General features: G+C 39.4%; 1 protein-coding gene across 1 annotated transcript; it reads right to left on the reverse strand.

Annotated features, from left to right (window-relative positions):
- Positions 1-3162: 3162 nt before the first annotated feature.
- LOC125457195 (T-box transcription factor TBX19-like) lies at positions 3163-40747 on the reverse strand. Its single transcript, XM_048541094.1, has 8 exons — positions 40516-40747; positions 26487-26751; positions 22998-23132; positions 18313-18374; positions 16368-16429; positions 15210-15395; positions 7849-7981; positions 3163-5353 (listed from the first exon to the last, which is right to left on the reverse strand). Exons 1-8 carry the CDS (start codon positions 40698-40700, stop codon positions 5116-5118), a joined length of 1266 nt encoding a protein of 421 aa, XP_048397051.1. The 5' UTR covers positions 40701-40747; the 3' UTR covers positions 3163-5115.
- Positions 40748-72089: the final 31342 nt, after the last annotated feature.

The following is a 72089-nucleotide window of genomic DNA, read 5'->3' on the forward strand; positions in this document are numbered from 1 at the left end:
TTGGGTAGTCATAGTTTCAAGTTGAAAATGTATAATGTTATAGGGCCCTATTAGTAAATTAACTGAATAAGTTGCATGCAAATACATGAGTATTTGCATAAAGGACTACATTTTAACGTCATAAGTGTGTTCACCACACACTCCCTATAACCAAGAAAATCATTTATAGTGGTAAAAGTAAAGAAAAATAACATGAAGTGAAAATTTGGTTTCTTAATTTCTGCCACAATTACAGTGACTGTAAAACACTTTGGGGGAAATCCCTTAGTATATTTTACTTAAACCTGTGCGTTCCTCATCCTCAAGTACCTGTCCAACTTCTCTTTAGAATGATTTATGTAATCAGTTTCCAGCACCTTTTCAATCAATGTAATACGGATCCCAACAAATGAAAATATTTCTCTTCATTTAAATCTTTCACCAAAGATCTTAAATCTATCTTTTCTGACTATTGACCCTCTTACAAGAATTAATAGTTTGTCTGTATCTAATCTCTTAAATTTATCTTTTTTAAACCCCTAAGTAATCATTGCTTATAATTCTGTGCTCCAAGAACAAAGGACAGTGGAATTATTTAGCTGAGTAATTCAAACAGAGAGCTAGCACAGTAATTAGAGGCTGAAAAACCCGCTTTGGTGCTACAGTACAGTATTCTATTATTCCAATGAGAACAGTCCTAATTTTTTAAACACTTCCTCATAACCTCCATCCCTTATCTCTGGCAATCTCATGGTGAGCTTCCGTTGCACTTTGTTCAGGGCCTTTACATCTTTTGAGAACTGTCCACAACATTCCAATCATGTGATTACCACATATTTTTCAGTCTGGTTCCCAAATCCTTAAATTCCTCTGTAAGGCTTCAAACATACCTCCACTTTCGTCCTGCCTGCACCACAGGTTTTAGTAGTTACCCTTCCCATTACAAACTTTTTTACATGACTTTTTCAATATCAGTACATCAGGAAGGCAGTGCAACATCCTATCCTCCAATTACAGCTCCAAGAAAAGGCTGTGAATTCCAAAAATGGTGGAAGTTCTCATTAATTCCACTTTCCTAATCCAGCAATTCAACTCCACCTCCCCAGATTTCCACATAACTCCAATATTGCTCAGGACAATTCTCTGTTCAGTTACTTCAGCATGTTGAGGTGGCTGCCAAAAGAGCCATAGAAAACACTTAGACACTGTATAGCGTGCTTAGATGTCCAGTACCAGCGGGCCTAGCTTCCTCCTGCAGGCTGAATCTTTTGAATCAATAAAGCTCCAGCTCCAATTGTATATATTTGTGGTGTTGACTATCAGTTTTACATTTTTGATTTGCATAATTGTACCTGAAACCTGAATGCAAAAAAGTTGAATGTTTAATTCTGAAAGACTGAGCACCGTAGTCATGCTCCAGATTTTTATTTTATCAACAGAATATCAAATTGTCTTATTCTTTCCATACCAGTGGCAGATTATTTGTATCATTGTAAGACCAAAGACATACCTGAGAAGCCAAAACTATCATGATTAGTTTAATGGTAACCAACACCCCATTTTCCAAAATAATTTTACTATTTTCAGAAGTATTTCCAATGAAGATTGATTGGATTATTAGACCTTTTTATTACATTCATTAGTATCAACCTTTTTGCACTGCATCTGTATATGTACCAGCAACTATACATAGTAATTAAAATAAACCAAATAACTGTGGATACTGAAGATATACAACAAAAACAGAAATTGCCAGAGAAACTCAACAGGTCCGGCAGCATCTGTGGACAGAATGCAGAATTAATGTTTTGAGTCTTTAGAACTGGCAATACCTAGGAAAAGGTGGTATTTATGCAGATAACAGGGAGTGAGTGGAAAAAGGATGAGTAGGTAGGTGGTGATTCCATCTCCAACTATTTGCTCACCCACCAACCCCCCCTGCATCTCCCAAAACACACACACCCACCCACCCCCTAATCAGCACATAAACCACCTTTTAGAACATAGAACCGTACAGCAAGCAACATGCCCTTCAGCTCACCATGTCAGTGCTGACCACGATGCCATTCTAATCTAATCTTATCTCCCTACACATAGTCCATATGTCTCTATTCCCTGCCTGATCATGTGTCTGTCTAAATACCTCTTAAACATTGCTGTCATATCTGCTTCTAATGCCTCTCCTAGTAGCATCTTCCAGGCTCCGAACACCCTTAGCCGTAAAAACCTAACTCACAAATCTCCTTTAAATTTCCCCCCTCACCTTAAATCTATGGTCCCTAATATTGGACATTTCTACCTTGGGAAAAAGACTGACTGTCAACCCTATCCATTCTTTTCATAATTTTATACACTTCATTTAGGTCAACCCCTCAGCCTCTGATGTTCTAGCAAAAAGAATTCAAGTTTGTCCAACTTCTCTTCGTAGCTACTGCACTCCAATCCAGACAACAGCCTGGTAAAGCCTTTTTGCATTCTCTCCAAAGGCTCTTCATTCTTCCTCTGATATGGTGACCAAAACTGCACACAATACTCCAAATGTGGCAGAACTAAGGTTTTATACAGCTGCAACATTTTTAGCTAACTGTTACACTCAACGATTGATGAAGGCAAGCACACCATACACCTTCACCACATTATCCACTTTTAAGGAACTGTGGAATTGCACCCCAAGATCTGTCTGTATATCAATGCTCCTCAGCGTTCTGCCGTTTACTGTATACTTTCCTCTTTCATTTGACCTCTCAAAAGTTACTATCTGCTGTGAAGAAGGGTCACTGAACATGAAATTTTAACTATGTTTTCTCTCCACAGATGCCATCAGACCTGCTGACTTTCTCCAGCAATTTCTAGTTTTGTTTCAAATATTAGCCACTGATACTCCATCCCTCAGGCTATAATTTCACCAAACTCAAGTTAAGATGCAATGAGTAACAAACAACTGAGGGCAGTAAAACAATCAGAGATCCTTAAACTATATAATTCTGCAAAAACTGGTTTACTTCTGATACAACTGCTTGATGACATGAGGCCAAAGTGAGACAAAACAGACTTACCAGAAAATTAAATTATAACAGACAAATGACCAAGATTTTGACCTCCATTTTTAATATCATAACATTGTATGCAAGTACATTTAAACAGATTCTGTACAGAAACAAATATTCAAACACATATAGGACTGTAACCAAACAAAATCATCTCCATTAGTAAGTGTTAAGGTCTTTCCTGTACTGAATTGATCAATAGATGAAATATTTTCATGGTCATTTTGAAGCACATATTCAACTTAAAAATGTGAATATGCTATTTTACAGGGTGGGAGTGAGTTTCCATTTTGGGTGCAGATTGTGCCAGCTTTTGGAATTGATTCCTTTATTCTGACTTCTAACTTATTGGCATAACATATAATCACTCATTAGCCAGCACAACAGTCCTGTGTTTTCTAATACAATTGCTTTTTTCCCCTTGTTTAAGAAGTTTTTCTTGATATAGACAGCAAAGTAGTCTAGTTTTATTCATGCACATAAAATTGGTCCAGAACAAAATAATAAGTATTTTAGTCAGATTGTTGCTCCTCCAGTATTGAATAACTTGATTAAATGTAATTTCAGTTGTATACAAAGAAAACCATAGTGATCCATTTATTAATTTCATCACAGCATAAAAGTTTTAGTACATTAAATATTGAGGAGCTTTTAAAAGATAATCATCTTTTAAGGTAAAGGCAGTCTCAGTTATGGCTTTCATCGGAGGATAAGACCATCATCTGAAGTGGAAGTAACCTAACGTTACAGGGACGGACCGGTGCAAGGCAAATTCCTCTGGCATGGACATGATGGGTCAAACAGCCCTACTTTGTGCTGAAATGAATATTTGATTCTGTGCTGATTAGCATCCTTTTCTGTACAAAAAGTCTTAATAGTAAGATCTTCCTTAGGCCTATAAATAAGGACAATTAGCAGAAATATGTTATGGTGGTTAATTGGATTTGGGATATTTGGCCAATTTTATGAGCAAGAACTGCTTTCAGCACAAGAAAGGTAGAAACTGCATTTGTAGTGAAGACAATCTAAGCTGGGAGTCCTCAATAGTTCACATTGGCCACACTGGACAAATTGCAGTTACAGTAAACACAACCTACTGGAAACTCCATGTCAATTTCTGCTATAAAGTGTTTTGAGATTAAGAGAAAACATGTCACTAGAACTCAATCTTTTTATTTACAGTGTCTCAGTATTAAGCACACCCAAATTTGATATTGGCATGCTAGTTATAATGCAAATTTAATCTGACTGTAGCCCTACTACATTATTTTCACTTTAACAATAATACCTTGCATTTATAAAATGTTTTGTCAAGCAGCATGAATCAAAAAATGATTCTGAGCCACAAAACTCGAAGAGGATGGTATTCCAGAGGGCCTGAAAGGAGGATAAATGCCAAGAAATTTGGGGAAAAAGATTTCAGTTCAATATTTTGACAGCTGAAGGCACAGCTCCAAAGTTGGATCACTTAAAACAGAAGATGCTCAAGCAATCAGATTGTGTGGAGCACAGATACCTCAGTGGGCTGGTAGGCTGCAGGACATTAAAAATTGGCAAACAGAAATCATGCAGGGATTTGAGAACAACGAAGGAAGAGAATTTCTAAATGGAATTGTTGCTTAAGGAGACAACGTAGTGAGCATAGGTGCAATGGCTGAATATGATTTGGTGAGAGTTTGGATGCAGATTTTTAGGTGACCTCAAATTTACATTGGTTGAAACGTGGTAGTCTGACGAAGAATACATTGGACAAGTTGGCAATCATTATAACACCTTCAGATTTTGAGATCAGTATAAAATTTTGTAATTTAATCTTAGATTCCGTCGAATCTGAATTATGATCATCCATTATGCTTGTTTGGGATTCATCTTAGCTGGTGGGGATTTTTAGCCAGAAACGCTTCTTTCCTCGGTTACCTTTTAACCTAGTGCACCAGTTATTCCCTTAGAAACCATTCTCACCCGCAACTCATGGCAGAAATACCTAAAACTAAACTTGATAAATATATAGGACAGTAGAAGCTGTTTTAATTTCCAGTCATCCTGAAATAGATAACTACACCAATCAAATCTGATGTATGTTGCACCATCAGAATGAGGAAGAAGCTGAACTCCACGATGACACCGCCAGTCTAGCAAGTGGAGATTCACTGAGCACCTCAATTGCTGTTTCACTTGAACTTGTCACAGTGGCCAAGGATGAGGGAGTTGTTGGCAAACTCAGGTTTCCTCCAATAAATGGGCTTTGAGGGTTTCCAGAAGTTGAGCTCAGTGTGTTGGTTGGGGTCACAGAACCATTACCAACTGTCCAGTGGCATGTATAGTGGCTAAAAGTACAAATACAAGTAAATGTCCAGTGAAAACAGATCTGAAGAGATTATTCTACATCTCAGTTTGTGAATTATGGCTGGTGCAGGTTATGTTACTATTGCCAAGGCCAGGTTACATTGATTAGAGAAAAAAAAACTTGCGTTATTTACAGTGTCTTTCATGAGTACTGGATCTCCAAAATCTCTTTACAGAAAATGATGTCCTTTTGACATGTAGTCACTGCTGTACTGTGGGAAACAATGATTGTAAACAAATATGTATTTACAAGGTAAAGGTCAAGATAATTATGAAGATGGCTCAGATATGTTCATTTCCAAAAGTCATGACTAATTATTTTTGCATAGATTTGTAATGCCGTCAACAGTTCATTCAGATAGAGAAATAGGCAGGTTGAGCATATCTGAATTTTCTGTTAATGTCCTATTTTCCCATTTGATTCCTCCTGTCCCAATCGGTCCTCAACTGTATCTGTCTGCAGGCAGTAATCTTTGTCAAAGGTCTTCCAAAGGACACCAGTCACAGAAACAAATGACATAGTGGATAACATATGCACAAAAAATAAATGCAGAATCATACCCAAATATTTTCAGGCAAAGTGAGAGGAAATTGGGGCGATTGGGATGCGCTATCCTAACTTAATTGATGCCATTTGATAGGCATCTAGCAAAGCTTCATCGCTCAAGAACCTACTTTCTAAATAATTTATCACATTTTAATTTTAATGTTAGAAACACAATGGCCAGTTGTGAATGTTCAGATTAAAATAGAAGATAGAAGGGACAATGTGGAAAAGTCTGCAACTTGCTTCAGTTCTGGTGAGTTGTGTACATAGCAAAAATAATGCATAAATTACAATGTAGTGAATATTGGAAACACTGATTTCAGTGAATCCTTCAGTTAATTTTAGATATTGAAATGAAATGATTAATTCCTCAGAATTAATTGCCAAGTGTTTACACTCTAGATTTTACTGTATAAATATTGATTAGATTATGAGTACTCACTATTACAAAAGAGTAAATCAGACTGCAAATAGCAGCATCCACCCACTGAAAAATAAACAATCAAATTCAAAGTTTCTGTTTAAGTTGCCCTTGTCCTCCAGAAGCTTTGCCATACCAGTATTTTAGAGAGAGATTTAGAATTCAAATATGAAGAATAGGATGACGTTAGTGTACTTGCTCACCAAAAGTATTGGACATTGTATATTCAAATGTAATATTTAAACAAAGTGTTGAATCTTGACCACTGCAAAACAAACTTTGAACATTGACTTTTCAAGCATGAGTCTCATTCCTTATGAATTTAATGCTTGCTGATTAAAAAAAAAGTTGGCTTTAAAAATCTTTTTCTTATTCACCGTGGTTAAGGAGATACACCATTGCTTTCTCTGTTCACAGATGCCCCAGTCCCTGGTCGAGTAATCAGTTTTAAATTTCTCGCAGCAGCATGTTCCAATGCAAACTCCCAGTGGAAGTCTGAGGGTAACTACATGTGCAATGGACAGAGAGCACTGTTCATTCGTTACTGACCTCAGAATCAGATTTGATACACCATATGTTTATTGGTGGCAAACCATTGAGAAGGGCTTGAAAACAAAATTTGATAACAGTCTCTAGAAGTTGTATCCTGCACTTTTTCTTAATGGTGCAGGAACTGACATCCAAATTAGAAAAAAAAATCAAATTTGTGTCAAGAGATCAAAATTTTTAAGCATCACATGACATTAGTGACAGATTATGGCTTTGATTTCATTTAGCAGGAACAAATTGCTGCATTGAAAATCTAGGACATTGTATTTAAACATCTTATTCCTATTAGCCATCTACTTAGGTAGCCCACCAAAGTAATAATTCAGACATGAACCTCCTTTAATTATGGACATCAAACTCTTACATTGTGTTATTATTTGGATTGACTGTGGTCCATGAATGATACTAAAATATTAGGCAACCTGACAAATATATGTTAAAGGAATCTGCTCTGATATGGAGAAACAAGTTGTTCCTGGAGATTGTTAGTGGAGCATTGAGGAGGGGTAGTCAAAAAGAGCATTTCCCTCTCCCATCACCAGTAATTTTCTTTCTCACCTCTCTTTAAATCCTGGCTTCCAGCTCCACTCTGCATAGTATCTCGATTCTCCAGTATCCTGAGCTGCTCATGATTATGGGTTCTGTACCTTCATCAATTTATCAGTGTGTTTCTGCCACTCTGAAGGGTATCCTTGTACCACACTTAAAAGGTTCAATTCAATTGAATAATTTGTTGACAGATTTCTCCTTGACTTAATTACAATTCTTTTTAACTTTATTCAAATGAAACAAAAGATGCAACAAGCTAAATACTTTGCGTATCAAGTGAATTTCCAAAATAAAGTGGTATTAACAATGGTAATTTTAAAAGTTTGATGACCTGTTTAGAAGTCTCTTCCACCCACAATAATGTAAACCTTGAAACAATCCTGCCTATGCATACGACCTGGGCGGCTCACCTGGCATTGGATCCAGTTCCAGCTGTATGAGTCACTGGTAACATGTTGGCATATGGTGGAGGTGGCAATGTTGACCAGTTGTCATGCGCAGGTAAAGCCTGAAGACTGTTGCTGGAGTTTTCTGAAATAGACACTTGGTAAAACCATAAAACTGATGAGTAAATCAAACAGAATATGTTTGAAATTAAAAAAAACACCCATTTTCCTTCCCATTCAGATACTAACAGTGGCCATTCAGATTCACTACTCAGTTTAGAGATCAGGGCCATGGACTTGTGAACTCTCAACAGGCTTTCACAAGATTTGCTTCAGAATACAGTACAAATGTGCCTTATTTTACATTCCAAAATTGTTATGAAACAAAAGTATGCTAAATGAAAACAAATTTCTCTTTATTAAAGGAAAAGTTATGTCGAAGTTAACTGCCTTGAAGTTAACTGTTTGCTTATCAATTCTCAATAACTTGCACTTCTAACTCTGTCAACTTACCCCATGGTCACTGCCTCACTCAAATTTCTAGTATGCTGTTTCTCTTGTTCTCCTCCTCCCTCCTCAGCCCTTCAAGCTTGACTAACATGCAGGTTCAGTTAGCCATTACACAGATTAATGAAATGTCAGCATTCACTTCAAGAGGGCTAGAACGCAACAGCGGGGACGTACTGCTCAGTATAAGACTCTGGTCAGTTTTAAACACCAGATCTTAGGAAGGATTTGCTGGCCTTGGAGAGAATCCAGAGGAGATTTACAAGAATGATCCCAGGGGTAAAGGGCTTATCAAGACACTAGGTCTGTATTTGACAGAGTTTAGAAGGATGAGGTGGGAATCTCATTGAAACTTGGAAAATACTAAGAGGCCTGGATAGAGTGGACGTGGAAAAGATGGTTCCACTAGTAGAAGAGACTAGAACTTGAAGCATAGCCTCAGATTGAAGGAACAATCCTTTAAAATTGAGATGACAAGAAATTTCTTCTCTAGAAGGTGGTAAACCTGTGGAACTCATTGTCATAGATGGCTGTGGAGGTCAAGTCATTGTTTATAGTTAAGACTGATATAGGTAGGTAGTTGATTACTAAGTGGATCCAAGGAAATGGAGAGAAGGCAGGAGAATGGGGTCGAGAAACATACCAGCTATAATCAAATGGTGGAGCAGACTCAACAGGCCAAATGGCCTAATACTGCTCCTATATCTTCTGGTCTTATGTCACCTCTCCTGCTCCCCAGTCCTCCCACTTGCCAATATCTCGCCCTCACCCTCCTACACTGCCAATGCCTTTCTTGAATCTCTGGGCTTGGAAGAGAGACTGGGAGAGATTGGGAAAGAGTAAGAAACAAGAGAAATTGCAAGGGGCTGTAAGGGAGTAGGGCAGTCAGCAAGTGGGACAGAGAGAAGTAAAGAGAGGTAATGTATGGAAGATTAGGGATGGAAGCAGAAGGCAGCAGTTTCTTTAAAAACTGAATCAGCGATTTGGCTACAATGAAAATGTGGCAAAACTTTTAGATAAGGTCTCTATTTTAAGAACTGTGCAAAAATAAGAATGCATCATTTATTTTCATTAAATTCTTCTTTATAAGAAAGCATTATTAAGAAATACCTTAAACAGTAAACACCTGCAAGATCTTTATTTTAATTAGATGCATTAACTAAAGCCTTATTTATGTCATCTTTTTAAGAAAAATTCCCTGAAGCCAATTAAAGTTGCCCATAGAACCGGGTCTAAATAATTTTGGTTTTCCCAGTTTAAATTCTGTCTGTAAATATCCAGAGATGATGGGATCTGCAGATGCTGGAGAATCCAAGATAAAAAAGTGTGGAGCTGGATGAACACAGCAGGCCAAGCAGCATCTTAGGAGCACAATAGTTGTTGTTTTGGGCCTAGACCCTTCATCAGAAAAGAGGGATGGGGAGAGGATTCTGAAATAAATAGGGAGAGACGGGGAGGCGGACCAAAGATGGATAGAGGAGAGAGATTCCCTGAGGTTGGTCCAGAGGGAGGAAGGTAACTTCTGGAGGCCTGCTGCGTTCATCCAGTTCCACACTTTGATATCTTGGATTCTCCAGCATCTACAGTTCCCATCATCTCTGATCATAATTTTAACTTCACTGTGAAGCCTCTTCCAGGGTGGCTAACCTGAAGAAGTTACCCTCCTCCCTCTGGACCAACCTCAGGGAATCTCTCTCCTCTATCCATCTTTGGTCCGCCTCCCCGTCTCTCCCTATTTATTTCAGAATCCTCTCCCCATCCCTCTCTCTGATGAAGGGTCAAGGCCTGAAACATCAGCTTTTGTGCTCCTAAAATGCTGTTTGGCCTGCTGTGTTCATCCAGCTCCACACTTTGTTATCTTGTAAATATCCATTCTATTTTTGATAAAATAACAGAATGACAACTTCATTGCTTTTCATCTCTAGACCCTCCCCTCTTTTGTTTATTTTTGCAAAGTATACTTTATTCATAAAGTATCTACAAACTTGTCAATTTGTACTTTAGAGAAAATGCAATGTTTCTCAACTGAGCATTTTGCATGCTTCTTTCAGCCATTGTTGAGATGAGGGCATTGCTAGCTTATTCAGCACTTATGCCTGTCCCCAGCTACATGTAAGACTGGTGAACTGCCTTCTTGAACTGATGCATCTACGTGCAATAAATGGAGTCCATAGTGCTATTAGGGAGAGTGTTCCTAGATTTTGAACCAGTGACACTGAAGAAACAACAATATATTTTCCAAAGTCAAGATAGTGAGTGGCTTGGAAGGAAACTTGCAGATGATGTTGTCCCCATGTGTCTGCTGCCATTCTCGTGGTTGTAGGTTTTGAAGGTGCTGTCTAAGGAGATTGGTGAATTTCTACATCCTGTAGAGAGTACACACTGCTGCTACTGAGCTTCAGTGGTGAAGGAGTGAATGTTTTTAAGATGTGGTACCACTCAAGTAACTTGCTTTGTCCTAAAGGTGTCAAGCTTCTTGAGTGATATTGAAGCTGCAGTCATCCAGACAAGTGGGGAGTATTCCATCACACTCCAGATTTATGGCTTAAAAGATTGTAGTAAGGTTTTGTAGAGACACAGGTGAGTTTCTAGGTGAAGAATTCCTTTGGTTTACATTCTCTGACCTGTTCGTGTAGCCACAATATTTTTATGGCGAGTCCAGTTGAGTTTTTCTTTAATGGTAACCCTGAAGATGTTGGTATTGGAGCTTCCGTGATGGTAGCGCTATTGAACGTCAAAGCTGGATCATTAGATTGTCCCTTATTGGTCATGATCATTGTCTGCTATTTGTATGTTTTTTAGAATTCTTAGAAACCCTACAGTGTGGAAACAGGCCCTTCAGCCCAACAAGTCCACACCGAACCTCAGTGCATCCCACCCAGACCCATTCCCCCTATAACCCACCTTAGCTACAGATCATGATCAACACAGGCAATTTAGCATGGCCAACCCACCTATCCTGCAAATCTGTGGACTGTGGGAGGAAACCGGAGCACCCAGACGAAACCCACGCAGACACTGGGACAATGTGCAAACTCCACACAGACAGACACCCAAGGCCAGGATCAAACCTGGGTCCCTGGTACTGTCAGGGAGCAGTGCTAACCACTGTGCCACCGTGCCGCCATATTGTGAATGTTACTTGTCAGTTGTCAATCTAAACCTGGATATTGCCCAGGTGTTGCTGAATTTGGACATGGATTGCTTTAGTATTTGAGGAGTCATAAATGTTTTTGAACACTAATTGTCAGCAAACAACCCCACTTTTGACCTTATGATAGAGGAATGGTCATTCATGAAACTAACGAAGATGTTTGGCCGAGTGGTGAGTTGATTGTCCCTCAATAACTATTACCACCTTCCTTTGTTTTTGATATGACATCAACCAGTCAAGAGTTTCCTTCCTGATCCCCATTGACTCTAATTTTCTCGGACTCCTTGATGCTGGACTTGGTAAAATATGGCCTTGATGTCCAAGGCTGGCACTTTCATCTGCCCTCTGCAATTTGGTTCTTTTGTCCATATGTGAACCAAGATTGTAAGAAGGTCAGGAGTTGTGTGGCCTTGGTGGAACCCAAGCTGGGTGACGCTGAGCAAGTGCTGCTTGATAGCACAGTTGATGACACCTTTCATCACTTTACCAATGATCAAGATAGACTGATGGGGCAATAATTTGCTGAAAATGTCCTTTTTGATTACAGAAGTAATTTGGCCAATTTTTCACATTGTCAGTTAGATGCCAGTGTTTGAGCTATACTGGAAATACTTGGCTAGAATTGCGGCAAGTTCAGGAGCACAAATCTTTAGGACTGTTGCTGGAATGTCGTCAGGGTACATAGCATTTTCAGTATTCAGTGTGCACGGCTGTTTCTTCATATCATGCGGAGTGAATAAAATTGGCTGAAAACTGTGATGCTAGGGATCTTTGGAGGAGACAAAGATGGGTCATCTATTCAGCACTTCTGAGCAAAGGTTATTGCGAATGTTTCAGCCTTAACCTCGGCACAGATTTGCTGAGCACCTCAAACGTTGAGGAAAGGGATATTTGTGTAGTTTCCTGTTGTTATCCATCTCTGTTTATAACTGGATGTGGCAGGATGAACACAGCAGGCCAAGCAGCATCTTAGGAGGACAAAAGCTAACATTTCGGGCCCCTCTTTGTTATCTCAGATTCTCCAGCATCTGCAGTTCCCATTATCTGTTGCCATCCTGCATTCTCATTTTAAGGGAATTTAACACTTTAAAATATGAAATTCTTTCATCCATGAATTTTAACGAAAGCTACATAATGTACTCCAACTGAAAATAAGAACTGTCTTCAAAAATAGATTTGAAAGCAAACACAAGAAACATTCAAAAGTAACATAAGATCATTGAAAGGAACTTTCAACAAATCAAAACTCAGTGATTTTATCCTCTTATCCTTCTAATATTTGGTGACAGAAGATCATGGATATGAGGCAGAAATTGTGCTCAGGAAATTGGGAAAATCTACTAACGAGTAAACTAATCGATGAACAGTGGAGAATGTTTAACACAATACAAAACCAGTTTATACCCCTGAGAAGGAAAAGTTCCACTTCACAGAAATTAACAGTCATGGACAACTAAAAAAATAATGGACAGCATAAAACTAAAAGAAATGCAGAAGAAAACACAGGCACTGCTGCACAGGAAAGATACAAAGTTCAGCAATGGGCCTCAAAGCAGCTTATCAGAGCTGCTTAAAAAGGGGTGATAAGAGAAAACTTGTCATAGACATCAAAATGAAGAAGAAAAATGTTACATTAAGGGAAGTGATAATGGGAACTGCAGATGCTGGAGAATCCAAGATAATAAAATGTGAGACTGGATGAACACGCTGGCCCAGCAGCATCTCAGGAGCACAAAAGCTGACGTTTCGGGCCTAGACCCTTCATCAGAGACTGATGAAGGGTCTAGGCCCGAAACGTCAGCTTTTGTGCTCCTGAGATGCTGCTGGGCCTGCTGTGTTCATCCAGCCTCACATTTTATTATCTTACATTAAGGGAAAACAGGCTGACAGGAGCAATGTTGGTCCACTAAAGACTGAAAGTGGCGATATTGTCAATGACTATGGAGTAATGGCAGACATGTTAAATAATTACTTTTCCACAGTATTTACAGGAGTAAAGTACGGTAGCTTACTGGAAGTGCTGAGGAAACTAACAGTGGATCAGGATCAGGGACTGAATAAATGTAACAGAGGTAAAACATTGGTAATGAGGAAATTAATGGAACTAAGAGGGGCCTGATGGTTTTTATTCGAAGGTGTAAAGGGAGCACATTGTAGATACACTAACTATAATCTTTCAGAGCTCCTGAGATACACGAGTCATGTTCCTAGGTTGGAAATTTGCACTTGTCACTCTGTATTTTAAGACGTGCAAAAGAAGAGAACCAGGCAATTACAGAGCAGTTAGCCTAACGTCTGTAGTGGGATAATTTTTACAGTGTATAATCAAGGATGAGGTATTTGAACACCTTGAAATTTTCAGCTCATCAAGGAGAAACAGCATGGAATTGAGACGGGTAGGTTGTGCCCAATGGACCTCATTGAATCTTTTGAAAAGGTGACTAAGGTCATTGGGGGAAACATCTATGGAAGTTGTCTATATGCACTTCCAGAAGGCATCTGATAAAGTCCCACATGACAGGCTGTTAACAAAGGTAGAAGCCCAAGAACTGAGGGAAAATTTCTGACCTGGCTGGGAAATTGGTTGAGTGACAGGCAACAGAAAATAGGGAAATGGGTAGGTACTCAAATTGGCAGGATGTGACCTATGGTGTCCCACAGGGATCATCATCCTGTGTTAGGACTTCAATTATACTCAGTATTCATTAACAACTTGGGAAATAGCAATGAAAAGTCCAAATTTGCTGATGACAAAGATACGTGACATTGTAGACAACGTGGATGATTGCAAAGGTATATCAATAGACTAAGTGAATGGTCAAAACTGTGGCAGTTGGAGTTCAAATATAAGCAAGTGTGTGAGGTTATCTATTTGGAACTAAAATGGATAGATCAGGCTACTTTCTTGATGGTATGAAGTTAAAAACAGAGGGTGTCCGAAGAGAGTTTGGAGTTTAGGTGCATACATCTTTACGTCACTAACAGGTGTAGGAATTAACAAGAAAGCTAATTGAATGCTGGCCTTTATATCTAGAGGATTGGACTACAAGGATGCAGAAGTTATGTTGCAGTTATTCAAAAGCCTGATTAGAGCCCACTTAGAGTACTATGAGCAATTCTGGGTACTGTACGTTAGGAAGCATATACTGGCCTTGGAGGGAGTACAATGTAGATTTATAAGAATGATACCTGGACTTCAGGGATTAAGCTATGAGAAGAGATTATAAATTTAGATCTGTTTTCTCTTGAATTTAGATGGTTAAGCATGATCCAATTAGAGTCAAAGTATTAGGGCCAGACTATTCAGGAGAGACATTGGGAAACACTTCTATAACATAAAGTACGATAGGTGTTTAGAACTTTCTTTCACAAATGGTAGTGGATGCTGGGTCAGTTGTTAATTTTAAATCAGAGATAGATTTTTTTTATCAAGCAAAGATATTAAGGGATATGAGGCAAAGGCAGGTATTTAGAGTTAGGCTACAGATCAGCCATGATCTCATTGAATGGTGGTCTGGCCTCAAGGAGGTCTATGGCCTATTGTTGATCCTATAACAAAAATCAATAATCCATCTGAAATAATTAACCCATTAATGAGTTTAAATCCATTGCAGATTGTATGCTTCATTAATTTTGTAAAAGCATTTTCAAACTGTGAATTATCATTATTAATTACTCAGTGTAACCAATCAACTGATGGTTTAACTAGTAGGTTTGATCTTACCTGTTGAGTAATTTCTATGAATGTAGGATGTTGGATATGGACTGGCAAGGTGCCTACGCCTTGAGGGATAGCGTTCACAGCTACGGTACCCATGGGCACCAGGCAGTGGTAAAGCAGCACAATATTGATAGCTTGGATTTGTTGGTGTACAAATGGCCTCAGCATTGGGAATCAACCAGCTGCTTACTGAAAAGAAGAAAAAATAGTTCCAGTAAAATCAGTGAACATAACATTTCAGTAGCAATGTTCTTAATTATTTTACATCAGCTATACTGTCTGCAGTATACTGTCTATTTGTAATAGCTAATCCAAAAGCAACTTCTTAAATTCTAAGGTATTGGTATTTAAGTCTGTCTTAAACTTTAATATTTAATGTGCAATAAAATGTGCTTTAGGATAAGAAGGTTGATGATTTCAGCATTTGAAAGTAAAGTAATTTGGAAAAGAGACAAAAAAGGTTGTGAAAATGAGAATTTCCCACTTAGAATCTTCTAATTGCAAAGCAGTTGCAATATCAATGAGGAGGATAGGTACTTACAGTGACTTATCAAAGAAACTGCCACAGCTCAGGCAATGATCTCAAAATTGTGCTCTGTCCCCAAGTACTCAATTTGAAAAAAAGATGGAAAAGCACTATTCAATTTGGATATATGTTTTATAAAAAAGTGGAATTATGCAATGTAAAACATAGCTTCATCCATAAAATTACGAATTATTTCAAATGTATGAAATAATGAGATGTAGTATCCACGTTGTGCAGTACATTTCCATGTGATATTGAGAACATAAAAAATTGAATGAAAGTGGTATAGATGTTGAGTCTGTTTCTTGCTAAGTGTAAGATTTTGGCAAATTAATAAAACAAGATTCAGATTTCCAAATATTACCAGGGCACAATAAGTAACAGTTTGTTTTTAGAAATAAAAAAAGCAAAATCACCACTAATAGTGGTGCAAATATGAAAGATGCATAGGCTTTTCATTTGAATAATTCCAAATTTACTTAACAACACTTCCTCCCACATTCATTGAGATTAACATAAAACTATCACCCTCATAGCTCCAATGATCTAATCTTGTTACAAAACTCAATGACCATTATCACACCAAAATTTTACATACTAGCATGCCTGCATTGAAAGTTTAGTACTGCACTTACTATGAGGGTAACTTATGTGCTGATTTTCAGAAAGATCATCTGTGCAATCCTTATAACTGGCTCTGTAAGAGTTCAAATAAAGATATGAAATTATAGATCTTGGAACATCTTTGTTGCTTAAATGTTCCGTCATTCAATTTAAAAATATATAAATCCTGCCTTTCTAAATCCCAAAAGAGAGGACCTCTTCTTGGCAAGTGCATTTCCCTGAGCCACTGAAAAGCATCTATTCAAGCTTCACTTTCTGCTATGGAGCAGATTACCAATATAAACAGGTATTCTTGGTGTCACACTGGATGCCCTTTTTCCTAAATATGTAGATTGGTCTCCATATTGGTCATAAAATTCTATTAAAAAAAACATAATACGCATTATTATCTATTGACCAGTGACCGTCCAGAAGGTCAGTGGCAGAGATGCATGGGAGGACAATCAGCTGCAAGTTCCCATTCAAACCATGCAGCAGACTGACTTGTAACTGTACTGCATTTCTTCATTGTCACTGAGCCAAAATCCTGGAATTACCCTCCAACCAGCACTGTGGGTGTATCTACATCAATATGGACTGCAGTGGTTCAAGAAGGCAATTCAATACTCACATTGGGGATTAGGAATTGTAAGAAAATAATAAATATACACCTTTGTAGTGAAAGGCTGTTATTTATCTCTTATTTGCCAAACACAGTTTTGAGCATTGTTACAAATTTTGTACGGATCAAATTGCAAGATGCTAATTCCTTTGGGAATTTCCACCCTTCCTTAAACCAGAATGTATAATTATAGACCAAGGCTAACATACCTGTCCAGAGATAATGGGAATTGCAGATGCTGGAGAATCCAAGATAACAAAGTGTGGAGCTGGATGAACACAACAGGCCAAGCAGCATCTTAGGAGCACAAAAGCTGCCGTTTCGGGCCTAGACCCTTCATCAGAGAGGGGGATGGGGTGAGGGTTCTGGAATAAATAGGGAGAGAGGGGGAGGCGGACCGAAGATGGATAGAGGAGAAGATAGGTGGAGAGAGAATAGGTGGGGAGGTGATAGGTCAGTCTGGGGAGGACGGACAGGTCAAGGAGGCGGGATGAGGTTAGTAGGTAGGAAATGGAGGTGCGGCTTGAGGTGGGAGGAGGGGATAGGTGAGAGGAAGAACAGGATAGGGAGGTGGGGATGAGCTGGGCTGGTTTTGTGATGCAGTGGGGGGGGGAGGGGACAAACTGAAACCTGCAGCCCAATGGTATCAATGTGGACTTCACAAGCTTCAAAATCTCCCCCTCCCCCACTGCATCCCAAAACCAGCTCAGCTCGTCCCCGCCTCCCTAACCTGTTCGTCCTCTCACCTATCCCCTCCTCTCACCTCAAGCCACACCTCCATTTCCCACCTACCAACCTCATCCCGCCTCCTCGACCTGTCTGTCCTCCCCAGACTGACCACCCCACCTCCCCACCTATACTCTCCTTTCCACCTATCCTCTCCTCTATCCATCTTCGGTCCGCCTCCTCCTCTCTCCCTATTTATTCCAGTTCCCTCTCCCATCCCCCTCTCTGATGAAGGATCTATGCCCAAAATGTCAGCTTTTGTGCTCCTGAGATGCTGCTTGGCCTGCTGTGTTCATCCAGCTCCACACTTTGTTATCTTACTACAGTGTTGCTCGTTGTTTTATTTCTGTGACATCCTATAATCTGTTGGCCTGTCACCAGTAAACACAAACTGCAACCTGCAGTACCTCATAATCAGCAAGTATTTTCTTATGCTGCCTGTCAATTAGGGAATGTAAATAAAGTTAACATAATGGTGGCTTCCTACATATTATTACTGTGTGCAATACACAACAAAATACATTCTAAAATTATTTTAAATGCATTATTAGAAAGACAAAGAAATACCAAGTAACAACAAATCCGTAAAAAGTGTCTTTACATGTTTTTACTGCAAAATGTTGACAAACCTTTCTTTGGCATCCAGGAACGCTTTTGCAAAAGGATTGTTCTTGATCTTCAGAGCTGTAACCTTAAGACAAAACACATAAAACCCAAAATGCAAGCTGCTCTGTAGATAGCTAATTATAAAAAAAGTCTCAAAAAGATAGCTTAAGGCACCTAACTAAGATGCAGACTATCTATTTTCCCCCTCTTTACAACCAATACGCATCTGAACATTTGCAAAGTGAGAAGGTTTTCATTTGTGTACAGTCCCCTGCCTCCCAGTTTATGTAATATTCATAAACAGTCACCTTCTAACAACTATTTCACACAAGCACTCTTACTCTTAAACCCCCTTGAATTCATTGATTTATTGACGGAATTGGGAGGCCAACAAAGTTTACTCAATTCCCTTGATTTGCTGTCCATTGTTGCTTTTGTCTACAGCTTCACTCTGCGATCAAGCTCTCTTCCAGAGGTAGTAAGGCCAGAAAAATTAATTTGTATCCAGAGTCCAGTCCAAAACTAATGCCGTCAGTGCTGAAAAGAAAGAGGCAGAGCATACAGAAAACATGCCATTTTCCAGATTTTCTAAATGAAACTCGAGAAAATCCACAAGATTTTGAATTGAGGCTCAGATTGTAAACTATCAGCATGTTTGTAAGAGGAAGACACTACAAATGGGTAGAATTGCCACAAGTAACAGTGTTGCAGCAACACAAATACACTTAAATTCACAAAATGCAGAATCACAGAATTGTTATTGTGCAGAAGGAAGCTATTCAGTCCAGCATTAGTGCACTAACTAAATTAAAGGCTTTAAGTTAGTGCCAATCTGCTATCTTTTTCCCCACAGCCCTACATTGTTTAAACAGAAACAATCATCTAATGAACTATTGAATGTCTCAATTGAACCTACCTCCTCCAGACTTCTAGGCAGTGCATTCCATACCCTAGCTACCCACTGTCTGAAAAGATTTTTCTCACCTTGCTGCTGTTGCAAATCTCTTTAAAACTGTTCCCTCTGATTCCTGATCTATTCATGATTGGGAACTGTATCTCCCTATCTACTCTTTCTGAACTGCTTATAATTTTGAAACCTTGTATCAAATTTCCTCTTAGCGCACTCCTTTCTAAGGAAAACCATCCTAACTTCTCAAGTCTTTCCTCTGAACTGACATGTCTCAATCCCATAAACATTCACAAATTTCTTCTCACTCTTTCCAATCCAATAACATCTTTTCCATTATCAAGTACATATACTGTACACAGGGCTCCAAGTGTGGTCTAACCCCACTGCTCTTGTACTCTATGGCCCTCTTAATGAAGCCTAGAATACTGCATGCTTTATTAACAGCTCTCTCTACCTATTCTTCCATGTTTAATCACTTATGTACATATACAACTAGCTCGTCTGCTCCTGAACATTCTTTAAAGTAATACCCTTTATGTTATATTGTCTATCTATGTTCTTTGTACCAAAAAAAAATCACCTCACACTTCTCCCACATTGAGCTTTGTTTGTCAAATGTTCACCTTTCCACTAATTCATGTCCTTTTGGAATTCTACGTTATCCTCTTCACAATATACAATGCTCTCAAGTTTTGCCTTAGCTACAAACTTTTTTATTGTCACCTGTTCATCGAGGTCTAGATCATGTATATGTATCAGGTAAATCAAGGGTCTCTGTACCGACATCTCAGGAACTCCCTTACAAACCTTCTTGTAGCCCAAAACATCCATTAATCATTACTCTGCTTCCAATCGCTCAGCCAATTTTATATTTATATTTCTACTGTTCCCTTTATCCATGACCAATAATTTTCCTCACACATCTTAAAACACCTTTTGGCACTCTGTGTATACATCATTAACAGCTTTGACTTCATCAAGCCTTTCTGTTCTGTCTTCAAAATAATTCCAGCAATTCAGACACAATCTTACCTCAACAAATCTATGTTGACACTTCTAAATCAATATTTTCCATGTGATGGAGTCCCGACCCAAAACGTCAAGCTTTCCTACTCCACTGATGTTGCTTGGCCTGCTGTGTTCATCCAGCTTCACACCGTGTTATCTCAGATTCTCCAGCATCGGCAGTTCCCACTATCTCTGTAACTCTTTTCCATGTGACTGTTAATTTTATCCACAAAATAATTGTTTCTAGAAGTCTCCTGCTCACCATAATTAAATTGACTGGTCTGTAATTGCCAATCTAAAGTTCTGAGGAAGGCTTACTGGACCTGAAACATTAATTCTGCTTTGTCTTCGCAGAAGCTGCCACACCTGCTGAATTTCTCCAGTGGTTTCTATTTTTGTTTCAAATTTACAGCATCTGCACTTCTTTGTTTTAGTTTACTTCCCTTGGATTCTTTTAATGACTTAGTTTCTTCTTCTGTCATCGTAGTCTGGATAGCATCTGCCTTGAGGGCAAAGGTAGATGCAAAGTATTCATTTTAATATATCAGCCATGCTTCTTGCCTCCAAATGTAAACCCTTGTTTGCTTCCCTAATCATCATACTCCCCCTTTTCTTAGTTATGCGCTCATGGTTGCCTTTATGTTAGTTGTCAGTGTTTTTCTCAGAATCTCCTTTTGCTTTTTGTACTTGTTTTTTCACTTCCCTTCTGATATTTCTGTGATCAGTTTGGTTTTCACCTGCCATAACACACTTTTTTCTACTTTAACTCCATTTTTTATCTCCTTTGTCATCCAGGGAGCTCCGGATTTGTTTGTCCTAAATATCCCATCAGAGAGAATATACCCCGACTGCACCCAAACAATCTCCTCTTTGAAGGTAGTCATTGTTTCATTACTGATTTTCCTGCCAGCCTTTCGTTCTAATCTATTTAGCTTGGCTCCATTCTTGCACCATCAAAGTAATCTCTGCACCGGTTCATTACTCTTGCTCTGGATCAACCAATTTCATTTTACAACTTCATCTTAAATGCTATGATACAAAGACCACTATCCCCTAAATGTTTCCCCACTGTCATTTAATCCACTTAGCCCACCTCATTTCAAGGACATAGTAGTGCCTCCTTTCTTGTTGGACTAGACACTGTTGGACACATTTAGACTTTATTGTTTTCTCCCTTCTGCCAATTAATTACAATTCCCTATTTTAGTTCTTAGCTCCTTTTTCTCAGAAACTGCTGCCCACTTATCTTTTTTCACATGCTGCAGCCACATCATTGCAAACTTAGCAGCCTCACTTCTACACTGATTGCTAATATCCATACCTCCCACTGTGCCAAATCAAAAATCAAGGCAAAAACAAATGAAGCTGAAAATATATGGCCAGATTTTCTGAGGAGTTGCAATCTCACAAAGATTCTTTCTTTTCGCAACAAAAGAGCTCAGCATTTCAGCTAGGAGATTCCAATCGGAGGTCCTTCAAAAATTAGGAGTTGTGTTTCCATTCTAACAGATCCCTCATTGTCTGTTCTAAACAGAGGAAAGCAAACTACACCCCTTTTTCAACAGAATTTGGTGGCGGTATTCTGAAATTGAAAAGCCCAACATTACAGACAGCCACTTTAACAACTGCTGTGAAATGCTAAGTTATGGTTAGGGTGCCAGGTAGGTGGGGAAGCGGGAACAGTACCAGGTGGATAGGGTGCCAAGTAGGTAGAGGGTAGTGTGCAAGTTGGTATGGTGCCAGGAAGGTGGAACACCAGGGTGCAAAGTGGCAAAAGATCAAGTACATGATGAAGTGTGTAGGCTTCCTGAGGGTGTCTGGAAGATATCATGCCTGGAAGAGATAAGGGTGGGTGGTGGTGGTTCCTGGGACCGTGGGAAAGTTGTCAGGTCTCAGGTGTGCTGTGGGTAATGGTTGAGTTCAGCAACAGGGACAGGAAGAGGTTTTGGATTCTGAGTGTGGATGGAGAGTGGGTGTCAGATTTCAGTGTAGAATCAAGTCAGATTTTGTGGGGTTTTACGATTTGGGGGAGTGTAGTTCAAGCAGTAAGGTGAGCTGGGAGGTCAATTTAATAGTTACGCAGGAGTAAGTCTAGGTTAGCCTAAATTTCCTTTATTACCTATTTACTTAGCCTTCCAAACTCTGCAATTAAAATGCATACTTTCTTGAAGATTCCAGTGTAGGGAAATTGTTCATTGGAATCTCCAATTTCCTGGGCAAATCCTTTCAAGTCAATCAAAATGGGAACTCCACAGTATCCTCATGTGCAATTCTTATCTACAATTCAGAAACTATTATCTGGCCATTGGAAAATGTGGGTCTATGTTGTTACAGCAGTAACATTTGGAATAAAGAAAACATCTGAGTTTCCTGTTGATCAGCTGGAAAGCAATCTGACTCGGAAGGAAGGAAGTATTAGCTAGTACAGATACTGCTGCGAAGATGTATTATCTGTTAAGAACCAGAATGTGGGAGAACAGGCATGAGGCTCAGTGTTATCACTGGTGAACACCACACTGAGAACTCCAAACTGACAAATTCATCCACATACTTTTTATGATCTACATTCACTGCACTAAGGAATAAAAAAAAGTTGTGTTTAGTCAGCATTCTCATCTTAAACCTAAAATGATCAATAATGAATGAATAAGTAGTATCTACAACTACATCCCAAGTTTAAAAAAGACAATGTTTGAAAACATCCAACAATCGTATTTAAGGTATGAAGTACACCAACATAATTATGAGAAGCTAAATGTAAACCACTATTGTAATGATCTTTATACTGACCTCTTCATTCTGATATGCAGTCACTGCAATGAACTGAGTCTCCGGAAAAGAGTGATTTGAAATCATCCTGTGAGGACCCCCAACACGCACTATATGAATTTGAGGCTTGTACTTATGCAGAGAATTTAGAATTACCTGTAAAAATATGGCAAAAAAATTGCTGATAAACACTAGTTTTGTACCTAAGAAAAAAATTGTGGTGGAACGGCATTAATACACAATCGTACTAATGTTGCTGCTCAGAATCACAGAATTGTTAGGAACAGAAGGAGGCCATTCAGCACATTGTGCCTGTCTGCACCAGTTCTATCACCTAGTCCTAGTCTCTTGCCTTTTCCTCATGTTCCAGAACACTATTACTATACAAATAATTATCCAACGTTCTCTTGAATGTCTCAACTGAACCTGCCTCCTGCATATTTCCAGGCAGCGCATTCCATACTCTAGCTATTCACTGTAAGAAGGTTTTTTTTCCTCACATTGCTTTGAAATTCCACACTGATCCCCTCACAGTCTACAATTCTTCCAAGTTTCATATCATCTGCAAACTTTGAAATTGTCCTCTGTACACCAAGATCCAGATCATAATATATATCAGCACAAGCAATATTGGCGCCTGGGGAGCTCCCATCCAAATTTTTCTCCAGCCTGAAAAATTTCTCTCTCTGCTTTCTAACACTTAGCTAATTTTGTATCCATACACTATCTTTCACACTATGACTTTAACATTCCTCACAAATGTTATGTGGCACTGTATCAAACACCTTCTGGAAACCCAGATATACCACATCAATAGTGTTATTCTCCTGGATCCTTTCTGGTTCCTCTTCAAAAAACTCCTGTAAGTGAGCTAAATGTAATCTCCTCATTAGAAAACCATGAGGGCTCCTTCTAATAACACACTTTTTTTCAAATGATTACTAATTCCATCCTGAATGATTGTTCCAGTAAATTCCCCACCACTGACGTTAAACTGGCTGGTCTAAAATTGCCGGGCTTATCTTTACAACCTTTCTTGAACAAAACCATAATATTTGTGATTCTCCAATCTTCTGACAACATCACCAAGTTTAGGGAAGATGGTAACATTATGGCCAATGCCCCCACAATTGCTACCCTGCCCTTTCTTCAAAATATTTGGACGCATTTCAACAATCCTGGCATTTTATCAACTGTAAGTGCCAATGGTATCTTTAACAATTCTTTATAATTAGTTTTGAACCCTTCTGGTCATAAAGTTTCCTCCTCTGTCACCATGGCTCGGGCAGTATCCTCTTCTTTTATAAACGCAGAATAAAAGATTCATTTAAAAACTCAGTCACGTCCCTACCTCTATGTGTAACTTGCCTTTTTGGTGTCTGATTTCCCTACTCCTCTTTCCATTCTCTTACTGCATTTATGCCAATAGATTTTCTTTTAGTTTCTCTTTGCTTGTCTTATTTTCTTTTTCACCTCCCCTTAAATCTTTAGCATTCCTACTGATCATCAATTGTATTTTCTGTCTTACAACTATCGTAAACTCACATTTTCTTTGTAATATTACTTTATATCTCCTTTGCTATCTAGGGAACTTGGGATTTACTTGTTCTACCCGTTCCATTAGAGAGAATATCCGTTGACTCTGCCTCAACTTTGTGTTCTTTAAAAGTGGCCAATTGTTCAATTACTATTTTTCTTGCCAAGCTCTTATTCCAGTCAATTGTGTACAGCTCTCTTCTTTCCCCATTAAAGTTTGCTTACAACTGGCTGATTTTGCTTCCTCTGATTGTTACATGTCATTTTCAACACCATCCAAAATCTTATGATACAATGATCTTTGTCTTCTGAATGACACTGACACTTGATCCACTTGGCTCACTTCATTTCCAAGGTCCAGGTCCAAAGATGCTTTTGATTTTTATGCCCCTATTTAAAAAGCTCAAGAACATGTTATTAACCATGTTGTACAACCAAGTTTCTTTGCACATGAGCCCCCTCTATAATATACTCTTCATTTTACATTGCCTCTCTTCATTCTTCCAACCAAAGGAATCATTTCAAACTTCCTTGCATTAACTGTGTGAGTCCTCCCCTGGTATCCCTTACCAAACTACAAACCCTCACATTTGTCTGTATTAAACTCTATTTGCCGCTCCTCAGCCCATTTGCCCATCTGATCAAGGTCCCGTTGTACTCTAAGATAAGCCTCTTTGCTACCCACTACACCACCTATTTTGATGTCATTCAACCATTTAGATAAAATCTCACAAAAAGCAAATGAGCGCACTGAAATAACAGCCAGAAACATAGTGCCAGTCAAGTTTGCTGGACAGTTAAGCCTGTAGTGGAAGGATTAAAAGAAAGAAAATGCTGTAACAATGGGCAGATCTCACTTCATCAAAAAGCCTAAAAAAAAACCTGAGCAATTGACAGATATGCACACGGACATAAATAATCAGCTGCAGGAAAGATGTATGGGGCAACATTAAATCCTCTATTTACCAGTGAAAAGATTTTATTTAAAGCTGGGAGTTCAGGTATTTGCAAAACAATTTGTGAACAGAATATTTTGTCTTGCATTGGAGTATAATAACAAGGAAACCACTAAATAAGGTCAGCCAGTAACTCTTGTTAGCTATATCACCCAAGATGTAACTTATTTCACCCTGCAAAATGCCATTCTGCATCCTGATAAACTTCAATAATTTCTTTCAAAATATTGCTCTGTAACTGACTATGTTATACTAGTGCTTGCTGCTGATAGTAAGTGACAAAAATCAAAAGGTGTTCCCTTGTCTACTGCTGACAACACAATCTTAAGTGCAAAACAAAGGGAATTAATGAAGATTTTTTAAAAACAGATTTAGATGTATGCAAGTATGTATTAAAACAGAAAGACCATAAAGGAGAGAAGAAATTCCTCATGATCTTTTGAAATACTGAACATATTACATCACACTTAAATAGAATAAGTGTGCTACATCTTGGCTGTAATTTATTTTGAAGTAAGAGCCAGCTCTGTGTCCCAGCGCAGTTTTGTCCTCCAACAAATATGTTGCATAATGGTTACTATGATTTGTTGTATTTTCTCCACCTGTAAAAAATGCAGTTAATTTCATAATTACAAAACAACTCTAATTATGTAATTTTGCATAAAACATTTACTTTTGTTCAATGTCAATTTTAATAAAATCTGTGCCAAGGAAAACATAAATGACTGAACTCATTACAAACATTTTTACATGAAATTGTACTCATTTGGATATCTCTTAATGCTTGCTGGACTGCATCAAGCAAAACCTCTTTTTCTGACTAAAACATGCTGTCCATTAAACTCGGAAAGTGCCAATTAGACCTGTTTATTCTTGTTTACGTTTGGTTTCCTTTCAAACAATGGTCTATATGAGTAGAGTAGGCTGAGAGGATTGGTATAATTACATTAATGCACACTTGATGTTTCACAATTGCCCTGCTTGTTACTGCAAATGAGATAGGAGGAGAAAGATGTACCTGCCCACCAGTGTTGACTTTATTTGTTAACTTGACTTTACTGAAAGAGATTGGAGCTTTCATCCAGTGTGCCCCGAAGTTAGGGGAATCAGGGTGGATGTAAACACAACTCTGTGTCAGGGGTTCTGGTTTACCAGCTGGAATCCATTCACCATTCACGTATTTCCAACGATGACTGTCAGCAGCAACAAAGTCCAGTAAGAATGAATACATGGCATTTGGATCCAGTCCAGATACACTTATTTTCAGAACTGGAAACATCCGCCTGAAAAAGAGTGAAAGAGATGGAGGAAGAAAAAATAAAATCAACTTTTCCTTTTGGGAAAGCATGTAATGGTAATTGCGTTCAAAAGCAGAGAAAACCATAATAATCTTTTCATAAAAAAAGGCCTGGCTACCATTCATATCCAGAGGCTAATTTTCCTATTAATTCAAACATGCAGATTGGCAACACAGTAAGTAAATAGATTAATAAGTGCTCAGCAGTTGATTGAAAAGTAATTGCAAGGTACAGGCAGGATGAGGAGTAACTAGTTTGGAAAAGGTATATTTTTTGCATTTTTCTTTCAGATAGCAGTCATTTTATGATTCACCTCCATAGTAAATTTACCATTAAAAATATATATTAGATATAGAAAATATGGATCAAACTACCAAGATAACATTTCACTCCATTTTGCTTGATGAACATATTGTCTGTCCATCATGGACATCAAATGCTATAAGTGCATTAGTGTTAATGAAACAGTTGCTAACGGTTACCCAAGCTCCAGAAATGGTTCCTAGTTGTGAGCAGGTGTGGCAAATGAACATACTAATTTGACACAAATATTGTTCTTTTCTATCCAAGAAGAATTTGTTTCAAAATTCTTCAGGTGGGGCATAATGATTGTGAAGACTGGCATCAATTTTAGCATGAAATGCAATGCTCATGACATGACGAGACCTGAGCACTGAAAAAGACAGATCGAGGAACAAAACAAATAAAAAGACAAGGAAGCTTCAGAAAAAGAGGCTATGCTGGTAAGAAGCCCCTTCACAAGCCAAAACTCTGACTGGGTGCATACTCTAGGTTTAGCCAAGAACGTTTGGATAGCAGGTACCCTTTACAAGGCAGAACAATATGTGCATGAGAAGGCAGATCTGACAAGTTGTGAATTATTCTGTACATCAAGTTAGCATATTCTTAATAAAGGCAGCTAAAATTTACTACATTTGACTAGTATTCTTATTGTATTCCATTTTTCAATAAGATAAAATCATTATATAGTCCTGATACATTTACGGGTTGTGGTGTTTCACTTCCTTCTGAAAAGAAAGGAGGACATGGATCCTATTATAACTTGTCTTGTACCAGGAATTGTAATAGCCTAAAACTGTTGAGTGTTGCAGTGTTCTGTTTCAGTGGCAACTTCTTGACTTGATGGTTCTTATTTTTTCACAGGATAAGGGTATCACTGGCTAGGCAGCATTTATTGCCCATCCCAGGCTGCCCAGAGGGCAGCTAGGGTCAATCACATTGCTGTGGAGTCAGATATTGGCCATTCCAGCTGAGGATGACAGTACTCTTCCTTAGATGGCATGAGTGAACCAGGTGGATTTTTCCTGACCATACGCAATGGGTTCATGGGCATCATTAGGCTGTTAATTCCAGATTTTTATTGAATTCAAATTCCACCATCTGTCATAGTGGGATTTGAACCTGGGTTTCTAGAACATTAACTGGGCCTTTAGATTAACAGTCTAACAATAGTACACTAAGTAATCACCTACCTTGTTGTATGGAACTTCATATTGATCCTCAGTTGTAATTTATCAAATATATAAAGTAAAACATTAGGATTCAGTTTTAAATAGCCTTGGCTTCATACTGTCATTGTTATGGTAGAAATGATTTGATACCAAGGCACATGTTGCTAAACATGTTGCTAAAAGCACACTAGTTAGTTTTAGACACTATGTGCTGGAGAGGCAATGACCTAGTGGTATTATTGCTGGACTGTTAATCCAGGGACTCAGGTTCAAATCCTGTCACAGCAGATGGTGGAATTGAACTCAATAAATACCTGGAATTGAAAATCTAACAATGACTGTAAATCCATTGTCAATTGTTGGAAAAAAATCAATCGAGTTCACTCATGCCCTCAAGGGAATGAAACCACCATCCTTACCTGGTCTGACCTACATGTGACTCCAGACTCACAGCAATTAGGTTGGATCTTAAATGCCTCTGGGTAATTAGGGATGGACAATAAATGCTACCATTTTTTTAAAAAGAAGTACAGTTTCAATGTTTGAGGAAAAAAGACAAAGTAAAACAATTATCATTCCCTTTCAAGCGCATTTATGGCTTTAGCAAAGATTTGTAGCTTGGGCTGTGGGTAAGATTGTGGACAAGCTAGCCGAGTTGCCTGGTTTTCGTTCAGACGTTTTGTCGCTATGCTAGATGAAGCAATGTTGTTCTACTTCGCTTGGAATTTATACTGTCTGGTACGATATGGTGAGATGTGTCATTTCCGGTTTTGTTCTGTATGAGTTTGTATGTGGGGTTCAATTCTATACATTTGTCAATTACATTACGGGTTGAAAACCATGCCTCTTGGAATTCCCTTGTGTGTCTATGTTTGGCTTGGACTACCATGGTTACATTGCACCAGTTAAACTGATGGCCTTCATTGTCCAAGTCTTCAACCACATATTTCATTAAACATTTAAATGCTTAATTCCTTTATTACTTTCTTTTTTTAGATCCTCAAGAAGGTGCACAAGAGCTTTGAAGGTAGTCACATTCTATCAGAGAATTGAAAAAGTTGCACAATATTATGTAACACATTTTGATGAACAATGGATTTTTTACTCAGTTCTAAAACATTCCAGATCCATTGAAGTCATTTTAAAAAATGAGCAGCAAAATGTACTCCCACTAGCAAGTATTTGAGTATAAACTAGACTGTTTTTGTTTGCAAAAAACAGAAACATTCGCATTTACCTGGCCAAATAAATGTAGTGCATCCTAGTCACATTAGACAATTTTTAACTAGTACACAGATTAGATAAAAACTGAAAGAACTGCAGATGCTGTAAATCAGGAACAAAATCAGAATTTGCTGGAAAAACTCAGCAGGTCTGGCAGCATTTGTGAAGAAAACATCTGAGTTAACGGTTCAGGTCCAATAACTCTCTGGTGGCACAGATCATATGGGGGATGGCCAACTAATGGCTCCAGTAGGGGTAAAATATATTTTTTATAATCAGTGTTCATTCAAATATTTTCAGTAAGTTGTAAGCACACACAGGTAGCTTAATGATTGGTTGGAGGGAGATAAAATGTATCAATGCTCCTCCATGCAACTGCCAGAAATTAGGCCTTGGGACTGCAAAAGAGACAAACCAGAGTGGCAGAGTAAGAGTATGATCTGCACCAATTTGGCAGTTTCTGGCCTCGGTGCTCCTGGTACATTTAAAACAGTTTTTGAGTGGCATCCAGGAGTGCTTTGAAGGATGCTTCATATTTCATAGGCTCAATACCTAGATTTCACTAAATGGGGATAAGTGTACAAGAACAAGGAGGCTAGGCTGAACTTATATAAGAGGTAGACCTCACCTGGTGGTGTTTTTTTATACCATTTTAACTTCAACTTGGAGCTATGAGGATCAGGTATATGTTCCAACTAATTTCCCTCAACTTCAGCCAGAGAGAGTTGGCTGTAGGACATGTAATTTGTGGTCCACTGAGTCCAACTAGCAACCAATCCAAAGAAAGAAAGCCAGTCAAGGGTGTTGCCTTCTTTTCCATAGTCTAACATGCAATTTATTTTAGTTCAGTCAGAATTTTCCCAGGTATTGTAAGGGTTCAGGTGGAACTCTTCAGAAAATATTTCACCATCAAATGAAATAGGATTTGGGTTCACTGGACATTTAATATGTAAGACAAAATAAGTCAAATTAAATTTTAAGTAAACACATGTAGTGATTGTAACAAAGTCAGCCTGATGGACCTCATAGAAAATGGATTCCCTGATTGGGGTTGTTAATCTGATTTAATCAGGGAACCCTGGCTGATAGATAAAAACAGGAGTGTTAGACATCCTGTCATTCTGAGAGCTGGCTCAGAGGGAGCTGGATCAGTGTCAAGCAATTCCAGGTGTGAATAAAGGGTGACTCTGTGATAGTGACCTCTCTACAGTCCTTTCAGTGGCAAAAAGAACAAAGCACACTCCTGAAAAAACTCAGTTGCAACAATCAGGACACTGATTGTGGATGATCAGCCATGATCGTAATGAATGGTGGTGCTGGCTCGAAGGGCCAAATGGCCTACTCCAGCACTTATTGTCTATTGTCTATTGTCTATAATCATCTTTGAGTAGGGGTGAGGATTTTATGATCTCAAGATGTTATAAAGCATTTACATGCCAATTACGCTCTCCTGTGACGCAACACCTTTATTGTGGAAGCTTGACTTGTTTGATCCTGCCATCGAAGGCTGAGCCCAGTATATGGAAAGAATGCATTATTTTTTTCTGGGTACATGACTTTCAGGCAGATGGAAAGCTATGAGTAATTCTCTTGATAGCGTGTGGTCCCACATCTTTTCCAGTCATCAGGAGCCCAACTTTCCCTTAAGCACCAGATACTAAAATCTTTCAAGAGTTGATTGTTTTAGTTAAGGAATATGACTAGTGTAACAATGACAGACCATTTTCTATATGGTACTAATGATGCAATCATGCAGAAGCACTACTAGCTAAAGCCTGACTGAACTTCAAACAGGCACTACAACTGGCTCTATCACTGGAAAATGTGGCAAGTGGAGCATATGAGTTGCAGGGTATTCTGATGAAAGTGAACACCCTCACAAGTCCAACTAACTTTGGGGGAACACAACATGAGTGCAGGCAATTGCATAGTCTCACTCAGGACAAATCCTGAATGGTGGGACTTTAAATCAGTACACAGCAAAACACCAAAACAAAGCCAAGCCTCAGTTAGACAGTTAAAATTTTCTTTAAGATCCTGGCCAGCAAGTCATTGTAGTGCTTGCTGATATGCTTCAATTAATACCGACAAGGGATTGTGCCAATATATGATAATGCCAGTTGGGGTATTGTCAACCTATGCAATCTGTCAGTGAATGATAGAAAACATTTTACAAGGTCTATCCCAGGTCACCATTTATCTAGACAGTGTGGTAATAATGGGGAAGACCAATAAGGAGCACTTAGAGAACTTGGACATAGTCCTTAGACATTTCCCCCAGACATCATATGCCTTAGAAGAGAAAAACATGTGTTACAGGCATCCCAAGTGGCCTACTTGGGCTGCAGAGTTGACAAGATCAGGTCATACCTGTTAGAAGATAAAGCGAGGGCAATCAAAGGCGCCCCAGCTTCCATGTCTGTGCTGGAGCTTAGGTCTTTCCTTTAGCTGGTGAGCTATAATGGAAAGTTTACACATAACCTGGCCTCCATTCTGGCACCCATGCATCAACTCTTAAAAAAGGGTCAGCCTTGGAAATGGTCATATGGCTAAGCCAAAGCTTTCAGGGAAGTGAAGAAAATCTATCATTCCCCAAGATGTTGGCACACTATGATCCCAAGTGAGATAACAAGGCATAGATCTGGATGAACACAGCAGGCGAAGCAGCATCAAAGGAGCAGAAAAGCTGACATTTGGGGTCTGGACCCTTAAGAAGGGTCCAGACCCCAAATGTCAGCTTTTCTGCTCCTTTGATGCTGCTTGGCCTGCTGTGTTCATCCAGCTCTATGCCTTGTTATCTCAGATTCTCCAGCATCATCAGCTCCCACTGTCTCCTCATTCCAAGTGAGATGTGGTACTGATATGTGATGCTTTCCTGTACAGCCTCGGGGTAGCATTGGCTCATAGGTGGCCCCATGGACAGGAACGCCCAACAGCACATTCATCCAGGACTTTGGCTAATGTAGAGTGTAAATAGTGCCCAGATAGACAAGGAAGGATTGGCGGTCATATTTGGAGTTCGGATGTTCCACCAATACCTTTACGGATGTAAATTTGTAATAATAATTGACTACAAACCTCAACTAGTCTACTGAAAGAGCACAAGGCAATGCCATTTATAGATTCAGGCTGAATTCAACAGTGGGCTCTAATACTGTGCGTATAATTACAAGTTGGAACACTGGGTGGGAGGTGAAGTAGCAAATACGGATGCATTGAGCTGCATCCCACTGGCAGATACACCACCAGTGGTACTGCCACTGGAAGAGTCCATAATGGTTTTAAATGTTCTGGACATACATCCAGTTGCAGCTGAGCATATCAGACTTTAGACACCAAAAGATCTGGTTCAGGCAAAACTGAAACAGCTGACGGTGATGAGGGAAACCAAAGGGCTATCACAATCAGAATTGAAATCTTCTCAAACCTAGACAGACCACGCCATGGTAGAGGACGGGCATATTGATATAGTGAGCAAGGGTGTTTGTTCCGAGAAAAGGATGCCACCAGATAGTGGCTGAACTCTTCCAGGAGATTTCCAAAATGAAAATGTTGCTGAGAAGGTGCCGGCCAAGAATGGATGCAGAGGTAGCCACATTGGTGGGGCAGTGCCCAGAGTGTCCACACAAACAAAAATTACTGCTGGCAACACCCTCACATTCATGTGAATGGCTGCGTAAACCCTGGACTTGGTAACACATTGATTATGCAGGTCCTTTCGTGGGTTCAATGCCCTTAGTCATTGTGGACACCCACTCAAAGTGGTTGGACATGCATAGAGTTCATTCGTCAAATACAGAGACAATGACAGAAAAACTACATGCACCTTTTGCAACACATGGGCTCCCAGATAATGGGCCATTGTTTACCAGAAAGGAATTTGAGTATTTTTTGAAGTCGCATAATATTCGACAAATAAGGGCAACTCCATACCACCCATCATCCAATGATCTGGCAGAAAGAGCAGACCAAACTTCAAAGGCAGGCTTAAAGAAACATCCTAAACCTTCATTAGATACCAACCTGTCTGGGTTCCTATGTGGTTACAGAACCACCCTTCATGCAACTACAAGGATAGCTGCAGCAGAGTTGCTAATGGGGAGAAGACTCTACATCAGGATATACCAGGGACAAAGTTTGGTGTAGAAATCACAGGAATTGCACTGGCTGGATAAGAGGCATTGTCGACATGAGGTCAGGTAAGTTTGGGTAGATCCAATGGTCCTGAATAAATGTGTGGACCATATGAAAGCTGAAAACCCACAAACAGGGCAGGAGAAAAATGTGCCCGGCTCCTTGGAACAGTTGGAAGGCCTGTAGGAATTGTGGGTTCTCCGTCTCCATCAAAGAGTTGTGGAGACCTTGGAATCTGAGATGGACATGGTGGATGATACTGCTTTGATGCCTTTGCACCTGAAGAAAAGAATGAATTTCTTCCAGGATGCTCCATGTGCAAGGGCTGAGCTACTGTGCATTATATGCTGCCTGTATCTGAGGCAGAGTCAGAGGGACTTGACCTGGTGCTAAAATGCCCTATTAGGAGCCATGAGAAAAAAGGGACTTGACTGGGTGCTAAAATGCCCTACTGGAGCCATGAGAAAAAGAACCAGCCTATGTCTTCAGACTCAGACGTGGAGAGATGTTTTTATTTATTCATTTTTTTGTGGGATGTGGACATCACTTGCTGGCCAGCATTTGCTTCCCAATCCCAGTTACCCTTGAGATGGTGGTGGTGAACTGCTTTCTTGAACCGCTGCAGTCCTCCTGCTATGGGTTGACCCTTAGGGAACGAATTCCAGGATTTTGATCCAGTGACAATTCAGGATGTTGACAGAGGCTTGGAGGGGAATTTGAAGATGGTGGTGTTCCCATATATCTACTGCTGTTGTCCTTCTAGATGGAAGTGGTCATGGGTTGGAAGTTGCTATCTGCGCACCCTTGGTGAAGTACACGCTGCTGCTATTGCGTGTCAGTGGTGGAGAGTGTGGAAGTAGTGATTATATTGAGGTCAGCCTGGTGAACCTCATAGGACATGAGCTCCCTGATTGGGGTTGTTAATTTGGTCCACTTGAGGAGCCCTGGCTGACAGACAAGCACAGGAGAGTCAGACATCATGTCGCTCTGAAAGCTAGCTATGAGGGAGCTAGATCAGTGTCAATGACTTTCTGTATATGAATAAAGGGTGACTTAGAGAGAGGATACCGACCTCTCTGTGGAGGTAAATTTAAATTTATTAAAAAACCATGCAATCAAGTCTTTATACAAAGTGTATTGTCGATTTAAGTTATATACTGAAGAGTAAAGATAACTAGTTCTTATTTCTAAGACAGAATACAAACTTCAACCTCTACTTAGCACAAATACAAGAATTTGAAAGAAGCAAGGAGATCCAGCAAACATCAAAGATAGATTACCTAGATCCCTGAGAGTATGGGACCCATTAGCTTCATAATGCAGTAAATGTAGAGGTGACTAGTACCAATGTCTCTCTCCTAATGAAACTCACCATTTAAATTATTTAAAATATTTCCAATGACATTTGTATGTTGTATATCTAAAATGTGGCATGGATGGTGGTCATTCAATAAATAACTGACCGTCCCCAATCAGTACCCCGATTAGATGAGAATGCCTTCCTGTTGTAAGTATGTTGCCCAATCAATTTCCAATAACTTTTGTAAAGTTATTCTTAAACAATAATGGCTGCATAGCAGTCATGTTGATCAATCTGTTTGGACCAGGTACTGGGTTCAGTAAGATAAAACTTGAAACCTGGTGTTCCTTTATTAGATTGCCATTTTATGTATGTAACCTAGCATTGCACCGTGGTGATAGTTGTAGTAACAAGCATCCCCAAGATTGTGGTTTTTAGCTGTGTTTCAGTTTTAATCAGCAAATTCATATTGTTGTAAAAGAAGATAACCAAATTGGTCACTTAGTCCTTAAAGGAATACAGCTTGCTTAAGTTATTTTCTTATATTCACTCCATATGTTTTATCCCTCTTCCTTCACAAGCTGTAGCATTGTGTGCCGTGCTGGGTGCTACACTTTAGGAAGAATGCAAACATATTGGAGACAGTGCAGAGAAGTATATATGAATGGCTTGAGGGAGAAGAAATTTCAATTATGAAGATAGATGAAGAAGTTGGGACTGTTTTCCTTGCAGAGAAGAATGCTAAAAGGACTTTTGATAGAAGTTTTCAAAATGAAGTGAGGGCCGATCAGAGCAAGGGCCTATATATGGTTCTAAATTTAGCATGTTTGGTTTTTGACATCAGCTGAAATCAGCGATTCATTCGTACACATGCGCATATGTGTAAATATATATATCCACACATTAATGTAAAATAATAGAGATTTTAAGGTCATTTACAAATGAATCCTATATGATGTTCTAAAAATACATTTCCACAGTGGGGTTTGGAATGCATTGCCTGGAATTATGCAAGTACAATAAAAGCATTCAAGAAAGTATTAGATGATTGTTTCTATTTAAATGATGTGCGTCATTATGGAGGGAATGACAGAGCCAATGAAAACACAATAGGCCAAAGGGTCTCCTTCTACACTATAATAATTCTGTGATTCGGTGAGCCAGGCATTATAAGCAGAGCAGACCAAGTGCACTCTCTGCCTAATCATACATGAAAATAGCATCAGAGTCCAACAATGGCTACAGGACTCAAATTTAAAGATTTTACTAAGACCATTGCGGGCAGAAGCACCGACCAACCCATTTCAAAACATGTCTGAATATCACAAGGATTACTGAAATTTTCCTCAATTTTCAACTGCTGCAATCCTTATATTCCAAGAGAAATGCCAAGGCAAAAAGTTGAAAAATCGCTTCCCTATAATTTCCCACATTTTCATCAGAGCTATTTGGAACAAAAGCATTAACTTGTTTTGAAGTGCACACGAAAAAGAAACATTTTGAAGATGCCAGATCAATAATTGCTTGCGTAGTAGCTCACAGCTGTATCACAAGTATATACTAGCCCTTTAGTTCAATGTCAGTTACAACACATCCCATTTCACAAAAAAGGGAACCTTAATTGGTACACTAAAAAAGGAGACAATATGATAACCTTCACTTAAAGTGCCTTTAATAGTTTACCGATTTTTTTATCTAGTGGAGTTCTGAATTTAGCATATTTGGTTTTTGACAACAAGGGAAATCAATGTTTCATACCTCCACATGTGAGTTGTGTATATGCATACAAATTTGCACACATTCAAAAATATCAATTGTAAACTGTTGAGCCCTGACAACTAAAATAAATTTCTTCAGAACTCAACTAATTATTTATGAGGTTTAGGTGTTTCTGCAATTTAGTACAGTATCCTCTCCATTGTAGGAATTGGGTTCCGTTTGAGCACAGACTGAATAAGAATGTTTGATTGATGTCATGCGGCACATTCTTTAAATTAATTATGTAATGTTTTGCAAAATGGGAATAATTTCAAGTTTTATATCTCCTTCTGAAGAGATCTGAATCATAGCAGTTAAATGTGGATCGTGAGGAGTGGAGATCATCATTTTCTGTCTTTTCCTTTTAATGGACGGAAAATTTTGCCTATGCATAGCCAAGTTCATAACATACACTTGTGTTGTGCAGGGCACTGTGTAACATACTAATTCTTCAAATCCAACCAATCCTTTTATCAGTTTTGGCCGGATTTATGTCTTCTCGTGATTTAACAAAAGTTACTTTACATCCAGACAGCAGCTATCCTGCCATTCTTATCATATCTAAACATTTTTATACAAGTGCAACACACTTTGGCTGCGCACCTTAAAGTCTTTTATCATTTAGTCTCTCGTTCTTCATCGTAGCAGAAACTTTCTGTTTTTTTTCTTCACTTGCTCAAAATTGCTCTCGTTCCTAATTATTCTTAATTTTGATGACATACCTAAAAAATTTAAAAATATTTCTTTCACCACAGCTGCTGCAAGAACTGTGAGTATTTTTAGCATTTTTTAAAAATTTGCTTTAATCAGAAAGCTGGGATGGTTATGAAAAGATTTTGTTGTGATTTTTCTCTTATCAAACTTGATGCTTTCACTGTTTTGATTCTTCCACGTTCACAAGAGAAGTCATGAATACCTAACAAAAAGCCTAGAAAGTTTCATAATTCGTTCTTTTCAGGTTTAGTTCAAGCATGGATTTTTTTTTTGGTAACTCACATTAAAATTCTGGTCCAGCACACATGGTTTCTTCATCAATCCAAAGCTCAGACTGAAGAGAATATCCTAAATTCAGAAGGAGGTATTCTGGCAAGTTCTACTGCCTTTCCACACAATGATGGAACTACGGATAATCAAATAATAATTGCTACCAGAGTTTCATCCATTCACTGGTCTAAGAGGGGTAAAAATTATGTACTTAGCCCATTGAGCAGCAAATGAGATTGTCACAATTTATGGCAGAGACAAACATGTCAATTATGCTGCCATTAGAGACAGAACCGCAACCAAAATATGCATAAGGTTTTTTTTGCTGTTGATGAATGCTGTCTTTTTTTGCACAAGCCTCACTTCATTTCAATTGTTTATTAAGCTCCATTTTGCACCCATCTGAACACTATCTTCACCATTGACAAAGACAGCATAAATTTTTCAATCAGCCATAATTATGTGGATAGCACATATTGGGAACATTTTCAGAATTTTGGTAAGCAGCTGCAGGACATATTACAGCAGCTTGAAAACAAGGTCTGCGCCTCAAATCTCAGTTGTGTAGAATGAGGTGGAGGTGTGAGGAGAACAAGTTAAAGCCATTGGTGAAAGAAAGAGGTATATTAGTTAAATAAAACAAAAATAATCAAAACATCGTCATTGGATGAGCATATGGACGTACATGGAATAGTGTAGGTTAGTTGGACTTCAGATCGGTATGACAGGTTGGCACAACATCGAGGGCCGAAGGGCCTGTACTGTGCTGTAATGTTCTATGTTCTATTACTTCAAGTATTACCATCAGGATTTATAACTATATTTGGCTGCATTAAAGTGGTCTCTGCACTTCAAAAGTAATTCAGTATATATGTATGTTGAGGTAGAATTGTGTAAAAATTGCATTAGTTAGTCAAAAGGATTATAACATAAAACATGTTTCAATATGAGATTTTTTTCTGTTACTAAGATAACATACTTTGCTTTAAGATTATATGAAAAATTGGTATATTTGACACACCTTTATGATACAGTAGAATAAAATCAAATATACCTACAGTTTAAGTTACAGGGTCAGTAGCACTTTAATTAGATAATGTGATGATTTATATAATCCATCACTGTTCAGTTTGATAACTGCTGCCATCAAAAGTAAAATCTTGGGAGTGGAGCAAAATCATCTTTCACTGTGAAATATTATGTTGAAAAGTGATTGGAGTGTATCTTGGGATCATTATAGTTTCTGAAAACATTGTTGAACTATTTAAACTTCAACTTTCAATACAGACTTATAACAACTCTTTGTTGCTTCACTGCTTTGCAAAATATGAATTCACAGTGTCTTATGTTTAATTATGGTAAAATAATCAAAGAAAGAGATGTTAATTCATCAGCATACCTTAATCTTATTGTATAGCAATGGGTTTTACAATTTAGTAGATTTCATTCAGGATTACCTTCCTCTTAATTTTGAAATTTGCTTTGTATGTTCTCTCTTCCATCTAGGTCATGCTATTGCCTGCGGTTGAAATATTTTCTTTCGTACTGTTGCCTATAATTCCTCAAAGTGTCCATTCTATAAATGAATAATTTAAAGGTTGTCTTATGTTTTTGAAATGATATGATATGATATGGTCTAAATTGTGTTTCCTGAAAGGAGTGTGGAAACAAGTTCAATATAATTTACAAAAGATGAATTGGAAAAAACTAATTATAGGAAGAAAAGCAATAAAGGGTGAAAGGCAAAGAGCAAGAAGAGAGGTGTCTCATTGGGTAGTTCTTCTAAAGAGTTACCACAGGCATGATGCGTTAGATGATCTCTTTCATGTTGTTTGGAGTTACTTTTGAAACATTGAACTGCCCTTTCATTGATGTATGGAAATTTATAAGGAAGGCCAATATAGATTTCTTCACAGTTATTAATAGAAATGAGAGACACATTCTAGCAGCCTTTAGTGATGAAATTTTCTTATAGTGGGACAAATACTTTCCTCGCCAAATTGATTGCAGTTGTTCAAGAAGGCAGCTTATCACCACCTTTTCAAGGGCACTTAGGGATAGGCCATAAATACTGACCCAGGAAACAATGCCCGCAGTATTTTAATCATATTAGTAAAAATGTGGCTGTGCACAGGCAACCCCCAGGAATATTGATATCAGATTTTTGAAGCTTGCATAAACTATACAATTATTGCTATACAGATTTGCAGATTTGTATTGAATTTGGGTGTTTTCACATGAATGCTGTACAGCCTCTGAACTCACAACACATGACAGCAGCTTGAATTGGAATTGGAGAAGCTGTGACCTGGGCACTTCACAACAAAAACATAAAAATAATATGAACAGGGCAAACAGATAAATAGGAAGATAGAAAGAGACACATCAAAAAGCACAAAAAAGTGAAGAAACACAAATATCACAGGGGAGTTAAGAAATAAAATGGAAAAGGAAGGAAAGGGATGGTAAGAGAAGCTGAGAGTATTATGATGGCTGATTAAATAAAGTAAATTCCCTATAATCGGGAGTGAAAACATAGTTTAGTCCTCACTGCTTCCACTATTCTATTTATCTTATTATGCAAACATACAGAACAAAACCCCCAAAAGCCAAGCAAAATGTCTAATCATGACAAAATAATGTATCAACTTTATTTGAACAGAAAATGTGAATATCATGGAAAGCTCACTTACCTGATGCACTTCTCAGCATTATATTTTATACCGAGCTGCCTGAAGCTTTGCCTATTGAATGTATGTTATCAATTATTTAAAACAAAGCATTTTCACTATAAATTTAATTAATTCCAACAATTCAAGGTACCCTTATGGTGTCAGAAATTTGTACATACATAAAGCCATTCTAACTTTTACTAACCTTCCATTTTTGGTGACAATCATTTCGTTGGTGACTGCTTTGAATTTTTGCCAAAGATTTGCATCTTCCAGTGTGACTTTCAGTTGCTTTTCCGTGGGATCTCCTTTCTCACTGCCTGCTACTAACTCACCCTCGAGAGCATCGAGCAAACGAGCTACGCTGCTCCTACCCTCCGTTTCATTCATTTTGGCCAAATGACACTTGTCGCCAAACTGAAATTAACTCAAGTTGAAACAAGACACTATACCGCAGCAGCTAGCCAGTGGCCAGTCTCATTACAGTAGAGTCTACCATTGGATGATAATTAAATAAACTTTATACTAATGACTTTTTTCTGTCACGTGGCATTTGCCCAAATTGCTATTGGTTCACTTGTGCTAATGTCAGTTGAATTAGCTGGTCCTTTTCACTTTTATGTATAACCAGAGTTCAGCAATTAATTGCCTCCTGCTATTATAACCACACCTACTAGCTAAAGTTGCTTCTGATTAGTGATTTACTTATCTTTACCAAATATTTTTAAATTTAAATTTAAATAAATTTAAATTCAACATAATATATAACGTCTCTAATGTATCGAATGATGGACTGCACAATATACGCACATTTTCTCAAATAAAATATACTAAAAATGGAAAATAAAAGTGATTGATACTTCGGGGATGAAGATTATTTGGGATTAAGATTGAAGTTATTTTCAAACTTTAGTTACACATTTAATCATTTTGCTTTGTAGTATTCGATTGATCAGAAAATAATCGAGTAATTTAATGTGTTTCTTTGTTTTAACGCCTTTGCAAGATAGCCCCTTTAAAAATGGCGCAGAATGTAACAGTTTTAAACAGACGTGTGCACGAATGGCACATAAATGTGTCAAATTCATAGATACCGCCTCATATCAATTATGTTGACGCTTTTCCATAAATTAAATGTGTCCCCCTGCAGCTACTTAGTTCCACGTTAGTCTCACCGTAGTCGAACTAAAACGACGAGGAGGAATATACATAGTAAGGATTTTGTGTCCCAGTCGTTACTGTGACAATCGGAATGTCGAAAAATCAGAGGGTTCTAAGCTATTTCAATCACGCAAATTGAATTTAAAGAAAAAACTATTTTTACACAATTGTCAACATTTCCAATCCTCCAGTTTAATTATAACTCTTGCGGATCTGAGGGAAACCATGGTGCAAAGCACAACGAAACATGTCATAAACAGTTTCTGACAAACAAGCGAGTTTCGAGGAAATAAATACATTTCAATGATTAGAATAATTGACAACTTCCCGCTGATGTATCCGCAAACCAAATGCTTCAAATTTCACTTCTTGTCACTTTACCTTCTGGGTGATTTGTGCTTGCTGTGTTCGCGCCGTTATCTCATCAAATGCAAGTTTCAGAATTATTTATATGCAAACGTACTTAACTGAACGAAATGTGGTTGTACCAAAAACAAACCAGAAATCTGTTTATTTGAGGTGAAAACAAAACAAATTCGGCAGCGTCTAATATATTCTTCTAGGTCTTCTTCGCAAATCATATTCCATAGAGTACTCTCATCTTTTAGGAGTTGGACACAATGTTGTCTCTAATATTGCGAAATGTGTGGTAGTTTCTTATTGTTAATCTGAAGTATGATGGTTATCTATTTTCATATACTTTGCCCAGCTGCAATGTTATGTCAGTTAAACCAATCTGTTTCAGAATATATGTGATTCTTTGCTTTTAAGAACCTGAAGAGAACTGTAAACTAAGTGAACCATAAACCCACCTATGTATTTTCTGTTATTATGAATCTTTGCACGTTTAGCCATTAGGTTTAAAGTGGGAAATGGATCATGTTTATTTGCACGCAAGATTCTCTTCCGCGTGACTTTTATACATTTAAGAATGCGGTTGTTTAATTCTATTTTTAAAAAAACAGTATTTGCCTCAGGTGATGTTTAGTTTAATGTCTCAGTTCCTTGTCATTCCCGCTGTGCATCTCTGTAAACTTAACTCGGTGATATAGAGGGAGAATAGCCCGGTGTTACTCGGTGTTACGCGAGACTGCATTAAACTCTCCAGTAGCTTTTGTCACTAGTTAATTGCATCTTTCTGTTTTGCTCACCAATGGCCATAGAGCTCCCCGTTCATTTTAAGCCCCAATTTTGAGTTTAATACAGCTGGGCAATCGAAGTGTTACGGTTTTAATGATTTCTGAAGAATGACGGTTATGATGGTTAATAACAGTAGATTCCAATTATTTTTGATCTAAATTGTTGATTTGCCTATTGATAAAGGGTTTCCTATAACATTATCTTATTCTAATTATATTTGGCATTTGTAGACCTCACGGATAGGTAGGGTTTAGTTTAAATTATCTGTCGACAGGTCATCAAAAAAGCACCTGCTGATTCCCTTTTTTCTAATTTTCTGACTTTTGGTGTTCGTTTTCACTGTTATTCTTCCGTGCTGGTCACCTGTGATTATTTTCCCTTTGTAACCCCGCTTTGCCCCATTAAAGATCCTTTGCAGCCAGCAGTTCTTCATTATCTTTCACAAAGGCCAGGAAATTAGGGAGTGAGCACACAGAACGGGATTTTCAAAGAAAACTCGTGGAGATTAAAATAATTCCCGTTTGGGAACACGATCGAGGAGGAGCCGCTGTCGCATGGTTGAGGAAGTTTACCTCAGATCTTGCTATTGGGTAGAGGTAAAACATGAGGAATATGTAAACAGATGATTGAAATGAAAACAGAAAGTGTTGCATATACTCAGCGGTTCTGGCATCTTCTGTGGGACCGAGAAACAGAGCAAGTCATTGGCCTTTCATCAGAGTTAGGTACAGAATCACAAAAGTTCGGGGATGCTTCCAGGGGCCTATGCTATTACTTCGGTAATGTTAGCACAGGTAATGCTTTGGGGAACTTGTTTCGCTTTTTTGCTCCATCTCTCTGTCTATTTTTGAGGATCTGCAAAATTAGTGCGGCATTCAGCATTTGTTTAGTTATTGCCAGAAGGAAACAACGCTGATCACATTAATCCGAACTTGATTTGTAGCGTATCACTGGACATTTCTAAAGATGGTTTTTATTTAATCATTCACGGGATACTGGCTTCTCTGTGTAGACCAACATTTAGTGCCCACCTCTAATTGGCCAGAGGGTAGTTGAGGGTCAACGACATTGCAGTGGTTCTCGAGTCACATGTAGTTCAGACTGGGTCAGGATGACAGTTTCATTCCGTGAAGGTCAACAGAAGCGCATTACGTAATGTATCAGATAAAATATCCGTCTGTACAGGAATGGCTGAGAATGTGCAATTTATTCATTACCCATTAACCGTTTGGTTTCATATTCAGATACTCTTGGCACCTTTGGGTGATTTTTTTCTTTCATTTAACATTCGACATAATTAGAATAACAAAGATCTAGGAATGAAATTGTGGTGATGATATAAAGGCAAGGCGCAGATGATATTCCGATTCCTTACTTGATTACAAATATTGTGCTGATATAACTTTATATTAACTCGGTAATTCAGCATTGAACAAAGCTGAATTCAAGACTCAATCTCTTTCACAGGTGGAAATGGTGAAGCTGACTTACCGAAGACTGATGAATGTTTTTCTAAACACCTGACAATAGTGTCAGTTGTATTCTCATTTTTGCGTCTGAATCCGTTATGCATTGCAACGGAGGTGTGATAGTTTGGGAATTCCAGCTTAATTTTTGAGACCAGAGAAGGAAATGTACCTCAAACGATTAACAATGTTAAAATGAAAAGTGGGTCCATGGAAGGATCTTGTAGATTTGTTTAACTATTTTATAATATTTAATGCAGAATATAATTCAACATATATCAGCTGGATTACTTTAACTATGACTTTATATGCCAATAAATTTTATTCAGTTATTAACTAATTTGAGATTAATGTGCTATGAAGACTGGTGGATGAGATGATATATCCCAGCTGATAACTCACACCCAGCAAAGTCATGGATCATTTTGGTCAGAAGCAAATCCGTTTTCTATGAATCTTCATTTTTATTGGCAGTCCACATTATCAAAAGAATGAATTATGATTAATTAAACAAAGTGTTAATAAACAACATTAGGAATACACTAATAATGCTGTAATTTGATTCTTCTGGAGCCAAAGTGTGAATATTAATTACAAATGTTTAAAGGATAAATGATGAGTTTTGACTGTTTCCAATCTGTATTTTAAAAAATTCACTTCTCATGGCTTTGTGATTTGTAATGTCTGTTGTATTATTCATTTTTGTGTTTTAACAACTTGTTTTGGATATTTCATTCATAATTCATTTATTTTAATATTTAAATTTTAGGTTTAGGAATTAGAAGCATAGAGCTATGAAGTGTATAGCACAAGTAAAGGCCCTTCAGCTCATCAAGTCTGCACCAGTCAAATCAACCACCCATCTATTCCAATTCCATTTTGCAGCACTAGGTCTAGAGCTTTATATGCCTTGGCATCATAAATGTACATCTAGATATTTCTTAAATGTTATGAGAGTTTCTGCCTCTACTATCCTTACAGGCACTGACTTTCAAATTCCCACCACCCTCCCTGGATAAAATATTTTTTTCTCACATCTCCTCCCATCCTTCTGGCCCTTACCTTTAATTTGGCTCTCTGATTTCTCCACTAGGGAAGTGTTTCATTCTGTCTATGCCTTTCATAATTTCATACATCTCCAATCATTTTATCCTTCGGTCTTATACACTCCAACAAAAACAGCCTTAGTTTCTCTAATCTCTCATCACCACTAGAACTTTCTAACCCAGGCAACATCCATTGCATCCTCTCTACTGCAATCACATTCCTGCTTTAATGTGCATTCCAGAACAGCACTCAATACTCTAGCTGGGGCCTAACCAACATTTTATACAGTTTCAGCATTATCTCTCGGCTTGTGAACTCAACTCGTAAAGGCAAGAGATAATGGGAACTGCAGATGCTGGAGATTCCAAGATAATAAAATGTGAGGCTGGATGAACACAGCAGGCCAAGCAGCATCTCAGGAGCACAAAAGCTGACGTTTCAGGCCTAGACCCTTCATCAGAGAGCATCTAGGCCCGAAACGTCAGCTTTTGTGCTCCTGAGATGCTGCTTGGCCTGCTGTGTTCATCCAGCCTCACATTTTATTATCGTAAAGGCAAGTATCCCATTTGCTTTTTTAATCACTTTATCTGCCTGCCTTGTATCTTAAGGGGCCAGTGGATATGCACACCAAGGTCTGCCCGATCCCTGGTGTTTACCAGGGTCCTACTCTTTATCATGTATTCCCTTGCCATATTAATTCTTCTTAAGTGCATCATTTCATACAGATCTAGAATTAAATCCATTGCCACTGATCAGCCTATCTGACCAGCCCACCTATATCTTCCTGTAATGTTAGAATAACCTCCTCATTATTTACCAACCCAACAATTTTTATTTCATCCATGAACTTACTGATCAAGTCTCCTATGTTCAAGTCTAAACACCACAAACAGCAAGGTTCCCAACACTGATCCCTGTGGAACCCTAGTAAGAAAAGTCTTACAGTCACACACAGAAAAAAGTTTGTGTAGAAAATGAGAGCATCTGATAGAGAAACTGATATGCAACTAAAGGAACTGGAATTCAATGGTTTTCAAATTAATAACATTTAAAAGCTAACTTATTTTACAAGGCCTGAATTGATTTTGAGAAAAAAATGAGCAATGAATGATCCAGCTCTAATATTATATTGGATTTGTGCCTAGAAAAAGGGCAATTGTATCCGTTAGAGATATGAATTATTCAGAAGATTTACAGAATCAAAAAGTTATATTGAAGGTAAAATAATTCATTCACGTTTCTGATTAATTCATTGCAAAACATTGTTATGTTGTCAAGGAAGTAGTGTTTCAGGTTTGATTCTTTGTTAGAAAGTTCTTTAATTTATCTGTCTGTGTTTAATGACAAAAGCAAACTGTTCAGTTAGGGGAGAGAGAGATAATGGGAACTGCAGATGCTGGAGAATCCAAGATAATAAAGTGTGAAGCTGGATGAACACAGCAGGCCAAGCAGCATCTCAGGAACACAAAAGCTGACGTTTCGGGCCTAGACCCTTCAGTTAGGAGTTTGTGAAGGAAGAGCACCTGGGAGATTTATTCTATGTTGACATTAGTGGGAGAGGTTTACACTCACAGAATCTTGTGGCAAAAAAACAGTCAATTAAATGATAGCTTGGAATGAACTATCAGAATGGGGCAACATAGCCGATGTTTGTTCAAAGCCAAAACAAGGCACTAGACACCCTACAGTTCTAAGATCCTAAAAAAAATTGAGACAAAATAGACACACGCAAAAGTGATTTCCATGGTGATTATCAGTGAAAAATTTTAATCCATTCTTTCAATGCACCATATCCAGTTTCAGCAGCAGTAGTACCATCTTTTAGTTTATGAAGGATGATGGGCACATAGCAAACTGTTCATTTTGGATGGGGTCTCCATAATAGGCACATTTGCTGATGGTTGAAGAGACCAATCAATGTTAAGGGTCTTTCCTTTCAAATATGCCTTCAATGGAGCTGTGGATGCCCTACTGGTCAGCTGGCTCTAGTTCCATCAGCTTACAGAAAACCCTTGGAGATGCAACCATCATCCATCCTGCACCAACGTACCTGAGCCATCAAAACTGTCTGTTTCATGGGTGCTAACAAACTTGGGAGCTGTGCCTTTAAAAGGAGCACTGTAACTGTGATCTTGTCCTGTCTGGATGTCTCCATTATGTGCCATAAACAATGAGATGCAAATGTTAACGTTCTTTTCTTGATGGCTGTCACTCATCATGGTTCACATCATGATAACATGCAAGCAGCATTAATCACAATTGTTGGGCCATATAACTAGAATGGTTGATGATCATCAATCAAAAGATATAGTAACGTAGGATCAGGATAGGCTATTCAGACCATCAACACAACTCCGCCATTCAATATGACGATGGCTGATCATTCATTTCAATGCCTTTTTTCTCACAATATCTCCATATCCGTTTACCTCATTGGAATTTAGAAACCTGTCAATCTCTACTTTAAATATCCTCAAGGACTGCGCTTGCAAAACCCTCTGCTGTAGAAAATTCCAAAGGTGTATAACTCTGAGTCAAAAAAATTCTAATCTCCATTCTCATTGGCTTCTCTCTTAATTTAAAATTGTGTCCTTTGGTTCTAGGTCCCCCAACTAGGAGAAATATACATCTATTTTATAGGTTTTCATGAGATTGCCTCTCATTCTTTGAAACTGTCAAGAACGCAGATCCAGTTTCACCAATCTCTCTTCATCAGACTCTCCTATCATCCCAGAAACAAATCTGGTGAACCGTCATTGTACTTCATTTATGGTAATAATATCCTTCCTAATGTATGGGGACCAAAACTGCATGCAGTAATCAATGTATGCATATATGTGTGCACAATATGGTGTGCTTGATGGTGACAGCCACCCTGCAGGGCAGCTAAAGTTAATGTGTTTGAATTTGTGCAAATGAGACATCATTTCACGTTAGAGTGACTTTAAGAAATTTGCACACAATTGACATTGAAGTATCTATGCTGGAGTGCAGAAAGCTGAAGAAAAGCATCTTCACAGGGAGGAGCATGCAGGGTAGCCCCTGCATCATGACATGCATCCTATGATGCCCCCAGTGGAAGAAAATAATGTTCCACAGGCATTGGATTGTACTCCCACTTGAAGACCTACAATTTATAAAGCAGTGGATGTGAATCACTAACAATGATGCAAATTCAATAAAAAATTAATCATTTCAGTAAATTATTGGCAGATAAATAGAATGAAAGGAAACAAAGATGGATTTAGTGAGAGCACTTCTCACAACCAATTGCACTGATATTTGTCAATTAAGTACTTTCAATATATGCCCAAGTTTTTTGGAAGACCGATAGCCATTTGTGTTCACAAGGCTGCCTCAAGTTGTATTTACCAGAGACCCTGTTTTTGTGATGCTTGTTGATGAATAAGTATTTGCCTGTATTGATGAATTTAAACTCATCTTTCTTCAGAACAGAACAAGAGTTAAAACCTAAACCCAGGTAGGAAATCAATACCGGGGTTTCAGATAGAGGTATAAAAGCGTTTCTACTAGATTGCTCATGAAAAAAAGTTGATGCCATGCTTGAAAAATATCTGTAAACCTCTGAAGCAGAAAGTCATACAGAAGGTTGAACTGTCAACACATGATATATGACTCAGTATCTTGGATCACAGGGTGTATCCAAGTGGTTCTTTTCAGATTCAGGTAAATGTAGTTAAGAGGAGACTGTACAAAAACAATTTGCTTAAATATGAACATTTTTTACATTAAAAAAAGGGACATTTATTAAGTAAATAAAATGAATGAAAAAGAAACCTACTGCCTGTTGGGAGCCCCCCAATCGATGGCTGGTCTGGAGGCTTAGTTTGCTCCTGGCACTGTTCACTGTCCCAATCCGAGGGCAAGTCCAGCAACTTGGAACAAAACTCTCTTATTCAGTATAGCAAACAGCAAGGCACACAGAAAGCAACTACAGAAAAACCTGTTGATTTGCCAGCTTTGGCATGTATAGGAATGTGCACAGGACTCATTCAAGTTCATGCAGCTGTTAAATATCATCGACAAGTTTTTAGATTAGATTCCCTGTAGTATGGAAACAGGCCCTTCACCCCAACAAGTCCACATCACCCCTTGCAGCATCCCACCCAGACCCATCCCCCTATAACCCTCACACACCCCTGAACTCTACGGGCAATTTAGCATGGCCGATCCACCTAGCCTACACATCTTTGGACTGTGGGAGGAAACCGGAGCACCCGGAGGAAACCCATGCAGACACGGGGAGAATGTGCAAACTCCACACAGACAGTTACCCGAGGCTGAAATCGAACCTGGGTCCCTGGCACTGTGAGGCTGCAGTGCTAAGTTTAGCCCTTCAGCCCATCCAATACACTCAATCACAATGTTAAGATGCTTCATGATGTTGTGATAATGATTAATGTGTTCAAAATCAAATATATATCTGACTGAGATAAGATTTATTCTTAAAAAATAAATGTAAGCTTAGATGATCAGGTAGGCAATGGCCTAGTGGTATTAAAGCTAGACTATGAGTTCAGAAACTGAGTTAAAGTTCCAGGTACTAAGTTCGAATCCTGCCACAGTGAAATTTGAATTGAATGAACAAAAATCTGGAATTAGGCATCTACTTATGGCCATGAAACTATTCCTAATTGTCAGAAAAAAATCATGACTTATTAATGTCCTTCAGAGAGGGAACTCTGCCCTTCCTCACTTGGTCTGGCCTACATATAGATGCAGAGCAATGTGATTAACTCTCAACTGCCCTCTGAAGTGGCTTAGCAAGTAACTCAGTTGTATCGATCGCTATGAAGTCTCAGCAAAGAAATGAAACTGGATGGACCACTTCGCACTTTGACTGACCGAGGCAGCAGAAAAGACAACACAGAAACAGCTGTGTAAACCCTGAAAAGTCACTTTTACTAAAATCCGGGAGCTAATGCCCAAACTGGGAGAGCCGTCTCACAAGCTAGTCACCAACAGTCTGATGTGGTCATCTTCACAGAATCATATCTGACAGATATGTCCCAGATACCACTATCACCATCCCTGCACAAATCCTGTCCCACTGGCTGGACAGATCCGGAACAGGTGGTGGTACAGTGGTATACACAAGGGAGAAAGTTGTCCTGGGAATCCTCAACATGGACTCCAGACCCTTGGTAAGAGTGATCGTCACACAATCTGTGTGGAGCTGAAGTTGCACCTTCACATTGAGAATAGCCTCCATCGTGATGTGTGGCACTGTCACCACACTAAATGGGACAGATATCAACAGACCTAGCAAATTAAGACTGGGTATCCATAAGGCACTGTGGGCCACCAAGAGCAGCCGAACTGTACTCCAATACAATCTTAATCTCATGGTCCGGCATATCCCCCACTCAACCTTTACCACTGTGACAATGCTGTCACTTTAAAAAGTTATTTTGTCCTTTTCTTTTCTTGAAGAGAGATTATAAAAGCAGAGGTACCAAAGAGCCTAGGGAGTAACAGTCTAACGATGGAAGGGGAGTGACCAGTTCTCCCGGTTCAGGTTCTTTTTAGCTGGAGCTGTTGCAGGATGTTTCAAGTACCAGAAGTGTTGCAAGCTTCAGCAAATGATTCCTCTGATTTTCTCTGAAATCTGTCTCTGAATGTTATTCCTACCTACCTGTAAGAATCTGTGTTTGAACTTACTTTTTTGCCAAGGGCTGTATTTATGGGATGATACTATATTGGAACAGTTAATTAGTTAAGTTGCTGTATCAGGTCGATTTAGGTTTTCCAATAGATACATTACTCTAAACTCTGCTTACTTTTGTTCATGGTTTGTTTTGCTTAAAGCTGAGTGGTTTCACCAGTTGCAGCATACCAGAAAGACTCATTTCACATCTACCTTTAAATAAGAAAAAGTTAGGGTCTAGGCTACCTTCTTAAAATATATTGAGGGGGTCTGGCCTACTCCATAATAGTTTGAGGGCTTGTTTGGGATAATTCTATAATTCCAATTTGAGTTTAGGATTGTTGGGCTTAAGGGTGGCCCATTGTAGATGTTAGTGTCTTTAGTTTTGGGTGATGAATTTGGTTGGCTTAAACAATGCTTTGTGTAGCACTGGCTCTTTCGGTCACTAAGAGTTTTCTGGGGGTGGAAGAAGTGACTTTGGGGGTTTTACAGAAGGTGAGAAAGGCAAAACTGTTGAAATTGGCAAACAAGTTGCAGCTGGGATTGCATTTGTCTGTGAGAAAAGGAGTGGTAATTACAGCAACAGCTCGACATTTAAATTTGCTGGAAATACCATCACAATCTTTGGAAATAGCTAGGTTACAACTGCAGATGAAGCAGCTTGAACATGAAAGGGAACGAAACAGTTTGAATTACAGTTTAAAAACAGAAGAAAGAGGAAGGAAAAAGAATTGCCCTGGCAGAACAAAAAGAAGAGGAAGCCCCTTTCAGAAGAAGGGGAGAAAGAGAGAAGCAAAGTAGAAATACAGAGTTTGAACTTCAGAAGTTGGCAACAAGACAGGAAAATTGGCTTAAAAGGATGGGGTGAGGGTAGAAGGTAGGCTCAGTGCAGGGGGATAGTGAGGTTGAGAAAACCAATCACAGCCAAAGATCTGATAGAGATTTGTTTAAATATATCAAAGCATTGCCTAAATTTGATGAGAAGGATGTAGAAGATTCTTTCATCTCATTTGAGAAAATGGCTAAACAAACAAAGTGGCCAGTGACAAATGGGTTTTGTTGATCCAAACAAAGTTGGTATGTAGAGCTAAGGTATTTCTACAACTACCAGAGCAGGTATCTGGGTAGAATGAGGAGCTGAAGAAAGTCATCTTAAGTGCACATGTGGAAGGGTCTGTTCTGAGGAAAGGTCACCAGGCCCCAAAAGTTAACTGTTTTTTCCTTCACAGATGCTGCCAGACCCGCTGAGCTTTTCCAGCAATTTTGTTTGTGTTAAATGCATATGAGCTTGTGCTGGAAGCTTACAGACAACATTTCGGGACCCTGGTCAAACATACATTGAGTTTGAAGGGAGCAAACAAAGTAATTTTAACAGGATGATAAAGGCATTAAAAATTGATCAAACATAAGACACTCTTAGACAATTATTTTGGAGGAGTTCAAAAATTCACTTCTGTGGGTATTGAGAACTTATTTGAAAAGCAGAGAGTTCAAACTGTAAGATTAGCAGCTGAAATGGCTGATGATTAGGAGTTGGTTCATAAATCAATGTTTGGCTTCCAACAACAATTTCAATCCTTGCGGGTCAAAAATTGGGGAAAAGAGAAATCCTCAGGCATTAAGGGAAAAATAGATCTCATTGAAGGTAATAAAGAGAGTTTACCACAAGATAAAAGGGAAACCCATGAACGGGAAGGAGAATTTGTAAAGCTCAGGTGTTTTCACTGCAATAAACAGTGTCGGTGGTTTAGGAAAAGATCTGGGAAGGAATGTAGGAAAACATGACAAGCCCAGTGAAATTTGTTAAAGTGGTTGAAGAAAGCACAGTGGAGGCTAAAAAACTGCACCAGAATGTACAATGTGGTTGAGAAGTTGTTTGAGAAGGAAGTGCCAGATCTTCTTAAACCATTTATTTGTGAAGGTAAGGTGTACTCAGAGGCAGAGGTAAAGAATTTCCAGTATTAAGAGATAATAGATCAGGTCAATCTTTGATGTTGAGAGATGAGGAGGTATGTAATTCAGAAGGACTATTGTCAGAAAAAGTGCTAGTATGTCGAATTCTTGGCGAGATGAGAAGTACTCCATTATGTACAGTGAGGTTAGAGTGTCTGGTGAAAAGTGAAGAAGCAATGGTAGGAGTACTAAAGAAAGTCTTCGCTCTAGGGATGAAATTCATCCTTGGTTACAATATAGCTGGATCACAGGTAGGAGTGCTGCCTACTGTGGTTGAAAAGCCAGTGGAAAATCAGGCAACTAAGATTTTACAGGAAGTATATTTCCTGACTATGATAACAAGGTCACAAAGCCACTGGTTGAAACAAGAGGAGGAGTCAATGATACAGATAAGGAAGTTGAAGTAGAATTATCAGAGACAGTGTTTGATCAAGTGATTGAGACAAAACTAGAACAGGTGGAGGACAAAGTAGAATTTTTAGTGCAGAGAAATTAACTGAACTACAACAGAAAGACTAAAAGCTAAAGCAATTGTATCAAAGTGTGCACAGAAGAAGAATCTGAGTGTATCCCAGAATGTTACTATCTTAAAAACGATGTCTAGATGAGGAAATGGAGACCATCACATATTCAGGCAGATGAGAAATGGTCAGACATTTATCAAGTTGTATGACCAGTGGGTTATAGAAAGAAGGTGTTATGTTTAGTACATGAATTGCCAGCAGGAAGTCATTTAGGGGTAAGAAATACAAAATACAAAAATATTTTTACTGGCCTGGACTGCGTAAGATGTAGTCGAATTTTGCCAAACACATCATACATGTCAAGTAATTGGAAAACCTCAAGCAGGAATAAAACTAGCAACTTTAATATCCACTCCTGCATTTGAGGAACCTTTTACAGGGGTCTTAATTGATTGCTTAGGGCCCCTACCTAAAACAAAAGGTGAATCAGTATTTGTTGACATTAATGGATGTGTCCACTAGATTTCCAGAGGCCATTGCATTTCGTATCATCACAGCTAAAAGGTTTTGGAAAAGCTTTTTTATGACAGAGCTACCAGGGCAGGATCATTAAGAATATTCAAGGTTGAGATAGATTTTTAATCAGTAAAGGAATCAAGTGTTATTGGGAAAAGGCAAGGAAGTACAGTTTAGGATTATCTGCTCAGCTATGGTCTCATTCATGGTGACCTACTTCTGCACCTACGTCTAGTGGTGGTGTCATTTTGTTGAATGGTGGGCCAGGCTTAAGAAGCCAAGTAGTCTACTTCTATCCCTGCTTATTGTGTTCATATGCATCTCATTGGACTTGATGGACCGGTTCTTCTAAAGCAGTTGCTGTCTTCAGAGAAAAAACAATTGACCTATTTGAGATCTCACAAATGCATGTTAAATTCCACATGCACTAGCAGTGATACTAATGCCAAACTGCACTTGATGAACACGCTCAGATGGACAAATGGCTTGATCCATCCATGATTATTTTGTGATTGCCGACATAAAGAGTATCAATTGCGTAGGCTAATAAAATATGATATTTTTCAGAAATACTGCCCATACACAGATGTATCTGGAACACAATTTGAACAAAAATATATCAGCCAATTCTTTTTGTTTAATATAAATCTAACAACTGTTAAATTAAATATTTCATGATTCAGAATGGAAACCTTTGTTGTACATCTCTTGTTATGACCAGGTAAGGGGGGGGGGCGGAATTCAGCTCCCCTTTTCTTACGCCCCCTTTTTAGGGTGGCACAGTGGCTCGTTGGTTAGCACTACTGCCTCACAGCACCAGGGACCCAGGTTCAATACCACCCTTGGGTGACTGTCTGTGTGGAGCCCGTGTCTACATTGGTTTCCTTCGGGTGCTCTGGTTTCCTCCCACAGTCCAAAGATGTGCAGGCTACATTTATCAGCCATGCTAAATTGCCCATAGTGTTCATGGATGTGTAGATTAGGTGAGTTATAGGGGGATGTGTCTGGATGGGATGCTCTGTGGGTCAGCATGGGCTTGATGGGCTGAAGGGTCTGCTTCCACACTGTTGGGATTCAATGTAAAAAGTAGCATTCAGCTCTCACACCTTCATTAGAATGTGATTAACTAGATTGAAACGAAAGAGAGGCAATTACAAGGTTTTCTTGAAATGATTGAGAGTGTAGATTTTCAAACATATGAACACAGATATTAACATTTTGAAAGTAGTGGGGTTGGGAGAAGGGTATTTAGTACAAACAGGATAATAAAAGCAAATGCAGTTACAGATTTTAGGTGTCTCTTGAGTTGCGAAAATGAAAAGATCAGATTCTAATTTAGTTGTCTTATGTCCTCTGTAAAGGCAAAACGAGTGTGTCCTGGAGTTGGAGCTCTCACTGTTCTGTGCTGTTACTTTCTGGGTTTGACAGAGATTCAGAGAAAAGATGGAGAGACAGAGAGATTAAGATGGAGACAGAGACGAACTTTTAGAATCCTTGCTGTCCATGTTGCTTTCTCCTTCCTTCTTTTTATTCCTTTGGCTTTTTTAAAAAAATTCATTCAAAAATATAGATTGTAAAGAGTAAATGCTTGGCACCTGGTTAGTGTGATTTAATATCTTTTTATATATTTTATGTGCCATTTTCTGTGCTTCACGTTTTACATTTCTACACTTTATGTATTGCTACATTTTTAATTTCTATGGTGCATAGTGAGATAGGAAAAGTCAGTTGGAAGCAGGAGTAGAATCAAAGAAAAAGAATCAATGGGGTGGCACGGTGGCTCAATGTTTAGCACTGCTGTCTCACAGTGCCAGGGACCTGGGTTCAATCCTACCCTTAAGTGACTGCCTGTGTGGAATTTGCAAGTTCTCCCAGTGTCTGTGTGAGTTTCTTCTCACAGTCCAAAGATGTGTAAATTAGGTGGATTGATTATGCTAAGTTGCCCCATAGTAGACTGGGGTGTGGAGCTTAGATAAATTAGCCATGGGAAACTGTTTTGCATGTGATGGCTTTCAGAGGGTCAGTGTGGACTTATTGGGCTGAATGGCCTGTTTCCACACTGCAGGGACTATATGGTTAGTGTGCCTTCAACCTATTTAACTTGCTCCTCATTGCTAATCTGACTGTAGTCTCAATTCACTCTCCTCTCTGTAACTACCACCACTCATTTCCTATGTTTGAAAGAAGAATAAAATTTCTTTATTTGTGAAATTTGACCTTATATTAAATGTATATTTAAGTATTATCCTGATAAATAGAATTAATAAATCACCTACATTGCAACACTGAAATCAGTCATCCAGATTATCCTATCTCGTTGAGAAAGCAACCCAATCACTCCCACTTCCATTTCCTTGCAAGTTCCCCCCATAAGTATTTATTCAATGCTCTATCAAAGGTTTCTGCTAAAATTGCGTCCTCTTCTTAAAATAAATGCACCGAGGGCAGTCTCATGTCACCAAGTCATGCTTTATTTACCTGTGCATAGTACACTGGCTGTGGCCAGCCAGCTCGGAATCAGTCCCCTGAGTAACTCAGAGTAACTCGGCTGGAGCTATCCTTGTTGTTGTGATGGGGAGAAGACTGCAACAGGCTAAACCTGATATTTCCAGACCTGGAGGTGGAGGGGGGTGAAATGGCAGCAGGAATGTCAATGCTGGCCACATGCTTCCTCTAAGCGAGAGAGTCTGTTCACTTCAGGGGACGAGGCTTTGTGCTGGAACTATGGAAATAGCCCCGTATGGGTAAGAGGCAAGGGTGACATAATGTCAGGTCCCATAACTTACAAGTTAGGTCAGTGAGGATATTCTAAATCCCCTGTTCACATTGGTCATCCAGGGCTTCCTGATTGGCCCAGGTTAAGAACTCCAATCCAGTATCTCATAGTCAATGAGATCCACCTAGTTCCAAACATTACACTATCCCTTCAGATTATGCAATAATATTAAATACAGACTGAAAAAATGCATCCATCAATGCTTACAAAAGTAGTTTCTCTTTATTTGTTCAGTCAAACCCTTCATGGTTTTAATGCCTTTTTAAATCTTGCCTTAAGTTTCTCTGTTCTTAGGAGAGCAATTCCAGCTTCTCAGCTTCTTCATGTAACTAGTGAGCTTCATTTCAGGTCACAAACCAGCATATCGCTTCTCCATCCTCTACAAAGTTTTGACAGCATTCTTAAAGTATGATACCCATAATTGTATCTGATAAGTCTGGTCAGTAGCTGAAAATGTTTGCTTTATTTGTGTAACATTTGCTTTTATAAAGCCAAAAGCCTGTGTGCCTTTTTAACATTAATAATACACTTTAAATGTTTTCAACCAGATACCTGTGGGAAGAAAATCAGATGATCTCCACAGTTCCTGAACAGATATTTTGTTGTCAGTGACATGACCCTAACAGTCACTACCTGAAATATTAGCATATGAATGCTCAAAATTTGTCTATTTTAACAACATTAATCCATTCCCTTTAACTGCCTAATACCTCCATTAAAACAACATGCCACTAGGCTTACATGAAGGGATCACAGTAATAATACGTAACCCATGGATCTAATGTGCCAAAAGAAGCAGAGTAGATTAGATAAGTGGAGTACAGCCTACATCAGGGTAAATTAATTGAGGTTTCTAAAATAAATATGTTTGATGAGCTGAATTACCTTTTATAACTCACTGCTTTCTAATGGTTTACAGGACTTAATTAATGCTGTGAATTTCATCTCCTGTTTTTGAATAAATAAAGAACAGTATCAGTTGTAAGCCAAATAAAAGGCTTTGAGGATAAGCTAACTTCTCATTTCAGAAGATTTTAAAGCTTATTAATATTAATCTGTCACATTATACATTTTGATAACAGCATAACAATACTGTGGAATTTATTTTACCACGTATTGTCATATTTTAATCACCTACTTAAGATAATTCATACAATTTCTGCAATTTCTTTACAAAATTATTTTCAGGTTTTGAAGGTCTGTTGATTTTTGTTCAATGTTTATTTAGGTCTTTGAAAATATCCAACAAGTACATGTTTAAATATTTGTATTGTACTTGGAAGGGAAAAACAGATGGGCTTCATTATTCATTTGTACGTTCAACCCACAATATTTGCATAATTTAAGTGGTATACCTTAATGTGGTAGTGCACTCATTTCAAGTATCTAATTTCAAACAGTGCATATTAAGTTGTGTAACTTTCCACTGACTGGTTACAGAGCTTTGGATCAATATAAACAACAATGATAAGATCGAGCTCATATCTGTTTTAAGTGTCCTGATGTCAACAATGCAAAAATTGTTTCATTATCAGTGCAGTTTGCACACTAGAATGAAATGAAATGTAACATAACATACACTTGCTAGAATAATTTTATGTCCTTGATCACTTGAGCCAAAGGTTGCAGATGATGATCATTAGGCAAGAAAAGACCAGCTAGTCTATCAAACCTGCCCTCTGCCCCACATAATGATGGCCATATCGCAATGAATAAACACTGTTTTACAAACTAATTCATCTCCTGCCCAAATCCCACAGCAACTTAATATTCTTGGAGAAGCAAATATAATGCCCAGGACTAGAAGGGAAAGAAATACTCCAGAAATGTACTTTTTCCTATGGTTTAAAACCTGTGCCGGAGACCACATGAACCAAATATTATCCATGAAGTCACTTACCTTGTACCTGCATGATTGGTATGTCATACAGAGCTCTGAGCTGTCTTTTTTACCTTGGTGATGTTGCACCATGCTCAGTAATTATTTGCTCTGTGAGCATGAGGAAGAAAATTCTGATCATTGTTGTTAATATGGATTGTTAGCAACTAGCAGCAAGACAAACAAGTTCTCAAGACAGAGTAACCAAGAAGAATGTGTACATCTCCAGATGTGCATTCATGCATCAGATCAGGATGAGTTGTCAACCTCTGAAAAAGTTATACAAAGTTTTAATTGTTAATTTTATTAACGCTTTTTACTTTATGTATAATTATTGAATTGACAACTTGACAACCATATCTGTTTTGAGATAATTTCTTTTTTGGAAAAAGTGAGATCTTGTACGTCACATCTATGTATATATTATCTGGCCTTGTGGTATAAAAGGCCCCATTCTCCATCTCACCTGGGGCCACTGCAGCATGACGTGCTATGGAAAGCTTGCTACTTTGTAACTGAATTGGTCAGTACAAACCCACACACAGAAATGCCTGTGGCACTTATGTACATACTACAAGCTGTAATAAGCACCAATTAAATCTTTTATTGCCATTTACTCATGTCTAGTTTGTTTCAGGACCCAACAGAAGTATCACTTTACTCAGTATGAAAACATGCTGAGGATAAAAAAATCATCATTGCATATTGAGCAAATTGAGGACAGGTCAGCTCTCTCTGGAATTTCTTCCCTCAAAGGTGGTAGAAGCATTGCCCATGAATATATTAAAGCTAATGTAGACTCTTGATTGGCATGGGGTGAGAGGTTATTTGGGATAGGCAGAAATTTGGAGTTGATGTATCAATCATGTCAGCCTTGTTCTGATTGAATGGTGGGACATTTACCTCAACATTAGAGGGGCCAAGTGTGCTATGCTTGCTCCACATGTTCATAAGTTCCTGAGTGAACTTGATAGGGTCTTTGCTGCTAAGATGTTGCTAGAAACACTAGAACTCTGAGGCATTATTTAAAAATAAGACATTGTCCGTTTAATTGTCCATTGTCCATTTATCATGGAGATGATAAGAAACGTTTTTCTTAGAAGTTTGACATCTGTGAAATTCTCTTCCAGCGACTGGTGGAGATAGGATCATAGAATATTTTTAAGACTGAGGTAAATAGATTCTTGACTAACAAGGAAATCAAAGAGCATTTTAGGTAGGCAGGAAAGTGGAATTGAGAACATATTCAGATCAGTCGTAAACTCAGTGAACAACAGTGAGTTGAAGCCTGAAATAGCCAACTCCTGCTTCTAATCTGTACGATCATAACTGATTAACTGTAGTTATTTAAACCAGAAATCATTATTAAAACTGTCCTCCGGAGCTTTTCCAAGGCTGTTATGTCACATCACATGCAGGAGGAGCAAAACTAATTACAGAACTCCGGATATGAGCTAGCCAACAATTTGCATAGTGTTAAAATGGCATCCTTTTATCTGTACTGAATGCTCCTATTAGTATGACCCCAATTAGTTTTAGCTACAGTTTGTCAACATTGTGCACTGAACACTGAAGTATAATGAGCAATGACAACTATAATTTTTTTAGCATTATTCCCTGCAACAAAAATGTCTGTTCTGTGTTGGCCCTATTGACATGTACAAACCTATGCTGCAATCAAAAACAAAAAGAGAAACTGCTGGAAAAACTCAGCCGGTCTGAACCAAAAATGTTAACCTGCTGAGTTTGTCCAGCAGTTTCTCTTTTTGTTTTTGATTTGCAGCATCTGCAGTTCTCTGTTTTTGATCCAAGTGGCTGGTTCCAGGTGCACCTCTAAATGCTCTAATCAGCTGGGATGGTATCACATTGGCTGCACTATGTCAGTTCAAGCAATGATTCTTTGTCACAATATACATCCTGGAATTTATTAAGCTCCAATTTTGAGCAAGTGGCATCCATAAATTCATAAAGAAGCTGGGCTAAATTGTATTCCAAAAGAACTACAGCAACCAGCTAAGAGCAGCCTCAAATAACATCTTTCCCTTTTATTAGAATGGAATCATTGCTTCTGCACTGAGCTTATTATTTCTGTTGTTGTTTTTGATGAAAATGACTTTTCACTTATGCGAAAACACAATTCACCATAAGAATAGAAAGAAAGAAGCAGTGCTAATAACGTATAAACTCCGTTAAGATGTGGAAAAAATTAAAACTAATTCAGAAGGTGTTACACAAACATATTATCAGAGTTTGGAATGCTAGGTTCTGCTCCCAGAATAACTAGCAACAAATTATTTAGCTTGTAAAGCTCCAATTATCCAACTTCACGGATTGTAGTACAACAGGTGCATCTACTTAAACGTGAGCCTTGGCCTCTTGTGGTGCAGTGGTAGAGTCCCTGCTCTGGATCTGGGAGGTCTGGGTTCAAGTCCCCTGTACGCCCTTCCCACCTGTGACTGTGTTGCCAAATTCCAAATTAACAACACCTACAAGTTTGCTGATGACACCACCTTAGTGGGACATATATAAAACAACGAGTTAAACTTCAGAAGGGGGATAGAGGGCTTGGTGTTGTGATGCAATGAACACAATCTGTCCCTCGATGTTGGCAAAACTAAAGAACTGATCATCGACTTCAGAAAGAAGAAAGAACAACACACTCCCATCTACATCAACGGAACTGAGGTTGAGAGGGTGAACAGCATCAAGTTCCTCAGAGTGACGATAGCTGACAATTTATCCTGGACTTCTCACACAAATGCGACGGTCAGGAAGGCATAATAACACCTCTTCTCAGGCAGCTCAGGAAATTTCAGATGGCCATAAAGTCCCTCACCAACTTCTACAGATGCACCATTGAAAGCATACTGTCTGGGTGAATAATGGCCTGGTATGGCAACTGCTCTGCCCGGAACTGTAAGAAAGTACAGAAAGCTGTGTGCACAGCCCAGACCATCATGGAAGCCAACCTTCCACCCATGGACTCTATTTACATGGCTTGCTGCCACAGAAAGGCGGCCAACATCAAAGACCCATCGCATCCGAAAGTGACCTCCAACAAACTCTTCCATCAAGCAGAAGATACAGAAGCTGAGCACATGCAAAAGCAAGTTCAGGAACAGCTTCTTTCTGGCTGTTATCAGACTGTTGAATGGATTCTAGCCTCAAATAATGTACCCTGCGATATAATCTGTATTCCTCTAAGTCTTTTTGATCAGAATACCCTTTGCTTGCTGTGATTTGCCTGTACCGCTCGTAAACAAACCTTTTCACTATATTTTGCTACACACGACAATGAAATCAATCAATCACCTTCTCCAAAGGTGAGTAATAGCATCTCTGAACAGGTTGATTAGAAAAAAAATGCTTTCCTATGTGGTTTTTAAAAATAAATGATTTTGATATTATTAATAATAATTCATGTGATTCTTTTGAAGAATGAACCTGCCCCAAAACTCTAGTAAAATATATTCCATGCCAGGTTTTCTTCCTTGATGTCAGAATCATTTTGTAGAAGGTAAATAATTACAAAGCAAGTAAAATATTAAATTGATTCATTCACATCATAATGTTTCCAAATTGTCTAATTAAACATGTAACAACAAATTTGTTATTTTCCCATCACTGCTAATTTAGATAGGCTTATTCACATGTTCCTGTTTTTCAGAAACTAATAGTTAATTGGATTTAAAAAAACATCTAACACACCTCACAACCATATGTAACAAACAGATCACTAGGGTATTCTACATTCAACAAGATAAGATATTTTATACATGGAACAAGATAAGAAAATTTGAGATTGTTCCATTCTGTTAAAAGCTGAAGTATTGGTTCTCTATTGAGCCTGTCATTTCAATTTTGTCATTCTTTTTCATGACTTATTAATTTTTTAAAAGTATGATTTGCTATGAAAGCTGAAAAAGCTTAGCAAATATTCTGACAATAGAGACGGAAAGAAACAAAAGATAAGCCATAAATCCTATTTAAGCTTCACACATAGTAAAAACAGTGAAAGCTATAAAAATGAAAAATCCTAATTTCATGAACAACCATTTTTGATGACTGCAATTTGTGCTCACGAATGAGCTTACATAGACTAAGCTTTTATCATTGTCTTGTCTGAGGTATTCATTTAAACTGCTTAATCTATAAATGTCGACAGGTGCTTTGAATAACTAAAGAAAGGTATTAACTGTCAGCTACCCAACTGATATATGATCATCCTGTTTTGTTCTTTGTTCCTAGTCCCTTCACAATTCTGGACAAAATCTCCCACCATCAGTTGAAATGTAAAGGAGACAGTTGACTAATATTTCCATCTCCTGTACATTATCCAAACAATTGAAAGAGGAAAATGGTCCTGAAAGTACCGGAGCCTAGAGAAGCCTAATCTCCCAGAAACTCAATCTCTCACTCAGTACAATATTGTCGTCAACCTCAAGCTGCATTTTGCTTTGCACTGGGCGAAGATATAATTGAATTAATAAAATAGCCACCTGCCAGTCATGCTTTTAATCACAGATAGTCTGTACTCTAGGATTATACAACTTAACATGACTTAACGTAGATTAGATGTTTTTTATTAATAGTTGAAGTCTTGTAAAATTATAAATTCAAACCAATCCTTTCTTAAAATTTCAGCTTGCTCAAAATACTAAAGTAGAAATTTCTAAGTGGAACTATGCCTACAATAAATGTAAGTTTTATTTGATTATTCAAATAAACATTGTATGATATATTAACATTGGCACATACCAAAATGAAGAATTCTAGTGGAGAATTTATTTCAATTGTAGTTCTGATGATACAAGCCAGTGTGGTGTTCAATTTTTCAAGGTTAAAGGAGATATTAGCATTACTTTCCCCATTATTTGAGTAAAAATGAGAAGAAAAATTACTTGTGACTTGAAGTGATTTTAAACCAGCAGGATCCCACAATCATTATTTTCTTATTCTTTCTCAAATGTCACAGGTGGGGCTGACATTAAGTTCCCTTCAGTCTTAGGACCAAAGGAAACTGAGTAATGGTTTCATAGAACTTCAGAGAACAGTTATGCATCAGCCACATCAGTTTAGGTCTGAAGTCACGTACAGAATAGGCTGAGTAACAATGGGCTGAATTTCCCAGAAAGTTGGCAAAGTCAGTTTCAGCAAGGTTCGGGGGACGGTTTGTCTGTTTGAGCTGTTGCACATTTTCTCCTGCAATTTTAGGCTGCTCACATCGTTGCTTACGTACCATGCCTCGACAGCAACACTTTTCTACTAGTTAGTGCTTACCGGCCACAGAAGTGCTCGTTCTTGATGGGTTTCCCAGTGTCCTCGGTATTTTTATTACCAGCAACTGTTGACCAGCTCTAATGGTGCAAACTAGGAACTGCCCTTCACAGGATTATACAGGAAATAGCTAAGAGGTAAGCTGGCAGCCCACTTTGCTGACAGTAACCTGGAGGTCCTGCCTGGCTGGGTGGTGGACAGAAGTACAGTCCTTTACTCTCTGGACCACCCGAGGAGACTACAGACCTGTTAGATAGTTTAAAGTCAGCACTGCACCAATGCAGTTCAGGGGCATAGCCAGCAATATCATCAAAAGGTTAACAGCCTTCTGTGCTCTGCAAGGATAAAGGACACAATCTTCTCTTTACTCCCTCAGACTTGCTCAAATGTTACCACTGCACACACCTCCCACCAAGGCTTATGGTCTACTGTTCTCACTACAGCATGCAACTTCTTCCCTCAATTGCTCGCACCCAACTCATTTCACCCAAACAACTAACTCTGCATTCCTCTGTGCTTCCTACTCACTCACTTGGGACAATCACCATCTATCCCCCATTTATCTCTACACTAACAGCTGTGCCAGGTCCATTTCATTCAATTGCTACTTTAACATTTCAAGAGAAAACCATCCACGATATGACAGAGAGGACCAAGATGGTTGGCAGGGTGCATGACATTTTGCTCAGTACCCATAAGGATAGAATTCTTGCCTAACCAGTGAGGATAGTATTCTCTACATGCCCAGGTTTCTATCCCTGTTTTGCAATTCATTCTATCTCTCCTCTCCTGCGATCATGAACATCATCCGCACAGTCTCCATTCTGAAGACAGATGATCTTCCAAACACCACCTCATGCACCTCTGATGAAAAGGACAAAGGTCTCTCAGATGAAGCACTAATCAGGCTGTCTCCTGCACCCTCCACCAGGTCACATACTGGCAGCTTGATGAATGCTTTTGCATTCTGGTGAGCACACGACTTGCACATTTCCACAGCTAGTCATTGCTAGCAATCAGACAATTGCTGGAGACTGTGCACTTCCTTAGCACTAGTCTGAAGATGTTGTTGGCCATTGATGATTTCTTTCAAATGCACAAACAGGAACAACATTACTCAGAGACACTCGAGAAACTGGATTGAAGGTTGAAGGGGTCCATCAATGTCATCTGTAGCCTTGCTGCCTCTGGTATACGTGCACCTGGGACTGGTTATCTCCATGAACAAGGTGGCAGCTGCCATCAAGAATCGGCATTTTTAATTTCCACTGTGCATTTGCAATGCAGATAAGGATGAAAGGCGAAATGGACTGAGTTGCAGATTTTGCTTCTCAAACTATGTGACCCCACAAACTTTAATGTTCCTTTCTCCTTGCCCTCAGTTGCAAGTCCATTAGGTTTCTGACACACCCTATTCCCACCAAATTCTTTTATTCAAGTCTTTGTCTCTTACTTTACCCCTAAGCTTTAGAGCCACAGCTTCATCATGCCAAACATTGCAATGTGCTGTCCCCAGTTGAAGCCATGGTGGTGGTCACTGTCAATGACTACCCCCCTGTTCTCACCCTCCATCTCTGTTGTCTCCACCGCTACATGTTGACTTATCACCTTTATCAACTTCTCTGCACCCCACATCTAGTCCCCACAATATACTTCCCCAACTTTGCCACCAAAGCATTGGCTCCTGTTAACCACCTTAGACTTACTGTAGCCCACGTCCCTTTACCAAATTTAAATAACAGAACTGACTGATCACTGCACAAATCCCCAATTGACTTACCATCATTCTTTAGATTGGGTTCACTCAACCTGCAAGTCCGACCAAGGCCCAATTCCTGGGCTATCATGAAGTGAAACTTTAAATTCCCCAAACAGTTGACTGACTGCATCTAAGCCTCTGGACTGATTTCAGATGAGTCTCTTGGCTTATTGTGCTAGTAATCTTGAATGATGATTGTGCCCTTAACTGAAGACTACTTGCTCAGACTTTGACACATGGCTATTTGGTGGAAGCACATTCAGTATGTTTGCTGTGTAAGATGCTAACAGGTGTGACATTGATGTGGTAAGATGCTGCATACCAATAAGTCTGTCACATTGATTGATCATTGTTGGCAACCGTGACAAGCTGCTTGGCTTTATGTCTGCATTAAAAGACAAGAAGTACTGTGAACCTTTAAGTTGTGAATCACGTGTCAATTTGTAATGAGTCAAGGCCAGTGGGGGTGCCACTAACTTCCACGTAGATCCAAATTGACTGCATACTAAGAGCGCAAGAGCCCAATTGTGCATCCTTTTCATATCATAGAATCCCTACATTTGGGCCATCAAGTCCATATCAAACTCTGAACAGCATCACACCCAGACCGACCTCCCCTACTCTATTCCTAGAACCCTACACTTCCCATGACTAATCCAGCCAGCCTGCACATCCTTGGACGCAACTGGAGAATTTAACATGGTCAATCCACCTAAACTGCACATCCTTGGACTGTGAGGCAGGGGGAAATCAGAGCACCTGGACGAAACCCACACAGACACGGGAAGAATTCCACACAGGCGGTTGGCCAAGTTTGGGATCGAACCCATGCCACTGGTACTGTCAAGCAGCACTACTCACCACTGAGCCACTGTGCCACTCCTAATGTTCTGATGCATGAGGTGCATGCCTCCCCTTGTGTGCTAAGCAGCCAGTAAGCAGGTATCAGTGAGCTCCAAGCGCAGTATTGAAATGCTGAATTGTATTACGTGTCAGAGATGTCCCGTGATGACATGGCGAAACTGGTGCTTGGCCAATGCCAGCCTCCGTGGATGGAGGGTGCAGGTGGTTGATGCTCATGGAGAGTGCTCTGAGACACTGGATCTGCTGGCCAAGGTGGATATCCTGGGAAGACACCAGCAAGTAGCAGCTTAGAGGCAGTAAGGACTGCAGATGCTAGAAGCCGGAGCCACTAGGTGAGAGGCTGGAAAAGCACAGCAGGTCAGACAGCATCCAAGGAGCAGAAAAGTCAACATCTTGGGCCGAAATCCTTTGTCAGGACTGGGGAGAGGGAAGGGAGCCCAGAAGTAGAGAAAGAGGGTGGGGTGGGGTGGGAGGAGTAGGTGGATCCCTCCCAGGTGACTGCTTCAGTGCATACACCCAATCCAGCTACAGTCCCTACCCCTGCTCTTGGCTCCAGCTGTACACCCAAACCCAGCCCCAAGCCCTGCCAGTTATTCCACCATCCACCCAGACCTCTCCCTCACTGAGGCTGGATGGTTAGCCCTCAGCAAAGGACTCACCTTCATTCCCCTATACCCACATGTAAATGAATTTCACACACATGATGACGTTGAGCTCTTTTTCCACTGAATCCATCCCTGCCTCTTTGAATGGGAATCCAACCCACCCGACAATGACTCCTTCTCCCACCTCCAGCAAACCCCATCTTCCTGGACACCCCCTCCCGGCCTCCTACCTTCCCTCAACGTATTCATCTCAAACTGCTACTGGGACATCAATTGCATGGATCTCTCCACACCCTCACTTACACCAACCTCTCCCCATCAGAATGCACAGCCCTCCACTCCATTTGCTCCAACCCTAACCTCACTATTAACCCTTCCAACAAAGTGGGTGGGGGGGGTGGGCAGTATGGCAAACTGACCTCTACATCTCTGAGGCCAGGCACCAATTCTCCAATATCTCCTCCTACCGTTTCCTCAATCACGACGCCACGTCTGATCACCAAGCCATCATCGCCCAGACCATCAACAATCTCATCACTTTGGGAGGTCTCCCATCCACAGCCTCCAGCCTGACAGTTCTCCAACTCTGCACTGTCTAGTTCTATCTCCTACCCAAAATCCATAAACCTGACTGCCTCAATCAACCCATTGTCTCTGCCTGCTCCTGGCACAGCAAGCTCATCACCTCCTACCTTGACTATATTCTTTCCCCTCTGGTTCAGGAACTACCTGCCTACATTCGTAATTCAACCCACACCTCCTTTTCCAAAACCTTCAATTCCCCAGCTCCCAACACCTCATCTTCACCATGGATGTACAGTCCCTGTATACCTGCATCCCCATACGGAGGGCCCAAAAGCCCTCCACTTCTTGCTGTCCCGTACCCCTCCCAGTCTCCCTCCACTGACACTCTCATTCACTTTGCAGAACTGGTTTTCACCCTCAACAGTTTTTCCTTTGATTCCTCCTACTTCCTACAAACCAAAGGGGTAGCCATGGGAACCCACATGGGCCCTAGCTATGCCCACCTCTTTCTAGGATTCATGGATGGTCCCTCTTCCCAACTACACTGGCAACATCCCTCACCTCTTTCTCCACTACATTGATGACTGCATCGGTGCTGCCTTGTGCTCCCATGAGGAGCTTGAGCAGTTCATCAACTTCGCCAACAACTTCTACCCCACCCTTAAATTCAACTCAACTATTTCTGACACCTCTCTCACCTTCCTGGGCCTCTCAATCTCCATCTCTGGTAACCGACTCCCACTGACATCTGTTTCAAACCCACTGACTCCTACAACTGCCTCAATTATACCTCCTCTCACCCGCTCTCCTATAAAAATGTTATCCCATACTCTCAATTCCTCTGCCACTGCCACATCTGCTCTCAGGATGAGGTGTTTCACTCCAGGGCCTCCTACTTTAGGGACCAGAATTTCCCCTTTGCTGTAATTAAGGATGCTCTCAATGAGATCTCCTCCATTTCCCATACTCCTGCCCTCAAACCTCTCCTCCAAACAACAGTAATGACAGAGTCCCCTTCATCTTCACATGCCACACCAACTTTTGAATCCAACGCATCATCCTCTGAAATTTCTGTCACTTACCATCAGGACCCACTACCAAAAAGATATTTCCTTCCCCATAACTTTCCACAAGGTCCGTTCATTCTGCGAGTCCATCTTCAGCTCCACACACCCAGGACTTTTCCCTGCAACCCCCTGCCCCTATACCTCCACTCTCACTGCCATCCAAGGCCCCAAACAATACCTTCCAAATATGAGATTCACCTGCACTTCATTCAGCCTGATCTAATTTATCTGTTACTCCCGACGTGGTCTCCCCAACATCAGGGGAGCTCAAATGTAGACTCAGTGACCGGTTCATGGAGCATCTGCGCTCTGCATGCAACAACCAACCCAACCTTCTGAGTCCCATCCATTTTAATTCCCCTTCCCACTCCCCTGATGGCTTGTCATCCTTGGCCTCCTCCACTGTCAGAGTCAGGCCAAATTTAAACTGCAGGAACAACACGTGATTTTGCCTTGGAGCTTACAGCCCAATGGCCTCAATATTGACTTCATCAACTTTAAAATCCCTTCAGCCCCAACCTTTTTCCGTGTCCAGCCCTCCACTTCTCCTCAACATCCTGGCCTGACTGAAGCTGTCCATTTTCCTAATCACCTGTCCACTCCACAATAGTTGCCTAGCCATCATCATCCTAGCCTTACCCCCTCACCCCACCCCCTCCATCTATCTACTTCTGGGGTGCCCTCCCCTCCCCAGTCCTGACGAAGGGTTTCAACCCGAAACATTGACTTTCCCGCTCCTCAGGCACTGTCTGACCTGCTGCGCTTTTCCAGTAAGTAGCAGCTACCAGATTCATGGCAATTTTTACTGAAACCCATTCTTTATTTCAAGGCTTTTAAAAATAAATTCAAAATCCCAAATTACCACAGTGAGAATTGAAATCATGGTCTCTCTGTAGTTATTGCAGGCATTTGAATTATTCATACAATAGTATAACATTTCGAGCCCTGTGCTTTGTTGAGTCATATTCCCGTTAGCTTCTAGTGAGTACGGTAGCTGACTACGAAAATTGTTGTCTCAAAAAGTCAGGTCAAATAGGACAGGACACAACAAGCAAGTAAGCTTTTGATGAGTTGCTCGCTCAGGATTTCCTCTCTTTGTGTTTTGCTTTTGCCTTCTGAAATACATATACATTTAAAAGAGGCCACACCATTTCTTGTTTGCTGGTGGCAGCTGCAGTGAGCATCGCCCAGGACTTCAAGTCAGCCTCCAAAATGCATAAGCAGAGCCTTCTTGCAGCACTTCCTTTCTCATGAAGCACTGACCTCTATATCAAGGTCTGCAAAGGATATTAACTTTGGTGAGTGAGTGGCAGGTGTTTGACTACTATCCAATCCAAATCAGTTTGGAATGTCCCACTACAACAGTGACATTTAGCAGACCAACTCGTGTGAGCACCTCAATCTCTTAGTTTGTCTTGCCATCTGACCAGCAGAAGATTCCCAAGCCAACTGAAGTGTAAGCAGATGAACCTCCTGGCATGACACTTGCACACAGTGCAAGACTTGCTCATGTGAAACAGCAGGCAGCACTATTGCTAGATGGACTTTAAGTTGGTCCCTTGGGACGTTTTCTACTTAAAACCCACAACTGAAATACAATGGTGTCAGAAGTGGTTTGAAGTGCTGACTCTGGCTTCTGACAGCAGAAATTGATGCTCACATTTAAAACACAATACTTTCGGCAAGGCACCATAAAGCAGATGTATCAGAGTGAGGACGTTTATGAAGGATTCAGTCTCTGATGAAGCAGGATTTTATGATCGAAATTTTCAAATTGGGATTTATGCTTTGTTCCTAATCTTCAGCTGAGCAGGAGAGAGACTGTACTAGGTGGAGGCTGAGATTTTTTTTTGCTGAAGCAAATATGTATCTAATGACTTTATATTGAAATGACCACAAAAACATTTTTGCAAACATACAAATAAAAGTTTGAAAATGTTGTAAGAATACTGTTTGTACATTTTCAATGGCAAATGTTTTATTTTAAAATGAGGTAGAGCAAGAATTGTTAATAAAACGACTGTCAACAGCAGATAATAGCATTTTCCTACTTTATTCACACTGCTCCAAAGGGGCTTTCCAATTTTGTTCTAAACCATATATTTGAGATGTTAACTAAATTACCTCTCATTGCTGTTATGAGGGTTTGAGAGCTACTTCAAATGTTGAGAATAATGTGCTTTCGTCGTTACTTTCATGAGAGATTGAAATGAAATGCTCACTTTAAAAAGATTGAATAGTAGTAAATTGTATCAATATCAGAAAAAGAACAAAAACAGAAATTGCTGGAAAAGCTCAGGAGATCCAACAGCATCTGTTAAAAGAAATCAAAGTTAATGCTTTGGGTCCAGTGACCCTTCCTCAGAACTGACAGTAGCTACGAAAATGTCACTTTATATGCGTAGGATACAGTTGGGGACAGGGTAAAGAGTAAACAATAGGTGGGGATAGAGCCCAAAGAGAAAGAAAATAGTCGGACAGACAAAGGAGTGGATAACAATCAGGCCGGAGGGTGAGTAGCGTGAATGGAGACTGTTAGTGGCTAACAATAGGGAGTGTGTAATGGCAGATTATCTGATAACAAGGCCTTGTTCATGGGGTAGGGGGCTAGGACATGGAGGAAGTTCAGGCCCTAAGATTATTGAACTCTATATTGGGTCTGGAGGGCTACAGGATCCACAAGTGAAAAATGAGGTGTTGTCCTTCCAAGTTGCACTAAGCTTTACTGGAACACTGCAGCAAGCCTGAGACAGTGATGTCGGTCAGGAAACAGGGTGATATGTTAAAGTTGCAGGCAACTGGAAGCTCAGGATCTGTTTTGCGAGCAGAATATTGATGTCCTGTGAATTGGTCACCCAGCCTACCCTTCGCTTCCCCAATGTAAAGGAGATCAAATTGTGAGAAGCGAATGCAGTAGACTAGATTGTGGGAAGCACAGGTAAAGTTCTGCTTCACCCAGAAGGTATGTTTGGGCCCTTGGATACTGTGGAGGGAGGAGGTAAATGGGCAGATGTTACACCTTTGACAATATCAGGGGCAAGTGATGTAGAGCATGGGGAGCTGTTGGACATGAAGGAAGCGTGGACTAGGATATCCCAGAGAGATGGTCCCTGGAAAACGTGGACAAGAGGGGGAAAGGGAATGTATGTCTGGTGGTGGCATCTTGCTGGGGGTGGCTGAAATGGCATCTGACGATCTTCTGGATGTGATGCTGGTGGAATGGTAGTTAAGGACAAGGGGAACCCTACTGCTGTTGCAGCAGGGAAAAGGGGGAGCGAGGGCAGAAGTGTGGGAGATCGGGCCCTCAACCAGGTCCAACCTATCGACAACTATGCTGAGGAGTCCTTCATTGAGGAAGCAGCTAGATATTTGAGGCTCCTCGTCAAAGTTGGCTATTCTGAACGTACACAACAGAGGCAGAAGAACGGAATGGAGCCTTTACAGGAAGCAGGGTGTGAGGATGTATAGTCCAGAAGCTGTGGGAGTCAGTAGGTTTAGTGTGGATATTAGTGACCAATGGAAACAGAAATGTTGAGAAAGGAGGAGTCAGAGATAGACCAGGGAAGATAAGGGCATGGAAATTGGAAGCAAAAATCAATGAACATTTCCAAT

Source organism: Stegostoma tigrinum, chromosome 12 (assembly GCF_030684315.1).
Source record: "Stegostoma tigrinum isolate sSteTig4 chromosome 12, sSteTig4.hap1, whole genome shotgun sequence".
Lineage (NCBI taxonomy): Eukaryota > Metazoa > Chordata > Chondrichthyes > Orectolobiformes > Stegostomatidae > Stegostoma > Stegostoma tigrinum.

What these genes read in the sequence shown, in the direction of transcription:
- LOC125457195 (XM_048541094.1), bottom strand. Translation starts at nt 40,700, where the DNA reads ATGAATGAAACGGAGGGTAGGAGCAGCGTAGCTCGTTTGCTCGATGCT. An exon ending in AAGTCAACACTGGTGGGCAG is followed by an intron (nt 23,133 to 26,486) that starts GTACATCTTTCT and finishes ATATTTTTACAG; the next exon opens with GTAATTCTAAATTCTCTGCA. An exon ending in TCATAGAAATTACTCAACAG is followed by an intron (nt 7,982 to 15,209) that starts GTAAGATCAAAC and finishes GGTTTTACCAAG; the next exon opens with TGTCTATTTCAGAAAACTCC.